The 60,758-nt window shown below is 70.9% G+C and overlaps 12 protein-coding genes and 2 long non-coding RNA genes across 18 annotated transcripts; 6 read left to right on the top strand and 8 right to left on the bottom strand.

The window, feature by feature from the left end:
* Positions 1-3,040: 3,040 nt before the first annotated feature.
* LOC309601454 lies at positions 3,041-4,030 on the bottom strand. The gene is made up of 3 exons (XR_014230566.1): positions 3,966-4,030; positions 3,845-3,863; positions 3,041-3,723 (listed from the first exon to the last, which is right to left on the bottom strand). It is a non-coding gene; the product is annotated as an uncharacterized lncRNA (long non-coding RNA).
* A 5,104-nt stretch (positions 4,031-9,134) lies between these two features.
* On the top strand, positions 9,135-12,177 carry LOC309601455. The gene is made up of 3 exons (XR_014230567.1): positions 9,135-9,657; positions 11,922-11,979; positions 12,109-12,177. It is a non-coding gene; the product is annotated as an uncharacterized lncRNA (long non-coding RNA).
* A 1,363-nt stretch (positions 12,178-13,540) lies between these two features.
* On the bottom strand, positions 13,541-15,183 carry LOC309601458 (ferritin, higher subunit-like). Its single transcript, XM_082334474.1, has 4 exons — positions 14,935-15,183; positions 14,520-14,666; positions 14,158-14,283; positions 13,541-13,867 (listed from the first exon to the last, which is right to left on the bottom strand). Exons 1-4 carry the CDS (start codon positions 15,034-15,036, stop codon positions 13,691-13,693), a joined length of 552 nt encoding a protein of 183 aa, XP_082190600.1. The 5' UTR covers positions 15,037-15,183; the 3' UTR covers positions 13,541-13,690.
* Positions 15,184-15,642: 459 nt separating this feature from the next.
* Positions 15,643-17,294, bottom strand: LOC309601464 (apoptosis regulator BAX-like). 2 transcript variants are annotated; one of them, XM_082334483.1, is made up of 5 exons: positions 17,175-17,288; positions 16,902-16,953; positions 16,668-16,826; positions 16,458-16,590; positions 15,643-16,236 (listed from the first exon to the last, which is right to left on the bottom strand). In XM_082334483.1, exons 1-5 carry the CDS (start codon positions 17,221-17,223, stop codon positions 15,982-15,984), a joined length of 648 nt encoding a protein of 215 aa, XP_082190609.1. In that variant the 5' UTR covers positions 17,224-17,288; the 3' UTR covers positions 15,643-15,981. The 2 variants fall into 2 exon arrangements, with proteins under 2 accessions (XP_082190609.1, XP_082190608.1); XM_082334482.1 differs by lacking the exon at positions 16,902-16,953 and having other exon boundaries at positions 17,175-17,294.
* Positions 17,295-17,439: 145 nt separating this feature from the next.
* Positions 17,440-19,810, bottom strand: BAX (BCL2 associated X, apoptosis regulator). The gene is made up of 6 exons (XM_082334484.1): positions 19,726-19,810; positions 19,541-19,589; positions 19,234-19,395; positions 19,020-19,155; positions 18,837-18,941; positions 17,440-18,473 (listed from the first exon to the last, which is right to left on the bottom strand). Exons 2-6 carry the CDS (start codon positions 19,567-19,569, stop codon positions 18,372-18,374), a joined length of 534 nt encoding a protein of 177 aa, XP_082190610.1. The 5' UTR covers positions 19,570-19,589; positions 19,726-19,810; the 3' UTR covers positions 17,440-18,371.
* A 334-nt stretch (positions 19,811-20,144) lies between these two features.
* SLC6A16 (solute carrier family 6 member 16) lies at positions 20,145-23,782 on the bottom strand (the record flags this gene model as incomplete). The annotated part of the gene is made up of 11 exons (XM_082334500.1): positions 23,506-23,782; positions 23,271-23,428; positions 22,928-23,051; positions 22,672-22,847; positions 22,301-22,411; positions 21,973-22,214; positions 21,664-21,844; positions 21,241-21,442; positions 20,999-21,158; positions 20,744-20,906; positions 20,145-20,477 (listed from the first exon to the last, which is right to left on the bottom strand). The coding sequence occupies exons 1-11, from the start codon at positions 23,675-23,677 to the stop codon at positions 20,145-20,147; spliced, it is 2,022 nt and encodes a 673-aa protein (XP_082190626.1). The 5' UTR covers positions 23,678-23,782.
* Positions 23,783-25,073: 1,291 nt separating this feature from the next.
* CD37 (CD37 molecule) lies at positions 25,074-28,211 on the top strand. Of its 2 annotated transcripts, none has more exons than XM_082334471.1 (9): positions 25,074-25,209; positions 25,318-25,385; positions 26,248-26,320; positions 26,421-26,545; positions 26,801-26,875; positions 27,061-27,153; positions 27,237-27,422; positions 27,574-27,657; positions 28,101-28,211. In XM_082334471.1, the coding sequence occupies exons 2-9, from the start codon at positions 25,320-25,322 to the stop codon at positions 28,176-28,178; spliced, it is 780 nt and encodes a 259-aa protein (XP_082190597.1). In that variant the 5' UTR covers positions 25,074-25,209; positions 25,318-25,319; the 3' UTR covers positions 28,179-28,211. The 2 variants fall into 2 exon arrangements, with proteins under 2 accessions (XP_082190597.1, XP_082190596.1); XM_082334470.1 differs by having other exon boundaries at positions 27,049-27,153.
* Positions 28,212-29,282: 1,071 nt separating this feature from the next.
* On the top strand, positions 29,283-33,854 carry KASH5 (KASH domain containing 5; the record flags this gene model as incomplete). The annotated part of the gene is made up of 14 exons (XM_082334499.1): positions 29,283-29,598; positions 29,936-30,116; positions 30,195-30,256; positions 30,706-30,778; positions 30,885-31,025; positions 31,222-31,339; positions 31,445-31,495; positions 31,584-31,661; positions 31,866-31,922; positions 32,066-32,125; positions 32,392-32,456; positions 33,020-33,095; positions 33,170-33,294; positions 33,728-33,854. The coding sequence occupies 14 exons, from the start codon at positions 29,283-29,285 to the stop codon at positions 33,852-33,854; spliced, it is 1,530 nt and encodes a 509-aa protein (XP_082190625.1).
* A 165-nt stretch (positions 33,855-34,019) lies between these two features.
* On the bottom strand, positions 34,020-37,382 carry FLT3LG (fms related receptor tyrosine kinase 3 ligand). 2 transcript variants are annotated; one of them, XM_082334496.1, is made up of 8 exons: positions 37,144-37,382; positions 36,906-37,007; positions 36,513-36,566; positions 36,207-36,350; positions 35,079-35,211; positions 34,554-34,713; positions 34,312-34,385; positions 34,128-34,225 (listed from the first exon to the last, which is right to left on the bottom strand). In XM_082334496.1, the coding sequence occupies exons 1-8, from the start codon at positions 37,171-37,173 to the stop codon at positions 34,221-34,223; spliced, it is 702 nt and encodes a 233-aa protein (XP_082190622.1). In that variant the 5' UTR covers positions 37,174-37,382; the 3' UTR covers positions 34,128-34,220. The 2 variants fall into 2 exon arrangements, with proteins under 2 accessions (XP_082190621.1, XP_082190622.1); XM_082334495.1 differs by lacking the exon at positions 34,554-34,713 and having other exon boundaries at positions 34,020-34,225.
* A 7-nt stretch (positions 37,383-37,389) lies between these two features.
* ALDH16A1 (aldehyde dehydrogenase 16 family member A1) lies at positions 37,390-43,122 on the bottom strand. Its single transcript, XM_082334494.1, has 17 exons — positions 42,985-43,122; positions 42,202-42,304; positions 42,000-42,126; positions 41,625-41,803; positions 41,474-41,551; positions 41,071-41,258; positions 40,781-40,936; positions 40,476-40,667; positions 40,059-40,157; positions 39,784-39,920; positions 39,616-39,709; positions 39,300-39,385; positions 39,128-39,217; positions 38,849-39,032; positions 38,348-38,530; positions 37,802-37,924; positions 37,390-37,662 (listed from the first exon to the last, which is right to left on the bottom strand). Exons 1-17 carry the CDS (start codon positions 43,069-43,071, stop codon positions 37,504-37,506), a joined length of 2,265 nt encoding a protein of 754 aa, XP_082190620.1. The 5' UTR covers positions 43,072-43,122; the 3' UTR covers positions 37,390-37,503.
* Positions 43,123-43,181: 59 nt separating this feature from the next.
* PIH1D1 (PIH1 domain containing 1) lies at positions 43,182-45,968 on the top strand. 2 transcript variants are annotated; one of them, XM_082334480.1, is made up of 11 exons: positions 43,182-43,211; positions 43,385-43,477; positions 43,575-43,638; positions 43,715-43,903; positions 43,982-44,043; positions 44,119-44,203; positions 44,497-44,590; positions 44,696-44,725; positions 44,809-44,899; positions 45,496-45,642; positions 45,853-45,968. In XM_082334480.1, the coding sequence occupies exons 2-11, from the start codon at positions 43,388-43,390 to the stop codon at positions 45,883-45,885; spliced, it is 885 nt and encodes a 294-aa protein (XP_082190606.1). In that variant the 5' UTR covers positions 43,182-43,211; positions 43,385-43,387; the 3' UTR covers positions 45,886-45,968. The 2 variants fall into 2 exon arrangements, with proteins under 2 accessions (XP_082190606.1, XP_082190607.1); XM_082334481.1 differs by lacking the exons at positions 43,182-43,211; positions 45,496-45,642 and having other exon boundaries at positions 43,267-43,477; positions 45,853-45,959.
* Positions 45,969-46,378: 410 nt separating this feature from the next.
* SLC17A7 (solute carrier family 17 member 7) lies at positions 46,379-52,841 on the top strand (the record flags this gene model as incomplete). Its single annotated transcript, XM_082334497.1, has 13 exons — positions 46,379-46,411; positions 47,086-47,325; positions 47,928-48,046; positions 48,472-48,586; positions 48,689-48,776; positions 49,161-49,247; positions 49,322-49,461; positions 49,901-50,047; positions 50,136-50,268; positions 50,589-50,699; positions 50,782-50,909; positions 51,485-51,619; positions 52,785-52,841. The coding sequence occupies 13 exons, from the start codon at positions 46,379-46,381 to the stop codon at positions 52,839-52,841; spliced, it is 1,533 nt and encodes a 510-aa protein (XP_082190623.1).
* Positions 52,842-52,922: 81 nt separating this feature from the next.
* On the top strand, positions 52,923-55,194 carry RPL13A (ribosomal protein L13a). The gene is made up of 8 exons (XM_082334469.1): positions 52,923-53,007; positions 53,235-53,307; positions 53,804-53,869; positions 53,975-54,076; positions 54,157-54,242; positions 54,592-54,651; positions 54,745-54,867; positions 55,089-55,194. The coding sequence occupies exons 1-8, from the start codon at positions 52,993-52,995 to the stop codon at positions 55,173-55,175; spliced, it is 612 nt and encodes a 203-aa protein (XP_082190595.1). The 5' UTR covers positions 52,923-52,992; the 3' UTR covers positions 55,176-55,194.
* A 191-nt stretch (positions 55,195-55,385) lies between these two features.
* DHDH (dihydrodiol dehydrogenase) lies at positions 55,386-60,161 on the bottom strand (the record flags this gene model as incomplete). The annotated part of the gene is given in 9 exon segments (XM_082334476.1): positions 55,386-55,519; positions 55,615-55,729; positions 55,731-55,766; positions 56,214-56,252; positions 56,254-56,339; positions 57,206-57,455; positions 58,577-58,740; positions 59,373-59,484; positions 59,997-60,161. Coding segments are annotated over 9 exon segments (1,101 nt in total).
* Between the last annotated feature and the right edge of the window lie 597 nt (positions 60,162-60,758).

The following is a 60,758-nucleotide window of genomic DNA, read 5'->3' as shown; positions in this document are numbered from 1 at the left end:
GGGACAAATGGAAAGAAAATTCAAGAAGCAATGGGATACCATTCGCACAGGTGAGAATTAAAAAATAAGGCCAGGGAGATGACGAGAGAGATACATACATAGGAAGAAATTTTAAAACAAATGGGGTGAAGAAAAGAGTGAGAAGAAATAAAAAATAGGAGAATGGAGCCAAACAGAGGGAGGCATAGAAAGAGTTTGAAAAGCAATGGGGTACAGAGCAGAGGGAGATATTAAAAAAACATAGGGTCAGGGAGCTGGATAGGGGGGAGATATAGAAATGAAAATTTAAAAATAATAGGCTACAAGGCAGTGCAGAAAAACTAAAAAATAGGGAGAGGGAGCTGGCTAGAGAGACACATAGAAAAAATTTAAAATGCAACGGGGTATTCTCCAGAGTTGGCAGAAGAATAACAAGTTTTGGGGAGCCATACAGGGAGGTGGGCAGAGAGGGAGACCGAGGAAGGGAGGCAGGCAGACATCTGGAGAAGGGTGGCAGAGATGGGCCAGGATGCAGAGGAGAGGACGCGTGACTCACCACAGCTCCTGGTGCCAGCAGGAGACCTTCATCGCCTCGATGCTTCTCTCTCTGCCTCTGCCCCTTCCTCCTCTGCAGTGCTGCATGCCGGACCCTCGCCCATTCAGCAGCATGCAGCGGATACCTCTATGCTCCTCATCCACAAGGTTTCCTCAATACCTGGTGGCTCACCCACATAGCCAACAGAGGCACTGAGCTCCTAGCACTGTATGCTGGTGTCTGCCCTGTCGGGGACAGCTCGGAGGGATCCTTCCTCACCACACAGACTGGCCATTCCTTGCTGGAGGCACCTGCCTGCAGGACTCCCTCCGCAGCCCATTCCCCTTCACCAGCTTTCTCAAGCAGGCATGCCCAGGCAGCCCCTTTTACAGCTGGAGCCCCTTCACCCAGCAGGGCCAGCCCCATCCTCAGCCTCACTGGCCACACCTGGGGCTGCCCTAGACCCCGCTGGAGCCCCTTCACCCAGCAGGGCCAGCCCCATCCTCAGCCTCACTGGCCACACCTGGGGCTGCCCTAGACCCCGCTGGAGCCCCTTCACCCAGCAGGGCCAGCCCCATCCTCAGCCTCACTGGCCACACCTGGGGCTGCCCTAGACCCCGCTGGAGCCCCTTCACCCAGCAGGGCCAGCCCCATCCTCAGCCTCACTGGCCACACCTGGGGCTGCCCTAGACCCAGCTGGAGCCCATCAGGAACAGGGGCCATTGCCAACGCCCCACAGCACATCACCCCCTCCCCTGCACCTCTCCACAGCCACATGCTCTGCACCCAGGGGCTGCAAACACATCCAGGGGCACAGAGGAGGCAGGGAAAGTTTATTCATTAATGCACATAAGAAACCCCAGCTGTAAGAAATTGCAAGTTTCACTGCCCAAATGCAGGAGGAGAGAGGGAAAGAGAAAAGCAGTGGGAAAGTCAGAGGGACACAGGGAAGAGATGTGGGACAGGGAGCCAGAAAATGGGATGCTGCAAACAGGAGAGGGATGGGGAGGAGGACAACAGTGTAGAGAGAGCAGAGAGATGGAGGAATAAATAAGAGAGACAGGGAGCAGGAGAGAGAGGCGGAAGGGACCAGCAGGACAACAAGATAGAGACAAGACAAGGGACACAGAAAAATTCTAAAGGGGGGGGGGGAAGCATAGGCAAGAAATTAAAAAATAGAAACAGCCCGACAGAGGTAGATGTAGAAAGAAAATTCTCAAAAAGCAATGGGGTGCAAGAAACATAGGCAAGAACTAACAAACAGATAGAGACAGGGAGCTAGAAAGAGGGAGATCTAGAAAGAAAGTGTAAAAAGTGACAGGGTAGAGGACAGAGAGGGAAGAATTAAGAGTTAGAGACAGAGATGGATAGAGGGAGACATAGAAAGAAAATTTTCTAAGTGACAGGATACAAGAATCATACACGAGAATTAAAAAATAAGTACATGGAGCTGCATAGAGGGAGATGTAGGAAGAAAATTTGAAAAGCAACAGGGCATAAGAAACACTGGCAAGAAATGAAAGAGAGAGGGAAAGGTAGCAAGAAAATTTAAAAAGCAACTGAGTTTGAGAAATATATGCAAGATTTTAAAAAATAGGGATGGAGAAGTAGAAAATAAGTTTCAAAAGCAATGGGGTACAAGAAACATAGGCAAGAATTAAAAAATAGGGACAGAAAAGAAAGCAACTGTGGTGGGTTGACCTCGGCTGGCTGCCGGGTGCCCACCAAGCCGCTCTATCGCTCCCCCTCCTCAACAAGACAGGGGGACAAAATACAACAGAAAAACTTGTAGGTCGAGAACAGGACAGAGAGGTCACTCACCAATTGCTGTCACAGGCAAAACAGACTCAGCTTGGGGAAATTAATTCCATTTATTGTCAATCAAAATCAAGAGTAGGACAATAACAGATAAGAACAAATCTAAAAAACACCCTGCTCTTTTTTCCTGGGCTCATCTCCATGACTCCTGACCTCCCTACATCCCACCCCCGAGCAATGCAGGGGGACAGGGAGCAGGGGCCGCACTCAGTTCATCACACATCATCTCTGCCGCTCCTTCCTCCTCGTGCTCTTCTTCTGCTCCAGCGTGGGCTCCTCTCCACGGGGCCGCAGGTGCTGCCAGGAGCCTGCTCCAGCGCAAGCTCTCCATGGGGTCACAGCTTCCTTCAGGCACATCCACCTGCTGCGGCGTGGGGTCCTCCACGGGCTGCAAGTGCATGTCTGCTCCACCGCGGACCTCCACGGGCTCCAGGAGGACAACCTGCCTCACCATGGCCTTCACCACAGCCTGCAGGGGAATCTCTGCTCCAGGAGCGCCTGGAGCACCTCCTTCCCCTCCTTCGTCACCGACCTTAGTGCCTGCAGGGCTGTTTCACACTCACGTTTTCTCCATCACAGCATCTACGCAGCATTTTTTACCCCTTCTTAAATGTCCATCCCAGAGGCACAACCAGCATTGCCGATGGGCTCGGCTTGGACTGGCAGCAGATCCATCTCGGAGCTGGAAGTGGCTGTGCCTGACATAGGGGCAACTCCTGGTGTCTTCTCGCAGAACCCACCCCTGCACCCCCTCCCCTGCCCCAGCTAACAACACCTTGCCACGTAAACCCAATCCAACAGCGATCGGCTACAGGGCAGAGAAGGGGGACTGAAAAATAGGGAAAGGGAGCCAGAGAGGGAGAGGTACAGGGGGGAAAAAAAATAGTGATGGGCTACAGGCCAGAGAGGAGGAAGCAACAGGGAATCAGCCTGAGAGAGACTGAGAAAAACAAAAGAATAGCAATGGGCCACAGGGCAGAGAGGGAAGATTTTAAAAAGGGGACAGTGAGGTAGACAGAGATAAACTGAGAAATGCCAAAAAACCTTGATGAGCTGAAGGGCAGAGAGAGAGGAATTAAAAAAAATAGGGACATGGAGCCAGACAGAGAGGCAGGGGAATGGGAATTGTGAAGTGCTAAAGGACAGATAGGGATAAATTTAAATACATTTTAGGATATATACATACAGGATACAATAAGCTCAAAAGGGAATTGAAGCACGAGGGATCACAGAAGCCTGCCTCAGGGGCACCCCTGCGGCCGACATGTGGCACCAAGGGACACGAAATCACAATTGTGCTTGTAAGAAAATCACCAGTCCCATGCTCCTCCTCTCTACTACCCAGCTCACCTCAAATGCTCATCCGATTCCAAAGACGGCCCGCACAGAACCTGCAAAACCAAAGAGAAAAGCTTCACCGAGTTGCCGCAGGATACTTGACTCTCGGATGCCAACTCAGCCGACAACCTCCTCGCCTTCTTGGACCACTCGTCAATGTGCTGCTTCACTCACCTGATGCCATGTGCATCACCTGCAAAAAAAAAAAAAAAAAAATCAAAGCAAATAACACATGCTGAGATACTACCCAAAACAAGAGCCCGCCCACACCGATTCCCATCTCCTGCTCCTTTACCTTGGCCAGGTGCCTGCGCTGCCTCTGTTGTTTTCAGGTTGCCATTTGAGATGCGTGTACCGCCTGTAAAACCCAAACAACAAGGGATGCTTATAGCTTCACCCACAGAACGACACCTGAAAACTAACTGCTACATCAGCCTGCCAGTCATTGCTCACCATGCCCGAGTCAGCTCTGGTGCCCATATCCCACATGGCTTCACACCTTCTAAATAAAACAAAAACCCCAAACCATAACCTAGTCGTACAGCCACCAGTCACACCTTCCCTCTAATACCACACACCTTCTTACGATGCTCCGCTCACCTCTCCTCCATCGCCCTGCACAGGAAGCACTCAGCATTATGCTGATGAGCTGAGGCTTGCGAGACCCCCGATATTGCTACCGATGTGCCCACTAGGCACAGAGAACAATGGAGACATGAAGACCTGAGTAAGGTATGGTATGAGACGCAGAAGACAGACCACACAGTAACACAGACACAGGCTGGACCTGCCCTGCCTGGCAGATGCTCTTGTTTTACAGAAAGGACCCCACGCCTTCTCCGCACACAATCTCAAACCACCTTCTCTGCTACGCTGATTTTAAAACCCCTGCCTGCCCCACCGGCGCTTCCCCCACCTGCCCGCCCGCACAAAGATAGCGTCAGCCCCTCAACTTGCCTTTCAGAGGGCTGGGGCTCAGAAACCATCTTTTAAAAAGACCCCATCGGCTGCCTAGGATGTCGCTGCAATCACCCAGATCCTCTTCATCATCTGCAAACACGGAGCGCCATCACTCAGCATCACACCAGTCAACGCTGACCTCTTCCGCAAGGACACCCTCCTCAGAAGCACCGTGGCATGCCACTCGGTCCCAGTCTAACGCCAGATGTTGCCGTCGGCATCGCCCGTGGCACCTAGAAAACCAGTGATGCAAAGCGACCATCGCGCCTGGAAGCGGTCCCTGCTCACAAACTATTCTACACACCTCAAAAATAACTGCTGCTATGGTTTGCTGTTCATCGCTCACCTTGCCCGACAAGCTCTGCGTGGAGATTCTGCTTGGCATGTAGTTTTGTGAGTCACATTACGCCTTCAAAACAGAGCGTTAGCTAGACACATCGGTGCCAACAGGGGCACGTTCCCTCCATCGCTGCGTGCCAATCTACCTTCTCACAATGCTCCGCTCGCCTCATCCCTTCGGTGTCCAGCTCCCTATTGCGCATCTGCAGCAACAATAATACAAAGTCAAACGGGTGCTGACAAATACCCTAGCCAACAGCGAACCTTGTCCATTCCGACTTTTTCGCTCCACTAACCTTGTTGATCTGTGCTTTGTGCTCTGACCTGCCAGGCTGACGCAGCAACATCAGTGAGTTAAAAAAAAAAAAAAAGACAAACAGTAATACCCCTAATTAGTATACACCTTTCCCTCTTCTTTCCTCTACCCCAATAGCCGCATGCCTGACTCATCCTTTCCCCCAGCAGGCTAACATGGATCTGCTCACCTCCCATGCTGCGCCTCCGGGGTCAGCATCCACGTCAGGCGCCTGCTCGTACAGTCGGTCCTTCTCCGATGACTCAGGAACCAAACATTTGATGCCAGGCCCCCCTTGGGAAAGTGTGGAGAGGCACACAGATGTTACATACTGCTTTCCAAAAGAAAGAGCCCACCATGCAAAACAGACTAACAAATCCCTTGGACTGACTCACATACTCAGGCAACACAGAGACCCCAAAACCACAAAACCCAAACGATCGACCTCACCTCCCCCGTCACGGCCCACAGTGCCGTCCACTCGCCTTTCTTGTCATGCCTTGCTCACCTGTCCTGCTCAGCCCAGGCCTATTACTTAAGCTGCAATAATAAGTCAATCCACCTGCCGACACACAAAAATTACAGTTACTGCCAGATGACTCAAATATAGGCAAAGACCAACAGGCCAAACACCAAAAGAGCTACAAGTAGCAAATGACCATGGCTGGTGTAATGACAGACTCTTCCTTCACGGATAAATAACTCCTAAATGACTCCATGAACTGCAGCACGGAGAACCCCTCGGCAGACAGCATGCTCGCGTGGGAGCACTGACATATACGGGACAGGACGCTGAGCTGCCGGAAGCTGCTCGCACACACGATGCTATAACAGATAACACTGCACTATAAAGCCTGGGCACAAAGGGAGGCACTGAGGGTGCCACAAAGTGCACAGGGAGGCGCTGGAGACCTCAGGGTTCCAGCGGGTATATTTTTATGTACCTTAACGTACCTAATGCTTTCCGAGATGGGACTTGTCTGACATTCGACCCTGCACGTTGCGATGCGGAGGCCCGGACAGTTCATGCTGTGTCTCTCATGACTTAGTCGTACCTCCCGTCACCTGTGGAGAGACTAAAACAGAACAGACCTCATTGAAACCCAAATAAAACTGCAAAACCAGGGGCGGGGCCTGTCGCTAGGGGCCGGGGCCGGGCCGGGCCGTCGCCAGGGGCGGGGCCTGTCGCTAGGGGCCGGGCCGGGCCGTCGCCAGGGGCGGGGCCTGTCGCTAGGGGCCGGGCCGGGGCCGGGCCGTCGCCAGGGGCGGGGCCTGTCGCTAGGGGCCGGGCCGGGGCCGTCGCCAGGGGCGGGGCCTGTCGCTAGGGGCCGGGGCCGGGGCCGGGCCGTCGCCAGGGGCGGGGCCTGTCGCTAGGGGCCGGGGCCGGGCCGGGCCGTCGCCAGGGGCGGGGCCTGTCGCTAGGGGCCGGGGCCGGGGCCGGGCCGTCGCCAGGGGCGGGGCCTGTCGCTAGGGGCCGGGCCGGGGCCGGGGCCGGGCCGTCGCCAGGGGCGGGGCCTGTCGCTAGGGGCCGGGCCGGGGCCGGGCCGGGCCGTCGCCAGGGGCGGGGCCTGTCGCTAGGGGCCGGGACGGGAACGGGGCGTCGCCAGGGGCGGGGCCTGTCGCTAGGGGCCGGGCCTGGCCGTCGCCAGGGGCGGGGCCTGTCGCTAGGGGCCGGGCCGGGCCGTCGCCAGGGGCGGGGCCTGTCGCTAGGGGCCGGGGCCGGGCCTGGCCGTCGCCAGGGGCGGGGCCTGTCGCTAGGGGCCGGGCCGGGGCCGGGCCGTCGCCAGGGGCGGGGCCTGTCGCTAGGGGCCGGGGCCGGGCCGGGCCGTCGCCAGGGGCGGGGCCTGTCGCTAGGGGCCGGGCCGGGGCCGGGCCGGGCCGTCGCCAGGGGCGGGGCCTGTCGCTAGGGGCCGGGCCGGGGCCGGGGCCGGGCCGTCGCCAGGGGCGGGGCCTGTCGCTAGGGGCCGGGGCCGGGCCGGGCCGTCGCCAGGGGCGGGGCCTGTCGCTAGGGGCCGGGGCCGGGGCCGGGCCGTCGCCAGGGGCGGGGCCTGTCGCTAGGGGCCGGGCCGGGGCCGGGCCGGGCCGTCGCCAGGGGCGGGGCCTGTCGCTAGGGGCCGGGGCCGGGCCGGGCCGTCGCCAGGGGCGGGGCCTGTCGCTAGGGGCCGGGCCGGGGCCGGGCCGTCGCCAGGGGCGGGGCCTGTCGCTAAGGGCCGGGACGGGAACGGGGCGTCGCCAGGGGCGGGGCCTGTCGCTAGGGGCCGGGACGGGAACGGGACGTCGCCAGGGGCGGGGCCTGTCGCTAGGGGCCGGGGCCGGGCCGGGCCGTCGCCAGGGGCGGGGCCTGTCGCTAGGGGCCGGGACGGGAACGGGACGTCGCCAGGGGCGGGGCCTGTCGCTAGGGGCCGGGGCCGGGGCCGGGCCGTCGCCAGGGGCGGGGCCTGTCGCTAAGGGCCGGGACGGGAACGGGGCGTCGCCAGGGGCGGGGCCTGTCGCTAGGGGCCGGGACGGGAACGGGACGTCGCCAGGGGCGGGGCCTGTCGCTAGGGGCCGGGGCCGGGCCGGGCCGTCGCCAGGGGCGGGGCCTGTCGCTAGGGGCCGGGACGGGAACGGGGCGTCGCCAGGGGCGGGGCCTGTCGCTAGGGGCCGGGACGGGCCGGGACGGGCCGTCGCCAGGGGCGGGGCCTGTCGCTAGGGGCTGGGGCCGGGCCGGGCCGTCGCCAGGGGCGGGGCCTGTCGCTAGGGGCCGGGCCGGGGCCGGGCCGGGCCGTCGCCAGGGGCGGGGCCTGTCGCTAGGGCCGGGGCCGGGCCGGGCCGTCGCCAGGGGCGGGGCCTGTCGCTAGGGGCCGGGGCCGGGCCGTCGCCAGGGGCGGGGCCTGTCGCTAGGGGCCGGGCCGGGGCCGGGCCGTCACCAGGGGCGTGGCCTGTCGCTAGGGGCCGGGGCCGGGCCGGGCCGTCGCCAGGGGCGGGGCCTGTCGCTAGGGGCCGGGGCCGGGGCCGGGCCGTCGCCAGGGGCGGGGCCTGTCGCTAAGGGCCGGGACGGGAACGGGGCGTCGCCAGGGGCGGGGCCTGTCGCTAGGGGCCGGGACGGGAACGGGGCGTCGCCAGGGGCGGGGCCTGTCGCTAGGGGCCGGGGCCGGGCCGGGCCGTCGCCAGGGGCGGGGCCTGTCGCTAGGGGCCGGGACGGGAACGGGGCGTCGCCAGGGGCGGGGCCTGTCGCTAGGGGCCGGGGCCGGGCCGGGCCGTCGCCAGGGGCGGGGCCTGTCGCTAGGGGCCGGGACGGGAACGGGGCGTCGCCAGGGGCGGGGCCTGTCGCTAGGGGCCGGGCCGGGCCGGGCCTGGCCGTCGCCAGGGGCGGGGCCTGTCGCTAGGGGCTGGGGCCGGGCCGGGCCGTCGCCAGGGGCGGGGCCTGTCGCTAGGGGCCGGGCCGGGGCCGGGGCCGGGCCGTCGCCAGGGGCGGGGCCTGTCGCTAGGGGCCGGGCCGGGGCCGGGGCCGGGCCGTCGCCAGGGGCGGGGCCTGTCGCTAGGGCCGGGGCCGGGCCGGGCCGTCGCCAGGGGCGGGGCCTGTCGCTAGGGGCCGGGGCCGGGGCCGGGCCGTCGCCAGGGGCGGGGCCTGTCGCTAGGGGCCGGGCCGGGGCCGGGCCGTCACCAGGGGCGTGGCCTGTCGCTAGGGGCCGGGGCCGGGCCGGGCCGTCGCCAGGGGCGGGGCCTGTCGCTAGGGGCCGGGGCGGGGGCGGGGTCTGTCGCCAGGGGCGGGGCCTGTCGCTAGGGGCGGGGCCTGTCGCTAGGGGGCGGGGCCTTCCGTTCCTTGACTCGCAAGGGGGGAAGAGATGCGCAGCATCCCGGGTTTGCGTGGGGCGTCGGGCAGGCGGATGGGGTTTGGGGGTTGTGCCCACTGCGTGGTTCAGTTCCGTCAGCGTCACCATGTTGTAGAAGTCACTTTTTAGCTCAAGTCAGAATCCAAAGACCTGTTGGACCCTTAGACTGCACGCTGTGAGCTTTCCCCGGGATCCGCTGAGCGTGTGCTGCGCTCTTACTGAGCTGCACCGAGGAAGGGCCCGAAACCGGTGCAAACCGGGGAGATATGGGAGCCGCGACCGTCGGCGGAAGCTGCGGCTGTTCGAGACAAGAGAAGGATCGTCCCGCCTGCAGACGGGGGAAGGATCCCATAAGGAACAAAAGGACCCAGGCCCAGATATTGCCGTTGGACCAAACCGTCGACCGAGGGGAGCGGAACTTAAACTGCAGGGGTGTGATTGCCCAGGGCTTGCTTCGTTCGGGGTCCCGCTCCGGAGGCACCCGGCTGCTCTGCACCGCTCCATAAATTCGCCTGGCGCACGTCGTGTCGGAGGCCCTGCGCGGGCCAGAGTCCAGGGGGGTCAGAGTCGACAAATAGGTAATTATTTGAGCATTTGGTTAAAATGGGATCAGACCACTCCCCGATTCCTCCCTGCAGCCCTTTGGGTTATATTTTGAAAAATTGGAACAAATTTGGAGGGGGCCCTATGACAAAAGACAAAATGAAAAGATACTGTAACCGATGTTGGCCGAATTATAAATCAGATGATGATCAGACCTGGCCAGAAAATGGATCGGTAAACTATAATACTAGATTGCAATTGATGTTGTTTTGCCATTGGATGGGAAAAATGGAATGAAGTACCTTATGTTGATGCCTTTATGACTTTGTATAGAAAGCCTGATATTCAGAAAAGACGTAAGCCAACAACTGACCTGGTGATGCATGCAGCTTCTGAGAGAAGGGAGAGCGGTTGTTGCATGGGCTGTCACGACAGAAAGATTGCCAGGGAAGAAGAGCAGGAAGATGTACAATTGTTAGTTCCAATAGCCCCACCTTGATATAAAAACAGTCCCCAAATGACTCTAATTCACAATTGGGCAATGAGGATTTCAGGACTGCCGGTTTTTGTACATGTTCCGTTCACTGCCTCTGACCTGATAAATTGGAAACGGTCTGTTGGACCTTATAGGGGAAACCCTGAGGGAATGCATCAACTATTAGAAACTATAATGATAACACCTAGTCCTAACTGGGGAGATATACAAGCTCTATTAAATACACTTTTTACGGCAGAGGGAAAAAAGAATGGTTGTTGAAAAAGCCAGAGAAGGGAGGAGGAGGAATATTAGGCAAGATGACTCTGAGAATTATCTGCCTACCAAAAAGGGAACCAGAACGGGATCCCAATAGGGATCCCAACAGGGGGGGCAGTATCAGCAATGGATACTATACGGGGTTTAACATGGAGAGCCTAAACCGAAGAATGTGTCTAAACTTTACAAAGTAAGGCAGGGCCCAGAAGAAAATCCATCAGCCTTTTACAAAAGGTTATGTGAAGTATCTAGAAAATGGACAGATTTGAATCTGGACGATGAAGCAAATCGGAGGATGTTCAGTACGTTGTTTATTGGGCAGTCAGCACAGGATGTAAGGAGAAAGTTGATGGGGCCGGGGGTATGTCGATATCACAATTGATGGAAATAGCATATGAAGTATATAACAATTGGGATGAGAGAAAGAAAGGAGAAACAGAATAGAATCAAGTCACAAGCATCTTTGCTGGCAGCAGCAATAAACGGGAATAACATTAGAGGGAAGGGTAGGGATGGAGGTAGAGTAAGAGGGGGACGGGGTGGAACGATGCAGGGAAGAAGTTCACAAAACTGAACCCTGCTGCGGCCAAACCAATAATGCAGCCCATAAACAGGAGGGGCACTGGAAGGATGAATGCCTGAACTGAAAGGGGCCAGAGGAGCAAGATCCTGTAAGAAATGCCAACCTTGTTTTGTTGGAGGATTTGGACAACGAATGAAGGGGACGGGGGGGAAACATTAAGGTCTCCCCAGCTGACCCCCTGGTTCCAATTAAGCTGGGGAACAAGATTGTAGATTTTTTTAATTGACGGGGAGGCCACTCATTCAGTAGTCACCAGTTCTAAAGGGCCTCTAAGTAACTATACCTATTGCTGGGGCAACGGGAAAAAGAACATTAAGGCCATTTGTGCAACCGATGGAATGCACAACTGGGGCCACCAAATTAATTAATGAGTTTCTATATATGCCAGAATGCCCCCTACCTCCACTGGGATGAGATTTGCTATGCAAACTAAATGCACAAGTAACCTTTTCTGAGAATGCTGTACAACTCCATATCCCACCCGAAACAGCCTGGAAAGCCCAGATCTGCTTGCTGACAGATGAGACTTCGGAAGAATCCAAAGAGAATATTCTGAACACTGTACTAAATGAGGTAATTCCCCTGGTATGGGCTTCTAAGAAACCAGGTAAAGCAAAAAAAAAACCAAAAAACATAAGTCTGATTAAAGTAGAACTAAAAGAGGGGGCAAACCCGGTAAGAGTACATCAATATTCTATTAGGTTGGAAGCTCGCAAGGGCCTTGAACCCCTGATAAATACCTTTATACAATACGGACTGCTCAGAGCATGTCAATCTGAATATAATACACCGATCTCACCAGTGAGAAAGCCTCGCTCTCAGGAATACTGATCGGTGCAGGATTTGAGGGCTATAAATCGGTTAACTAAGGACATACATCCTACAGCGTCTAATGTCTGTACACGAAAGCAATGCCTGTTTTATGGTGTTAGACTTAAAGGATGCCTTTTTCTGTATTCCAGTTGACGAACAAAGTCAGGCACTCTTCGCTTTCAAATGGGAAAATCTGACCACTGGAAGGTAAAGGACAACTGTGTTGGACTGTTCTTCCCCAGGGATTTAAGCATAGTCCCACATTGTTTGGTGAAGTATTAGCCAAAGAATTAGAACAGTGGCAAACTAATGGTAATGGTGTTAACTCTTTTACAGTATGTGGACGACAGCTTAATTGGAGCTGATACTGAACAGGCTTGTACAGAAGCCACAGTAAGCCTTCCTGGGACCGGCCAGATAGCGGGCCTCAAAACAGAAGACCCAAACTGCGAGGGAGGTAGTCCGGTATCTTGGTTGTACTATATCAAAAGGACAACGAGCATTGGGGGAGGAAAGGAAGGAGGCTATACGCTGAATAGCTGTACCAAAAATAAAAGAAAAACAACTAAGGGGGTTCCTGGGAACGGCCGGGTTCTGCCGGATATGGATTCCCAATTTTGGACTTATATTTAAGCAGAGTACAGATGTCCTCAGGGGGGACGGGACCGACTGGAGGCATCCTAGACAGAAGAGAAGACAAAAAGACGAACAGAGACGGCCTGAGAAGAGGTTCTGATAGAACAAGAGGTATCCAAAGTTCAGTCCGGAGATAAAAGCATGCTGAGGAGAACCTCTAAGGCCTCAGGGAGCCTCAGCAAGGGAGCAGATGGGACCTGAGGAGGCCAGAGAGACCAAGGAAGGTTGGGGGACATGAAGAGGAACTCAGGAGGGGATCTGAGCAGAGATGTCCTCAGGGGGGGACAGGGACTGAATAGAGGAGATGCTAGATGGCGTAGGGAACGAAAGGAGTCCTCTAGGGCATGAGGAAGGCCTCAGGAGGGGTCATGAAGGAACACGTGGGGTCCAAAGAGGGAAGAGGAAGTTCTGGGATGTGATCAGACGCCGGAAGAGACCAACTGGGGACGCTCCCAGTGTCCTGGGAGGCCGAGGAAGGGACGCACCGAGGCACCCTCGCCCAGACCGCGGCTCCCGGCCTGCCACGGAGCACGGCACGGCTGACTGGAGCCCCTGGCCTGGAACCACAATCCCAGCGTGCACGGCAAATCAACACGCCTGCCCTGTGGCCCTGGCAGAGAGCTACTCCTCTCGGCACGCATGGTGGCCAGCGCGGTGGGCCAGCAGCCCAGCACCCAGAGACTGCGGCTGCCGGCACGCCGCGGGACGCAGCCTCCCCGGCTCTGACCCCGCGGGGACAGCGTCGCCTCCCCCAGAAGCCCGAGCACACCCCGCGCCCCCCGGCAGGGCCCTGGGCAACCGCCGCCATCGCTCCGAGCCCCTGCCGGCCTCCGCACGGCCTTCCCCAGCACCCAGGGCAGTGTGTCCCCACCCCACTTCCCAGGACGAGGGGGCTTTGGGGGCTGTGTGTGTGTGTGACCCCGCTGTGGTGTTTTCCCAGGGGTGCCGGTTGCACGGGGGTAGCTTCCCCCCCACCCTGGTGCCGAGTCACGTCTTTGCATCCATCTGCCTGCCCCGCTCCCCCCCTGCCCCCCCGTGTCACCCTGGGGGTCGCCCCTGCGGCTGGGGGGCAGCAGGCACCCCGTCCCCCCAAGGCGGGCACGACCCCTGAGCCAGCTCTCGGAGCACTGGGTGGGTGCGGGGCAAGGGCAGACCCTTTATTGGAGTCATGCTGGGGGTGGAGACCCCCAGCAGGTGAGCCCCCTTGGATGGGGCAGAGGGGTTACAGGGTCTGGGGGGTAGTCCTGGGAGGGGGGTCCCAGGGGGCCGCCCGTGGCGGGGTTCAGCTGCGCTCCTCCAGGCTGAGGCGGTCGAAGAGGTACTCTCCGAGGCCGCTCGGGGCCCCCCCCGGGCCCCCGGCACCCCCAGCCAGGCGCCGCAGGTTGGTGATGTGGTCCCCCAGCGCCTTGATGGCCTTCACCTGCTCGTCCAGGTAGTGGGACTCGAGGAAGTCGCAGAGCTGCAGGGAGAGGGACATCAATCAGCCAGGGCCAGGGGAGCTCTGCAGGGAGGGGACAGAGGTCTGGGGGAGACCTCAGGAAGGGCAGGGACCTGCAGGGACAGCTGGAGATCCCAAGGGAGGGACGGGGGTAAGGCCAGCAAGTCCAGACCCTGGAAGGGCAGGGGACCGGGGCAGAGACCCTGGAGGGGCAGGGGCAGACCCCAAAGGATGGGTGTGGGAAGAGGAATGGGGACCCCCCAGCAGCGTCTCAACAGGCAAACCCTGCGGGGGGGTGGCGGGCAACTCACGTGGGGGTCCCCCTTCTCGGCAGCCAGGTGGTGCAGGTCCAGCAGCGCCTGGTTCACCGACTTCTCCAGCTGCAGCGCCGCCTCCACCGCCTCCAGCGCCGAGCCCCAAGCGTCACGCTCCGGCTTCTGGGGAGGGGGACAGGGACAATCACCCCGGGGACAGTCACAGCCCCCGTGCAGCTCAGGCACAGACGTGTCCCCGTGTGTGTCAATGCAGACGTGTCCCCCATTCAGCCCAGGCACCCCCAGGCAGGTGTGCCCCCCGTGCGGCCCAGGCACCCCGACGCAGCCCAGGCACCCCGATGCAGCCCAGGCACCCCGACGCAGCCCGAGCCCCCCCGAGCGCAGCCCAGGCACCCCACCTTGACGTCGTGCAGCAGCACGCGGCCGCCACGGCGCGTCTGGAAGCGCAGCAGCCCCTCGGCGTGCTCCCGCTCCTCGTGCGACTGGTGCAGGAAGAAGCGTCCCAGGCGAGGCAGCGCCACGTCGTCCCGCTCAAAGTAGAAGGCCTGCGGGACAGGGGAGGTCAGGGCGGGCACCTGTGGGGAGCCCCCCGACCCACCCTTCTGGCTCCCCAGCTCCCGCAGGGACCCCCCCAGCCTCACCTCCGCCCATGAGGCCCCCCCTGAGCCCTCCCCGCCACCCTCTCCTTATCTTGCCCTCGCAGGCGGCACTGCCCCCACCAAAACGGGTGCCGACCAGCTCAGGGCAGGATGGCCCCGGGGTCAGGGGGGGTCCCAGGGCCCGGGGGGGGTCCCTCGGCCGCCGGGACCCTACCATGGAGAGGTAGACATAGGAGGCGTGGAGCTCCATGTTGGCCATGCGGTTGACGGCGGCCTCGCAGTCGCGGTGGTAGTTCTGGCGGATCTGGGAGTCCATGGCGTGCGGACGCGGCGGCAGATGGACGGCCAGAGAGATGGATGCAGCGGCAGGACGGACGGACGGACGGACGGGCGGGCGGGCGGGCGGCGGGGCGGGAGCGGGCCGGTTCCGTTCAAGCACTGTTGAAGCGAGAACGCGGCTCTGCCCGCACAAAGCCCCGCGGGAGGTTTATATCCCGCTGCCGGTGGGCGGGGAAAGGGGACGCGGGCACCCGGGCCCGGCCCTCCCCAGCTGAGGACCCGGGCGGGGGGGGGGGGGGGGGGCCCCGCCGCCTGCCCCCCCCCGGGACCCAGGCATCCCCCCCCCCCCAGGGACCCAGCCCCCCCCCCCCCAGGGACCCAGCCCCCCGCCCCCAGGGACCCAGCCCCCCCCCCCCCCCAAGGACCCAGCCCCCCCCAGCTGGGGAAGGGCCCCCCCCCCCCCGGAAGGACCCAGGCGCCCGCAGGGCGGAGCGGCCTTGGCCCTTGGCCCTGTTTGTCACACGCTCCGAGTCAGCATGACTGGGCAGGAGGGGGGGGTCCCACCCGCCTGTCCCCCCCCCCCCCCCCGCCCCGGGCAGAGGCGAGGGCTGCCCCGGGGGGGTGGCCCACGGGAACCCCCAGCTCCCTCCCAGGCTGGGGGCACAAGGAGCCCGGCCTGGCGGGGGGGTCCCAGGGCTGGAGAGCAGCCCCGGGGCGGGGGGGGGGGTCAGTCCTGGTCCTGACCCGGTTGGTAAGGCTGCAATCGCTCGTTAATTAGAGTTTAATGAACGGGGTTTTGGGGGGGGGGGGGGGGGAGAAGGAGCAAAGGAGCTGATTCAGCCCCGGGGGCCATAAAAGAGGAACTTGGCCCCACAGCGGTGCTGACTCGGGGTTTCTGCTGCTCCAGAAGCGGGGGGAGCTCGGGGGGACGGGGGGGGCCGGTAGCCCCCAGCGCCCAGGGAGCAGCTCCCCGCTTCAGCCTTTACTTCTCAGGGCCCCCCGCAGCACGGGGGTCCCAGCCCAGCTGCGCGGGGCGGTAGCTGAGGATGGAGCCCTGGAACGAGAGGGGGGGGTCAGCGGCGGGGGGGCAGCCCCAGACGCACGCCCCCCTCGCCATGGGGCTGACCCCCGCGCTCACCCAGCCCCCCTGGCGCTGGATCCAGGCGGAGAGGCGCTGCTGCAGGAAGGATATGGCCCAATCGAGGATGGTCCGGAGGGGGCGGTCGCCCCACAGCGCCTGTGGGGACCCAGGCATCCGACTCCCACCACCCATCGCTGCCCAGAGAAGCCAGGCACCCAGTCCCCCTTGGGCGGGTCCCTGGGTGCCATCTCCCCCATACCCCGGTTTCCAAGCCCCCCCGACCCCAAACATGCCACTGCCCCTGGGGGGACCCCCTCCACCCTACTCTCCCCAGGGACCCCGGTGTCTGGGTGCCCCTCCCAGGGATCCAGGCCCACCTGCCGGACCACCCGGTAGGTGAAGTAGAAGAAGACGATGACCCGGCCCCAGTTGATGCCGTCCTGGAAGAGCTGCTCGGAGATCTCAGCCAGGGCGGGCAGCGGGGAGCAGCCGGCCAGGGCCCCCACCAGGCTGGTGGCATGGGGGCAGCGGTGAGGCTGGGGGTGGGGGGTGGGGGGCAGCTGCGGGGCACCCCGAGGGGGTCTCACCTGTCCATCTCGGGGTCCTGGCTCAGGCGGCCCCAGACACGGAGGGTGGCTGCCTGCAGCGAAGCCACCGCAGTTTCTTCCCCCGCCTCACCCCCCAGCTCCTCGGGGGGCACCCGCCGAGGCAACCCCTGGTCCTGCTCCAGCAGGGAGAGGACAAACCTGGGGAGGGGGCGGGGGGGTTAGCGAGGAGGGGAGCTTCCATAGCCCCTGGGGCAGGGGAACCCCTTCACTCACCCCCGGAGCAGGGCACCCCCGATCCGCACGATGCAGGAGATGCTCTCGGCGCCTGGGGTGGGGGGGACGGACACAGAGGAGAGAACAGGGAGCAGCCACCACCCTCACCCAGCCCCACAGATGCCCCCGACCCCTCCCAGACCCCCAGAAAGGACCCCAGCGTCCAGCCCCTCCCCCCCCAGCCACATGGCTAAAGTGAAATGAAAGTGAAAGTGGCCCTGCCCGCCCCCCCTTGCCCCCCTCCTGCCCCCCCCACCTGCCCCCCCCCCATACCTGCCCCCCATGAGGTCTCCAGGAGCCCCCCACTCTCCTGCCCCTCCATCCCGCACCCCCCCGGGACCCACAGGGCTCCCGGGCACCTGGGTCCCCCCCGCCATGGGCGGGGCGAAGCAGGGTGGTGCAGCCACACACCTTTGGGGCTCCCCAAAGGGGTTGCGGGGGGACCGGGGGGGGGTGTTGCAACAGCCAGCGTACGGCAGGGGGACGCTGGGGCCCTCGCCCCGACCGGAAGCACCACATGGCTCTGTTTCCCCTTTATTTCCAGACATCAAAATACCCGAGATACAAAACAAGGTACAAAAAAAAAAAAAAAAAAAAAGGCAAGAGGAAAACAATCAAAAGAAAACCAGGGGGAAGGCAGGGCCCCCCCAGCCAGAGGGAGGGCTCCCCCCATGACGACATTATTCATGACATCACCCCAAAGAGCACCGAGCGGGGCTGGGGGAGGTCGCTCTGCCCCCACCCTGGGGCACCTCCCTGGGGACACTGATTGTGAAGTGGGGACCTCCAAAACCAGGGGAGGGGGGCTGTAAACGGGGGGTACGGCCCCCCCACCCTGAGAGCCACCGCCAGGGAGGGGGCCTCCACCTCGGGGAGGGAGGTATTGCACCTGGGGGGGCCTTTCTCAGGGCAGGGAGCCCCCAATAAATACCCGATCTGCAGCCACAGCTGCAACCCCCCCCGCCGCACCCAACAGCCCCATTTTTGGGGCTCAGAGACCCCCCCCCATCCCCCATATCGGGGGGGCGGGGCTGGGATTGCAGGACCCCACCCAAAGCACCACAAGTCCTGGGGTCAAACCGCTCTGAGGCTGGGGCTGTGTTGGGGGCTGCAGCCACCCATCCCTGGGCATCAGGAGGGACCCCAGCACCGAGGGGCAGGGGGGGGTGAAGCTGTGTGCCCCCCTCACCCCCCAAACCCAGCAGGGTCCCAGCCCTGGCCCCCAGGTGCGTTCACCCACTGTTGGGGGAAGGTCTGGGGGGGGCCACAGCTGCCGTGGGGGAGGGAGGGCCCCCCAGCTCAGCCCCCCCAAAGTTTGGGGCAAGTCCTAACAAAGTCCTGTTTGTTAAAAAGCCCCCCCCGCTCCTGGAAGGCACAGCACCCAAGGGGCTGGAGGGGGGGGTCAGCACCATCCCTGCCGGCAGGGGCCAGTCCTGGGGGGTAGGCTACGCCCCCCCCCCTCCCCCAAGTCTATGACATCTTCCAGATGGTGAGCGAGGCCGTGAGGACGCCAGCGGCGAAGATGGTGATAGTCTGCCAGGTCGGGGTGCCGAAGTAGGAGAGGAGCCCTTCCTGGGCGGGGCGCAGGGGAAAGGAAGGAGCGTCAGCCACATGTCAGGGTCCCCCACCCCCCCCACCCCGGGCAGAACCGGACACCTGGGCCCCCTCCCCGTGGCAGAAAACACATCGGTGCAAAGCAGAACAGGGGCTACGGGGGGGGAGCAGCCCGGAGGCGGGGTGAGGGGCAAAGAGGGTGTCACGGGGGGGCCCTTCCTTCCCCTCAATCGAGCAGGACAACACAGTTAAACCTTCAGGGTCGAGAGTCTTTGGGAGAAAAAAGCAGCACAGCACTCCCGTGCTGTGCATGGGGGTGTCCAAACTAGGGCTCAGCCCGCCCCCACCGCCCCCCAGGACTCGGGGGGTTCAGGGACTCACCCATCCTCCCTGGGCCTGGATCCAGGCCAGGACGTGCTCCCGCATGTACTCCATGGTCCAGCCCAGAATGGTCCGGACCAGCTCGGGGACCTTGGTGCAGAGCGCCTGCAGAGACAGGGGGTCAGAGGGGGCCGGGGGGGGACACAGACACACGACGACACAGGGGAGGGGCACGGGGCCCACCTTCAGCACCAGTTTGCAGGCGAAGTAGAAGAGGGCAACAACGCGGCCCCAGTTGAAGGTGCCGTCGGCAAACATCTCTGCAGCCACCCGGAAGAAGAGCTCCTTGGGGGCATGGCACCCCACCTGCTCGATCATTCTGGGGGGCGTTGGCAGGGCCAGTTAGCGCAGAGGGGGGCACCGGGGACCCCCGTCCCCTCACGGTGCCCCCACCCACCTCTGCAGCTCCATGTTGCTGTCGAGCTCGTCCCCGATGCGGCGCAGGCACTCGCTCAGGCGCTTGGTGTCAGGGCTGCTGGGCTGCGGCTCCCCGAGCTCCGCCTGGCTCAGGGCCACCGCCTGCGCGTCCCCGCAGCGCTCCACGCGGTCCCGGATGAACCTGGGGGGCGCAGGAGGGACCCCCGGAGCTCTGGGTGGCCGCCTGAGGGCCCCCCCGGGCCCCCCGCCAGCCGGGGGCCTCCCTCAGGCCCCCCCCACTCCCGTTCTCCCGGCGGGTCGCCCGCAGGCCCCGACCCCCCACTCACCCCCGCAGCAGGATCGCCCCCGTCCGCATGATCTGGTCCGACGAGGCCCCTACGGAGAGGGGGGCGCTGACCCGGAGGAAGCGGAGACCGCACAGGCCGCGCCACTCCCCCCCCCCCCCAGCCGGAACCGGCCCCGGCCCCACGGCGGCCCCCAGGGGTCCCGCCGGCCCGGCCCCCCCACTCACCGCCGCCCCCCGGGGGCGGGTCGGGCTCGCGGCCGCCGGAGCCGCCCCCAGCCTCGCCGCCGCCGCCGCCCCCTCCGCCGCCGCCCCGCTGGGCCGCCGCCGCCGCCGCCGCCATCACCACGCCGGGGTCACATGACACCGGGGGGACGGGGGGGGGGGAGTGAGCGGCTGCCGACCGCGCCCCGGTCACGTGGAGAGTGACGTCGCGCAGCCCCCGCCCCCGCCGTTCCCGCAGGGGCAGCCCGCCCGGCCCCGCCCCCCGCCCTTCGCCCCGCCCCCAGGACTCGGCTCCGCTCCGCCTCCTCCGGGTCCTTTATTGCCCGCTTCAACATGGCCGCCGAGCGTCTCCATGGCAACGCGGGGCGGGAAGCGCGGGCCCCCCCCCGCTCCGCGCGCCTCCAATGGGCGCCTCTCCTGCTTCAGGCAGCGTGGCCAATCGGGAAGCGCAGCTCCTCGCCGTCCTCCAATGGGGCGCCTTCCCGCTCGTCCGCGCGGCGAGGCAGGGTCCGGGGCGGGGCGTGGGCCGGCGGGGGGGCGGCGGGGGGCGCCGGGGCGGCCGCACTCTCCTCCTCCTCCTCCTCCTCCTCCTCCTCCTCCTCCTCCTGCCCCCGGCCCCGCGGCCCCGCGGCGTCCCGGGGTGGCCTGAGCACCCCACGCAGGGCGACGAGGGGGATGGGCAGCACGGCCACCACCATCAGCCCCAGGGTGAGGGCCAGGGCCCAGGGCGGGTACGGCCGCCGCCACAACGTTGCCTGCAGGGAGGACGGTCAGGGGCGGCGGAGGCTCCCTGGGGGGGGCGCCAAGGGGCAGGGGAGGTCTCGGGGTGGGGGGGCTGTGGGGCCGCGGTGGGGCAGGGGAGGTCTCGGGGTGGGGGGGCTGTGGGGCCGCGATGGGGCAGGGGAGGTCTCGGGGTGGGGGGGCTGTGGGGCCGCGGTGGGGCAGGGGAGGTTCCTGGGGATGGGCGTCCCGGCCACGGGTCGGGGTGCCAGCAGGTGGGGAGCGCGGCTGGGGGTCTCACCGTGGCACGGTCCCAGGCCTGGTAGGTGGGGGGGCGCAGGGCCAGCTGGCCCAGGCTGGCCCCCAGCAGGGCCACCATGGCCCCCGGGCTGCCAAAGCGCCACAGGGGCCCATAGAGCCGCCATGGCCGGTGGCCAGTCACCTCCCACACAGCAGCCAGGAACCTGGGGGATGGGGCAGGCAGGTCAGGGGGGCCACGAGGCAGTTTGGGGGGGGATTGTGGCTGTGGTCAGGGGATTCCCCCCCCCACCCTCACCTCTCGGCCCCGTAGACCCAGGCCACGGCCACGGCCTCGCAGGCAGCCACAGCCAGCAGCGGCAGCGTGGCCACGTAGTCATCAAAGGCGGCCACCAAGTAGCTGCCGGAGCGCTGGGCGAAGGGCAGCCCCAGCACGAAGCCCCCGGCACAGCACAGCACTGGAGGGGCAGAGCAGCGGTTTGGGGGGGCTCACCCCCACCCCTGCCCCCCCTCCCGTCCGTTGTCCCCCCCCAGCCATACCGGTGAGTGGAGCACGGCGGCGGCGCAGGGCAGGGAAGGCGTCAAGCAGCGGTGTGAGGACGGCCTGGATGATGCCCAACATGGTGCTCAGCCCCAGTCCCAGCAGTGTGAGGAAGAAGAGGGACGACCAGAGCGGTGCCACCGGCAGCAGCGTCAGCGTCTCCGTGAAGATGATGAAGGCCAGGCCCGGGCCCTCCACCCCCTGAGGAGAGGATGGGGGGGGGGTCAGGACCCTCACCCTGGTTTTGGGATAGGGGGTGGTGCGGGGGGACCCCTCAATTGGTCGGGGGGGCATCGCCCAGGGTGTGGGGTGGGACGGACTCGGTGGACCCCTCCCCAGCTCGGGGGAACCCCCTGGTCCCAGCTGTGCCACCACCTGGGGGGGGGATGTAGGACAGGTTGAGAGCTTGTCACCAGCATCACCTTGTTCATCTCCTCGTCCAGGCGGCAGTCGGTGACACCCAGGGCGTCCCGCAGGGCCGGGGGCAGCCCCTGCAGCCAGGCACTGTACTGGGGGGCCAGCAGGGCCGTGAGGTTCCCGGGGGGCCGAGCGGTCTCGGGCAGCCCCCCCGCCACCAGCGCCTGTGACACCAGCTCCACGTTCCTGGGGGGAATAAGACGAGGGGGGCACCGGCGTTGCCGCAGGGACGCAGGGGGTTCTGCGCTGGGCGCGACACCCGGGCGCGGGACCCCGCCTCCGTGCAATGACCCCAACCGCGGGGCACCCCCCACCTGTGGAGGCAGTGCCGCGTGCGGCGGGTGGCACGGGCGCCCAGGACAGCAAAGACGACGAAGGTGGCCAGGAGGGAGGTGAGGGCGTTGAGGCCGGCCACCAGCACGGCATCGCGGTGGCAGTTGCTGCGGCGTGCGCCGTAGCTGGCGTAGGCAATGACGCTGCCGAAGCCCAGCCCCAGCGCGAAGAAGACCTGCGTGGCTGCCTGCCGCCAGGCCTGGCCCGTGCCCCACGCCGACACCTGCGGGGACAGACGGGGCCGCGGCAGGCTCGGGGCAAACGGGGCCGACCCGGGGGGGTCTGGGGGTCCCCGGGGCAGGGCCTCACCTTGGGGGTGAACATGATGCGGATGCCCTCGAGGGCCCCCTCGAGCAACAGGCCCCGGACCAGGAGGCAGAAGAGGACGAGGTAGGGGAAGAGGGTGCTGACGTACAGCACCTGCGGGGACCCCCGTGACCCACAGGGCCACCGGGACCCCCGAGCCGCTGGGGCCACCGGGACTCCCCAGCTCTGCCTGACCCACAGGGCCACCAGCGCCCCAAATCCTCCCCCCCTCCGGTGCCGCGCACCCCCCAGCGCTGCCCGCTGGAGCCAGGCAGCCCCCCAGCGCCACCAGTCCCCGGCACAGGACCCTCCCCAACCTCCAGCACCCCCCGGCCCCGCGCAGCCCCCTGCCGTCCCCCAGCAACGTCACCCACCTTTCCCGAGGACCTGATGCCCTTGAGCAGGGAGGCCCCCACCAGGGCCCAGGCCCCCAGGAGCCCCCCCACCAGGGCCGGCTGCAGCCCCCCGCCGACCCCCATCTCGGGGGTGACGTCCAGTGTCTGCCGGTACCAGAAGTAGGTGGTGGGAGAGCTCAGGGCGCACTCGGGCTCTGGTGGGGGGACACGCAGCAGGTCACAGCAGGGCCAGGGTGCCCTGAGACCCCCCCCCCGGCTCCCTGGGGACCCTCACCTGTGTGGTTGGGGCCAGCGCTGGGGCAGCTCTGCCAGGGCAGGGGGTGCTGGAATGAGCGGGTGAGGTAGAGGAGGCTCCAGGCAATGATCACGTTGTAGTACAGCGCCACGAACACGCACACCTGCGGGGGGCACGTCAGCCGGGACCCTGCCGTGGGGGAGTCTCGGTGGTACCCAGGGACCCCCCACACCCCACGCAAGTGTCCCCTTGCTGCCGCCTCCCCCCACAGCGAGCACCCCACGGCGGTACCCCAGGACCCCCCGGAAGCACCGTGGGTCCCCCCACGGCGCAACCACCAAGGGCGGTGCCCTGGCCCCCCAGGGACCCCCCAGTCCCGTACCAGGCAGCTGGCCAGCCCGATGCCGGCCAGGCGGGGACTGATGCTCTTCCAGACGCCGACGCTGCCCTGGCGCAGGCACTGCCCGGCCGCCAGCTCCAGGAAGAGCAGGGGGATGCCCAGGAGGAAGAGGAGCAGCAGATAGAGCAGGAGGAAGGCACCTGGGGGGGAAAAGGGGGGTGAGGGGGAGCGGGACCCCCAGCCCCCCCCAGCACCTCCCAGCACCCCCAGCACTCACCACCCCCGTTCTGGTGGCAGAGGTAGGGGAAGCGCCAGATGTTGCCCAGCCCCACGGAGAAGCCCAGCTGGGCCAGTATGTACTGGGCTTTACTGGTCCAGGTGGGGCGGGGGGGTGGCTCCTCCTGGAGGAGCCCGGTGTCCCCCCCCGGCACCGTCGGGGCCTTCTCCATGGCGGGGGGCTGCGGTGCAGACGTACGTTGCCGTCACGCCGGTGCCAGGCACGCGCACAAGCGTGGCCTGCAGGACCTCGCACGCGCGGCGCGGCACGCCGGTGCACAGCCGCGCACACGCGCCCACGTGTACGAGGGCCGCCGGCAGCGCGTGTGCGAGTGTGCCAGCCCCGTGCCAGCCCCGTGCCAGCCCCGAGACCCGCTGGGGCTCCACGTTGGCAGAAACCCGGACCCGCCGGAGCACCCCCAGCTGCGGGAGGACCCACGTCCCCAGGCAGCCCTGCAGCCCCCCAGCCCTGCGGCCAGCCCCGCAGACCCCCAGTCCCGCAGCCCCCCCCAGCCCTGCAGCCCCTCCAGACCCCTCAGCCCCCCCAGTCCCGCAGCCCCTCCAGACCCCCCAGCCCTGCAGCCCCTCCAGACCCCTCAGCCCTGCAGCCCCTCCAGACCCCTCAGCCCCCCCAGCCCTGCAGCCCCCCCCAAGCCCCGCAGACCCCCGCAGCCCTGCAGCCCCTCCAGCCCCCCCCAGCCCTGCAGCCCCGCAGCATTCACAGCCCCCCCAGCCCTGCAGCCCCCCCCAGCCCTGCAGCCCCTCCAGACCCCTCAGCCCCTCCAGACCCCCCAGCCCTCCAGCATCCGCAGCCCCCCACAGCCCTGCAGCCCCCCTCAGCCTCCCCAGCCCTGCAGCCCCTCCAGCCCCCCCAGCCCTCCAGCCCCGCAGCATTCACAGCCCCCCCAGCCCTGCAGCCCCCCCCAGCCCTGCAGCCCCTCCAGACTCCTCAGCCCCTCCAGACCCCCCAGCCCTCCAGCATCCGCAGCCCCCCACAGCCCTGCAGCCCCCCCCAAGCCCCGCAGCCCCCCACAGCCCTGCAGCCCCCCTCAGCCCCCCCAGCCCTGCAGCCCCCCCCAGCCCTGCAGCCCCCCCAGCCCTGCAGCCCCTCCAGACCCCGCAGCCCCTCCAGACCCCCCAGCCCCGCAGCACCCCAAGCCCCGCAGCCCCCCCCAAGCCCTGCAGCCCCCCCAGCCCCCCAGCCCCACTCACCCGGGGTCCGGCGTGCCACGGCCGGTTGCATCAGCCGGGACGGGCGGGGACGGGACGGGACGGGCCGCCCAGAGGCGTCGCCCCCGGACGCCCCCCGCCGCCGCCCCCCGGGGGGGGGGGGGGGGCAGCCCCAAAACCTGGGGCAGGGGCTCCCCGGCGCATCATCTTCACCATCACCATCCCTCGCCACCGCCCTCCACCATCGCCATCCTCACGATCGTCTCTGCTGGCGCGACCCCCCCCCCCCCCCCCCCCCGCCGGGGACCCCCGGGAGATGCGGGGCGGGGGTTGCGAGGGGTCGTTCAACCTCCCCGGGGCGGCCGACGGGGGGTCCCGTCCCGGGGGCCCCGTCCCGGGGGCGCGGAGCGGCCCGACCCCGGCCCCGGTGCCGCCCCACGCGGGACGCGCCCCCGCGGAGCTTCCGCCGCCCCGAGCGCTTCCTGCCCCGACGCGGAGCCGGGGACGGGGTCGCCCACGGGAGCCGCCGCCGCAGGTGCCCGGGGGGCCGGGGGGGGCCGGGGGGGGCCGGGGGCGCTTCGCCCCCCGAAGGGGCCGGATCGGGCCCCGGGGGGGCGCTGACCCCGTGCCCCCGCGGGTGCAGACATGAACCCCAAAAGCTGCCTCGGCTTCGCCAAGTGCTTCCTCTTTCTTTTCAACCTCTTCTTCTTCGTGAGTGGGGCGGGGGGCAGCGGGGGGGGGGGGCACGCGTGGCTGGGGGGGCGTGGGGGCGCAGGGTGGACGTGAGTGCGGGGGGGACGTGGGGGAGCATGGGGCTGGGGGGCCTTGGGGTGCAGGGGGGACATGGGGTGCAGGGGGGGCCTTGGGGTGCAGGGGGGGACATGGGGTGCAGGGGGGGACATGGGGCTGGGGGCCTTGGGGTGCAGGGGGGGACATGGGGCTGGGGGGCCTTGGGGTGCAGAGGGGACTTGGGGGTGCAGGGGGACTTGGGGGTGCAGGGGGGACATGGGGTGCAGGGGGGGACATGGGGCTGGGGGCCTTGGGGGTGCAGGGGGGGACATGGGGTGCAGGGGGGGACATGGGGCTGGGGAGCCTTGGGGGTGCAGGGGGGGAGCATGGGGCTGGGGGGACTTGGGGTGCAGGGGGGGACATGGGGCTGGGGGGCCTTGGGGTGCAGAGGGGACTTGGGGGTGCAGGGGGACTTGGGGGTGCAGGGGGGGACATGGGGCTGGGGGACTTGGGGGTGCAGGGGGGGACATGGGGCTGGGGGGCCTTGGGGTGCAGAGGGGACTTGGGGGTGCAGAGGGGACTTGGGGGTGCAGGGGGACTTGGGGGTGCAGGGGGGGACATGGGGCTGGGGGACTTGGGGTGCAGGGGGGGACATGGGGCTGGGGGGACTTGGGGTGCAGAGGGGACTTGGGGTGCAGAGGGGCCCAGCCATGCACTGTGGGGGGCTGGTTGGGGGCCAACAACCTCCCGGGGCCTGTGGGAGCCATGGGGCCAGGCAGGCCCCAGAGCCCCCCCGGGGCACCCCCACTCGCTGACCTGGGCCGGGCCCTCCCGGCCCCCCCAGGCCCTGGGCAGCCTCCTCCTCGCCTTCGGCCTCTGGGTCCTCTTTGACCGACAGAGCTTCGCCGCCGTGCTGGGTAAGGGACCCCTGAGCCGCGAGACACCCCGACCCACGGGGCACCCCGACCCACGGGGCACCCCCGAGCCGTGGGGCGCCCTGACCCCCGCGCCCCCCAGGGTCGCCGCTGTACAGCCTGCGGGTCTGGTCCTACACCTTCTCGGGGGTCGGCATCGTGACGATGCTGCTGGGCTTCCTGGGGTGCCTGGGTGCCCTCAAGGAGATCAAGGCCATGCTGCTGCTGGTGAGTGGGGCGGGCTGGGGGGCCGGGGGGCTGGGGGGGCAGGGGGTTGGGGGGCCAGGGGGTTGGGGGCCTGGCCGGGGGTGCGGGGGCTCTGCTACAGCTTCCTGGGGCAGCCGCGGAGCCACGTGGTCCCACCACATCCTGTGCCTGTGGGGCGGCAGGGGGGAGCGGGGGCACCGCGCTGGCTCCTCCGCGCTCCCCTGGTGCCGTGGGGCTGGGGGGGTCCGACTGACCCCCACCTTCCCCCCCCCCCAGTACTTCGGGATCCTGCTGCTGCTCTTTGCTGCCCAGATCACGGTGGGGGTCATCGTCTACACGCAGCGTGTCACCGTGAGTGCGGCACTGCCGGGGGTGCCGGCAGCGTGGGGCAGGGCCGTGGGGGGATGCTGGCACCATGGGACAGGGCTATGGGATGCTGACGCCATGGGGCAGAGCCATGGGGTGACGCTGCAGCCATGGGGCGACGCTGCAGCCATGGGGCGCTACGCTCACCCCCCTTGCAGCTGGCCACCAAGGTGGCCAACTATGCGCAGGAGCTGATCCAGGGGTACCCGGCCAAGGGGCCACCTGGGGACCCCCACGAGAGCTGGGACGCCGTCCAGCAGCAGGTGAGACCTCACAGGGCCCAGGGGGCCCCACAGCTGCCCCCCAGCTGCCCCACGGCCTCCCCACTGACCGCCTGCCCCCCCAGCTCGGTTGCTGCGGCTGGGACGGACCCCAGGACTGGAACCACACCGACGGCTCCCCCGGGGATGGGGATGGAGCCATCGCCTGCTCCTGCCTCAAGGCACCAGCACCCAACAGCACCCACGGGCCCCCCTCGGCACTGCCCCACGGCCGCTGCCCCACAGCTGCCTCCCACGACATCTTCCCCAGGGTGAGGCACAGCGGGTGCAGCATGGGGGGCTCGGCGCAGGGCACTGGGGGGATCGGGGGGGTCCTGCAGCTCTGGGGGAGCGCAGAGCAAGGCGGGCTCATGGCCTGGGGGCTCCCGGCGGTCCCCCCGGTTGTCACCCTCCTCCCGGCAGGGCTGCGCTGAGGGCGTCCAGGTCTGGCTGGCCGAAAACCTGGTCACCGTCGTGGGGGTCTGCCTGGGCATCGGCCTGCTGGAGGTAGGGGCTCTGCTGGGGGGCTGAGCTGGGGGCTGCGGGGCCGTGGGGCGGTGGCGCAGCTCAGGGGGCCATGGGGCAGCCGGGGGCCGTGGGGTGGTGTGGGGGCAGCAGGGGGCCATGGGGCAGCTGGGGGGCCGTGGGGTGGTGTGGGGGCAGCAGGGGGCCATGGGGCAGCTGGGGGGCCGTGGGGTGGTGTGGGGGCAGCTGGGGGCCGTGGGGCAGCCGGGGGCCGTGGGGTGGGGTGGGGGCAGCTGGGGGCCGTGGGGCAGCCGGGGGCCGTGGGGTGGGGTGGGGGCAGCTGGGGGCCGTGGGGCAGCTGGGGGGCCATGGGGTGGGGTGGGGGCAGCCGGGGGCCGTGGGGTAACTGGGGGGCCATGGGGTGGTGTGGGGGCAGCTGGGGGCCGTGGGGCAGCCGGCAGGCAGCGTCTTACCTTCTCCCCCAGCTCTGCCTGCTGATGCTGTCGATGTTCCTGGTCAGGAACCTGGACCCCGACTACGAGAAGATGCTGCGGGGGCAATGAGGGGGGCCGGGCCGGGGGGGGCACGGCAGGGCTCCCGAGTCTCTGTTCTCCCTCGGCTCTCGGTCAATAAAACCAGCTGGAAGCAGCAGCAACAACACGGGGACGGGGACCGGGATGGGGACCGGGATGGGGACGGGGACCGGGACGGGGATGGGGATGGGGACCGGGATGGGGACCGGGATGGGGACGGGAACCGGGATGGGGACGGGGACGGGGACCGGGATGGGGACGGGATGGGGACGGGAACCGGGATGGGGACGGGGACGGGGATGGGGATGGGGACGGGGATGGGGACCGGGATGGGGACGGGGACCGGGATGGGGACGGGATGGGGACGGGAACCGGGATGGGGACGGGGACGGGGACGGGGACGGGGACGGGATGGGGACCGGGACGGGGACCGGGACGGGGACGGGGACCGGGACGGGGATGGGAACCGGGATGGGGACGGGGATGGGGACCGGGACGGGGACCGGGACGGGGACGGCCGGGCCCGCCGCTGTCCCACTCCACCGCTCGCATGCAGCACCGCTCGCCCCGCCCCTTTTCTATGGGGCGGGAACGGCTCGCGCCTCGCCCCGCCCCTTACCCCGCCCCCTCTCCGGGCGGGACCGGCTCGTGCCTCGCCCCGCCCCTTGCCCCGCCCCTCTCCATGGGCGGGAACGGCTCGCGCCTCGCCCCGCCCCTCTCCCCGCCCCCTCCATGGGCGGGAACGGCTCGCGCCTCGCCCCGCCCCTTTCCCCGCCCCTCTCCATGGGCGGGAACGGCTCGCGCCTCACCCCGCCCCTCTCCCCGCCCCCTCCATGGGCGGGAACGGCTCGCGCCTCGCCCCGCCCCTCTCCATGGGCGGGAACGGCTCGCGCCTCGCCCCGCCCCTCTCCATGGGCGGGAACGGCTCGCGCCGCCCCCTCAGGCCGGCGCCGTCCCGGGGCCCTGCGGTGCCGCCCCCCCCCCCCCGCCCCGCTCGGCCCGGACCGGCCCCAGGGAGCGCCCGCGGCCTCTTGACCCCTCGGGACAGCGGCGCCCCCTTCCCACAGGACCCGTGGCCGTGCCCCAGGGCGGAGGGGACCCCCGAGCACGCCCCCACCCCCCGTCTCCAGTGCGATGGCTGCAGAGGGGCCCCCAGCCCCCTCGCCCCGCACCCCGGGCGCCACCGTCCCCTTGAAGGAGGCTGCCCTGCCGGCAGCGGAGGCCGAGGCCCCGCAGGAGCCGTTGCAAAGTGGGTACCAGCCGGTAGCCCACCCGCTCCCGCTGGTGGGCGATGCACAGGAGCGGGGGGCGAGAGGAGAGGCCCCTCCACGACCCCTCCCGTTCCCCCCAGCAGCCCAGGGCAGCCCGGACACGTGCCCCGATGAGAGCCGCTGCTCGGAGGAGTTCGTCGTCAACTGCACCTTCGCCGCCTGCGACCCTGAGCATACAGGTAGCGAGGGGCCAGGGCCGGTGCACGGGGCCGCAGCCCCGGATACAGCTTCCAGGCGCCTTGGCGGGCTCGCCCTGCGGTTAACCCCGCTCCACCACGTGTGAGGCTGCCGGAAAAACCCTCCCGCTGACAGCCTGCCCCCACCCAGGGACGGGGAGGCCTTCGGGCGCCCAAAGCCACCTCCACGCCAAACCCCCCTCGCCCCACACCCTCCCCGTAGCGCGGCCCTTTCCCAGTCCCACCCCAGCTGCTCCTGCGGTGGGGTCGCGCAAGGAGCCGGTCACCAGCCGTGGGCGAGGCCCGGCCCCATGGACCAGCGCCTCACCCTGTGCCGCAGGGATGGTGCGGGCGCAGCAGGTGGTCGAGTACCTGCAGGCGGTGACAGGGCAGAGCGGCGAGGAGGGCCAGCTGCGGGCACTGCGCCGCATGCTGGACCCTGAGGCGGTGGGCACAGCGCTGGACTTGCCCACCTTCCATGCTGTTATGAGGGAGTGGATCGCATCGTGCCAGCAGGAGGGGTCAGTGGCAGGGGACCAGGGCTAGAACGCGGTTCCTTGCGTACCGGCTGGCGCAACTGACAGTTCCCATCTCCCCAGGGGTTCACGGCTTGCCGAGGAGCTGGATGCGGCGGCAGGCAACCTCGGCCTGGTGCTGGCAGGTGGGTGTCGGCGCAGGAAGGGGCTGAGGGGAGGGAGGGGGGAATCGGCGCCCGGTGGAGTGGGGTTGCTGGAGCCACGGTGGGGACGCTGGCACCTGCCTTGCCCCGGCTGCAGTGAGACCAGCAGCTGTCACCTCCTCCTTTCCTGCTGAGAAGAGGGGCTGGGTCGGTGCATGGGCTGCGCCAGTGACGGTGTTTGCGGAGGCACATGGATGCTGGCTCGCAGGCGCGGCATCAGCAGGAGCTGATAGCTTTGAAAGCTAGGGAAGCTGGTTTGGTGCTGCTGGTCCCGGGTCCCTCCTGACAGCAAAGGGGCAGACAGACGGACAGACGCCGACAGCATTGGGAAAGAGCCCGCCGTCCCCCAGCAGCACCGCTGCCCATTCAGCCAAGGCTGCCAGCGGGGGCGCGGTGCAGCCCCAAAATCCCCTCTCGTGCCTGTCCTGCAGCGGGGGAAGGACACACGGCCTCAGCAGCTGCGCAGCTCAAGGGCGACGGTGGCAACACGGACGTTGTGAGCCTGTAAGTGCCGGCTCACCAGGGATGTAGCGATGGTCCTGGCCATGGTCTGCACTGGGGTCCCAGCCTCAGAGCGTCCCCAAACCGGCGGCACATCCCACCCCCGCAGCACCGAAGCCGCCGGCCTGCGCAGCCGCGCCGAGCAGTTGGCCACCCAGAATGCCAAGCTGCAGCAGGACGCCGAGTCGGCCGAGGAGCTCAACGCCCGCCTGGCTGAGGAGATGGGGCAGCTGAAGGCTCAGCTGCGATGGTGCGACGCGAGCGCAGGGCAGGGCTGGGGGCTTCCCCACGCCGCCCCAGTGCCCAGGGGTGCAGGGGCCGGCGGTGGGTGCTGGGGCGAGCGACTGCTCCCTTGCTGGTGGATGCTCACTCCGGGGACGGGGACGGTCAGGGCTGCTGGGCTCCGGGAGTGGACCGAAGCGTCGGTGTCCGGCTGTCCCCAGTAGGAGCCAGCAGGCACTAGAGCAGGCCAGAGCTGCCGCCGAGGAGCTGGAGGACCTGAAGGGCATAGCGAAGGGGCTGGAAGAGGAGAACAGCAAGCTCCGGCGGCAGGCACGCCAGCTGGTGAGAGGCCCGGCCTCCCTGCTCCCGGTGAGCGCTCAGCTGCCACCGAGGCACCAAGCCTGCAGGCGGGGAAGCAGCTCAGGGCCCCGTGCCTTCCCTCCCCAGGAAAAGGACCAGCAGTGCCTGCGCTTGCAAGTCAACAGCCTCCAGGAGGAGGTGAGGATGCCGCCGGGGGTCACAGGGAAGGGGGGGCTGCCCTGGTGGTGCTGGCGTCGTGAACGCCAGCCCCTTTTGCCCTGAGCAGAACCAGCAGCTCCTTGCCGAGGGCCATGGGCTGAGGGAGTGGATCCAGGCACTGGCAGCTGAGACGGCCGACCTGGAGGTAAGTGGAAGCCACCACGCAGCCTAGCACTTCATTAAGCGCTAACGAGGCGGTTGTCTGTCCCTAATTAAAGCAGCAAGCACCCCGGGGACTCCAGAGGGTCAGGTGCTGCCCGTCCTCGGGCAGCCCCATCCTCTCTGCCACTGCGCTGCGGAACAGCCGCCGGTATGCACCCCGGTTCATGAGCTGCTTCCTTCTGCCCAGGCTCAGCTCTGCCGCTGCACAGCGCTCTTCTCCTCCCCGGACACGGCCCTCGGCCAGGTGAGCGCCGGCCAGGGATGCGCGCAGCTCCGGCCACCACCGCGTCGGCCCTCGCTGCCAGCCCTCAGGCTGCCTCGCAGCCCCCTCCCGCAGCTGCAGCCCCCCAGGCCCTGCGCCCCCTCACCACCCCCCCTGCTCCGCAGGTAGGGCGGCGGGTGGAGGAGCTGACGGTGACGCTTGGGGAGTACAACAGGGCAGTGAAGGTACGGCATACCCAGCCCCATCGCGCTCCCTGGCCAGGGGGGCTGCAGCCCCCCCCCCGACCCCTCCTGGCCTCGGGGAGCCCCGTGCCAGGGGGAGCCAGAGCCCCCGGGCCACAGGCAGAGCCCCGAGGTGGCCACCCTCTCTGGGGGCTGGGGTGCAGGGGTGCGGGCACTATCCAAACAGCCCGTCCCAGGGGGCTGTGGGGAAGAGCGGAGTGGCACAGAGGGTGCCTGAACACCCCACGATGTCTCAACACCTCCTCCAGGAGCTGCGGCTGGAGATGATGCAGCTCCGCAACCAGCTGGGCCAGACGCAGGATGCCCGGGCCACGTACGTTGCTGCCTCTGCCGGGCCAGGAGGGACGCGTGGGTGGGACGCCCCAGCACGCGAGCCCAGCTCCGGCTCCTCCGTGATGGGAAGCGCTGGGCGCGTTGCGCGGCATCCCACTGGCCGGCAGCCCTGCTCCGAAAGCCTCAAGAAGTGGGGGAAAAGGGGCAAATGGTGAAAACAGGGACTGGCAGAAGGGGGGGGCCCACCTCTGCTCACAGCACCATTGCCCTGGCAGAGCGAGGCATCTGGGGGACTCTCGCCGCAAGGCCGCCGGCAGCGTGCTGCGGCATGCCGCGGCAGGAGGCACTCGGGAGCACCTGGAGCTGGGGCACCACGGCCTCCGCCCCATAACTGCCTGCCAGATCCTGCTCTGCCAGCGTGGCTCCACTGCCGCATCGTTGCACCGCCGCAAGGCAGGGCGTGCGGCAGCCAGCGCTGCGGCCACGTGCAGTGGGGCGCGGGTTTCTCCTGCCGGGCCACCGCAGGGCCTGGGCCCCCCCGCCACCACCACCACCCAGCGCGGCCCGCCGGGCGCTGCCTCACACCTCCTCTTCCTCATGCAGGTGGCCGTGGCGCACACTTGGCGAGGCCGACGTCCTGGCGCAGCCGCTCGGCGCCGAGATCGAGGCAACGTGCTGGGTAAGGGTGGGGGCATGGGGGGCCCTGGGGAGGGGCGCCCTGGCCACCGACCCCCGGCCTGTGGCTCTGCCCAGGAGACGGAGGAAGCGGAGGAGGAGGAGGAGGAGGAGGAGGACGTGGGGACGGCACTGCCCAGAGCCCCGGCGGGGGACGGCCAGGAGCTGGCTGAGCCGCGGCAGTGCCCAGGCCCCAGCAAGAGGTAGGGTCAGGAGCAGGCAGCCCCTGCCTGCAGCAGGCAGCACTGCCCGGGCCCGGGGTGCGCTTGGCATCGAGCGGCTGACAGCCCCCCTCCCTCCCTCCCTCCCGGCAGGCTGCTGCCACCGCGGGCACTGCTGGCGCTGCTGCTGCTGCTGGCGCTGCTGGCCCTGCTCTGCCTCCTGCCCCGCCGCTGGCTGGGGCTGCCCCACGGCGGGGCTGCCTGGCCCCAGCTCCAGCTGGGCTACCAGAGACCCCCACCCCTGTGAGACCCCCGCCCCAATAAAGACCTGTTGGGGACGCCAGCTCCAGTCTGCTGCGACTTCCCCAGTCCTCCCCGTGCCTCTCACCAGTCCACCCAGCCCCTCCCCAGCTCATCCCGGTCTCTCCCCAGTCCCAAACAGGGGCACTTGCAGCGCTGTCTTGGGGCCCTTTAGGCCGCCAGCGGGATCAGGGCGGGAGCCCCCCATGCTGACCAACCCCCCCAGCCTCGTTAGCGGGTGCCCCCGGCCCGTGAGTCGGGGCGCGAGCGGGGGCAGCCGCAGCGCCTCAGCTGGGCGCTAACGCGGCCGGGGCAGCTGCTGGGGAGAGGCCGCGAGAGCGGGGAGCCCCCCCAGCCCTGTGCTCCCACGGCGGGGTCTGGCGTGAGGGGTGCAGCGGGCTCGGGGGAGGCGTGGGGTACTACGGGCTCCACCCCCTGGCCCCCCCAAACCAGGCTCAGAGTCAACATCTCAACATCAACTTTATGGGCCCTGTGGGGTGCCCGTGGGGGGCCAGGGCCCCCCAGTCTCGCCATGGCTCTGGAGGGTCCCATCATGGCCCCCAAAGGGCCCCCCCTGCGGCCCCCAGGGTCCCTCCGTGCCTCCAGGGGGGATCCGGGGTGCCCCCATCTCTCCCGCAGCCCTGATCCTGCAGCGCCGGCGTGTCAGGTCAGCCTGAATGGGGAGGGGGGCGGGGGTGAGGACCCAGGCGCCTGGGCACCCCCCCCCCAGGGACCCCAGCATCCAGGGCCCCCCCGTACCTGAGTCCGTCCCTGGCTCCCTGCTCGGTCGCTCGCGTCCCCTCCTGCTTGGACGCCGGGGTCCCCTGCAAGGGCTGGGGGGGGCTGAGAGAGGGGAGGGACACCCAGCACCCCCCAGTCCTCCCAGTGCCCCCATCCCAGTGCCGTCTGCATCCCCACAGCAGCCCCAGAGCCCTGCTCCCAGTACCCCTGCCCTCCCACCCAGCGCTCCCAGTAGCCCCGTGCTCCCCGTGCATCCCCACCTGGGTGCAGGGCCGCCTCCACAGGACCCAGGCCGCTGCCGCCAGGGCCCCCCCCGCGCCCCCCCAGCAGCGTCAGCCCGTGGCTGCCGGGGGCAGGGGGGGCCCAGCCTGGCCCCCGGGGTCCCCTCATGCTGCACTGCAGGGGGGGTCAGCGGGGGGCCTGGGGGGAGATGGGAGTCAGAGGGGTCCCGGGGGGGCTTTGGGGGGGTCCCTGGGGGTTGGAGGGTGTGGGGGGCTGCAGGGATGTATCACCCTCGCTTGGGGGTGTCTACGTGACCTTAGGGGGTCCCTGGGGAGTGCTGGGGAGGTCCCCAAGCAGCACGGAGCCCCTGGGGGGCTCAGGGGGCTCCCCTGCGGGTGGGGGGGTCCCCAGGGGGGGTCCCAAGAGTTCTCTGGGCAGCAAATCCCTGAGGATGGGTCTGGGGAGTGCCCCCCCTCCCTGGGGGGTCCCCAGGGGAGGGTCTGCAAGGGGTCAGAGGGTCCCAAGGGTGCCGTGGGGGTCGCCGGGGGGTCCCGGGGTGCTACCTGGGCGGCAGCGCAGGCGGTCGCAGCCGGGGAAGTGGGGGGGTCGCTTCTGCAGCCGCCTCAGGTGCTGCACGAGGGTTCCCAGCAGCTGCGACACGTTCACCGTCTCCAGCCGGACACAGCCCTGGGGGTCCTGGGGGGGGTGTCACAAGAGCCCCCAAACCCCCCGGGACCCCCCGACCCCCTGGGAAGCCCTAGGCCCCCAGACCCCTCTTCACCCCCCTGGGGACCCCAGAAATGCCCCAGAGGTCCCCCAGCCCTGCCCAGAGACCCCCCCTGAGACCCCCAGAATTACCTTAGACCCCCCCTAGAGCCCCCATCAAGACCCCCAGAGCTACCTTGGACCCCCCCAGACCCCTGCAGGGTCCCCAGAGCCCCTCCTGGGACCCCCCAGAGCCCCTCCCGGGACCCCCCCAGACCCCTGCAGGGTCCCCAGAGCCCCTCCTGGGACCCCCCAGAGCCCCTCCCGGGACCCCCCCAGACCCCTGCAGGGTCCCCAGAGCCCCTCCTGGGACCCCCCAGAGCCCCTCCCGGGACCCCCCCAGACCCCTGCAGGGTCCCCAGAGCCCCTCCTGGGACCCCCCAGAGCCCCTCCCGGGACCCCCCCAGACCCCTGCAGGGTCCCCAGAGCCCCTCCTGGGACCCCCCAGAGCCCCTCCCGGGACCCCCCCAGACCCCTGCAGGGTCCCCAGAGCCCCTCCTGGGACCCCCCAGAGCCCCTCCCGGGACCCCCCCAGACCCCTGCAGGGTCCCCAGAGCCCCCCGGGACCCCCCCAGAGCCCCTCCCGGGACCCCCCCAGACCCCTGCAGGGTCCCCAGAGCCCCCCGGGACCCCCCCAGAGCCCCTCCCGGGACCCCCCCAGACCCCTGCAGGGTCCCCAGAGCCCCCCTGGACCCCCCAGAGCCCCTCCCGGGACCCCCCCAGACCCCTGCAGGGTCCCCAGAGCCCCCCGGGACCCCCCCAGAGCCCCTCCCGGGACCCCCCCAGACCCCTGCAGGGTCCCCAGAGCTGCCTCCCCCCAGAGCCTCCCAGCCCCTCCCAATCTGCTCTCAGGACCCCCAGAGCCTCCCCATCCCCTCAGGACCCCCCCCCCCGAGGTGCCCCCCCACCCCGGGACCCCCACTCACGTGGATGTGGCACTCGGCTACAAAGGCGATCTGGGCGGCGACGGCCTGGAGCTGGGGGGCCAGTGCCCTCCCCGCCACCCCCGCCATGCGCCCCAGCGCCGCCGCCCCGAAGTGCAGCCCCCAGAGGTCGGAGCAGCGGCTGTCCTGGGGGGCCGGGGCGGTCGCGGGTTGGGGGAGACACGGGTCAGGAGGCTGAGGGGGTCACGGGGGGGGTGGGGGGTGCAGGAGGGGAGCGGACGTCAGGGGGATGGGGTGACACGGGGGGGGACGGGGGGCACAGGCGGGGGTCCGGGGGGTCTTGCTCACCGCCTCCAGGTTGCTGGGCATCGCCACCGGGTAGTCCAGGATCAGCCAGCGGGTCTGCGGGACCACGGGAGGGCTTAAGGGGACCCCAAAGAGATCCCGGGGGTCTGGGGGGGGCGCAGGGGGCCCGGAGGTTCTACGGGGAGTCCTGGGGGGCTTGGGGGGGACCCGGGGTGGGACTTTCCCCAGGAAACGAGGGGGTTCAGGGGGTTGGGGGAGGCTCCTGGGGGTCCCAGGGGAGTTTGGGGGGTCCTGGGGGGATTCAGGCTCTCTCACTGGGATGTCTACACGGGTGAGGGGCGTTGCGGGGGTGAGGGGGACCCCGGGGGTGTCCCTGGGGTCCCAGAGGGGGTTGAGGGGTCCCGGACGCTGGGGGGGTCCCGTGGGGGGTCTCACCAGCGCGTCCACGTGGGTGCTGAAGGTGCTGCTGAAGGGGTTGAAGTCGAAGGAGCAGCAGCCGCCGGGGGGGGGCACGGCCAGGAGGAGCAGGAGGGGGACCTGGGGGGGCACCGGGGGGGTGGGGGGACCCGGTCCCGCGGGGGTCCCGGGGGGGTCCCGGGGCGTTGGGGAGGGGCTACGGGTGGGCCCCGGGGGAGAAGCCGGGGGGGGGGGACACCGGAGGGTCCCCACTTACCAGGGCAGAGCCGGGGGGGGCCAGGTCCATGGCGGGACCGGCCGAGGGGAGGGGCGAGCGGGGACCCGGGACCCCCCCGGGACCCCCCGGGGCCGCGGCGGAGCCGCCGCCGAAAGTGAAAGCGGCGCCGGGGCCGGGAGGGATCGAGGCATCCGGGGTGGGGACCCAGGCGCCCGGGAGGGACCCAGGCGTGCGGGAGCCGCCCCCCCGCGGGGACCCCGGCGCCCCGGCTCCCCTCCCCCCCCCGCGACCCCCCCCCCCGTCCCCTTCGCGGGCAGGGACGCGACACAGGCGGAGGCTGGGGGCGTTTATTGGGGTCGGAGTCACAGCTTTGGGGGGGGGTCCCCAGAGGTCGGGGGCTCAGGGCCCCCCCCCGGGCACCCAGAGGCAGCGGGGGCGGGTGCAGCGCAGCTCCAGCTCCTGCTCAGCGCCGGGGGGGGGCTCCTGCCCCGGCTCCCCCAGGACCCCCCCCGGGACCCACGGGTGGGCGACGCTCCCGGCCGAGGCCCAGTCGGGGTCCTGGGGGGGAAGGGGAGGCTGCTGGGGGGGGGGGGGGGGCTCTCTGCCCTCCCCAGCCCCCCCGGGTCCCCCCCCCCAGGTCCCCCCGTGTTATCCGGCCCCCCCCGCCCCCCCCCCCCGAGCCCCTCTCGTTACTCACCGCGCCCCCCCCGCAGAGCCACAGCGTGTCGGGGCGGTGCCGCGCCAGCGTCACCCCGTCGCCCCCGGCCCCCCCGGGCAGCACTGCCAGGGCCCCCCCGGGGAGCCCTGCAGCCACCAGCGCCTGGGGACAGACAGACAGCGGCCGTCACCGGGGGGGGGGGGGCGGGGGGGGGGGTCCTGGTCAGTGGGGGGTGGGGGGACGACGAGGGGGGTCACACAGGGAATGGGGACAGGGGGAGCGCGTGGGGTCCCAGGAGCGTCACCGAGGAATGAACAGGGGGGTCCCTGGGGGCGGGGGGGCCATGGGGGGGCCTGGAGGGGATCCATGGGAGGGTTGGGGGGGGCTCCAAGGGGCTTCGGGGGGGTCCGGGAGAGGTCGATGGGGGGCCGCCATGGAGCTTTGGGGGCGTCCCCGCGGGGCTCGCAGGTGGGGTCCCGGGGGGTCCCGGGGGGGGCCAGGGGGTCCCCGCGGGGCTCGCAGGTGGGGTCCCGGGGGGGCCCTGAGGGGGCCGGGGGGGCGCACGGGGGTCCCGGGGGTCCCCACCTGCCGCAGGCGCAGCGCGGGGCCGACGCCGCTGGGGGGCGCCACTACCACGAGGCCGTTGCCGAGCGCCAGCGCGGGGGGGAGGAGCTCCAGCGCGCGCGGCAGGGGGCGGGGGCCGCTCCAGGCCACGCCCACCACCCCCCGCGGCCTGCGCGTCACCAGGGCCCGCCCCCCGGGCACCTCCTGCGGGAACAGGTTAGCCACGCCCCTGACAAGGCTCCGCCCTGGGCGCGGCGTCAGCCACGCCCCCTCTCTGCCCAACCTCGCCCCCGCCTGGCCCCGCCCCCTGCAGCATCCAGCCCCGCCCACTCCTGCCCGGGTCTGCCCCTGCCCCACCAGCCACGCCCCCTGCTACCTGACCACGCCCCCTGTCGCAGCCAGCCCCGCCCCCTGCTGCCCGGCCCCGCCCCCACACAGCCGCAGGGCTCCATCCTCAGGCTCCACCCCCACCCAGCCCCACCCCTTCAGGCCCCACCCACCCGCCTCCCAGGCCCCGCCCACCTGCACAGCCCCGCCCATCAGCTCCACGTGCGCCGCCCACCGCAGCAGCGCCGCCCGCAGCCGCCCGTCGCCGTCGTCCTCGCCGCCGTCCCTCGGGGGGGGCCCCGCGGCCCTGCCCCCCTCCAGCGCCGCCGCCGCCCCCCGCAGCACCCGGGCGCGCGCCGGCCCCGGCAGCTGCCCCCACCTGCAGGGAGGCCGTGGGAGCGGCGGGGACGCGGGCGTCCGGGACCCCGACCCCCCCCAGCAGGGACCCCGGCCCCCCCCGGCCCCGTCACTCACCCCGGGGCGACGCGGCGGGCGGCCTCCACGGCTGCAGCGATGTCAGCAGAGTCGGGGGCCGCTGCAGGCCCCCCCGGGACCGGCTCCGGGCTGGGGGTGGCAGGGTCAGGGGTCAGAGGTCAGGGGTCAACTGCGGGGGGGGTCCCCGAGCTGCACAGGGGGCGGGCGTTACCTGAGCTCCTGGTCCAGGAGGGTCCCGGGGGCCTTCCCCGGCCCCAGGGGGGCCTCCCAGGGGGGCCGCCCGAACTCTCGCAGCGCCTGGGGGGGTGGGCACAGCCCGTCTGCACCGGGACAGGGCCCCCACAGCCCCCAGGCCCATCCTGGGGTCCCCAAAAGCTTCCCAGGGCTCCCCCAGCCACCCCCCCAGTCCCCCACGGCCCCCCAAAACCACCCAGGCCCCTCCAGGGCTGCCCTCGGACCCCCAGCAATCCCAATCCAGCCCCCCAGGACCCCCTGCACCTCCCCGGGACCCCCCCGGGACCCCCCACCTCCAGGCCAGCGCCGTCCCCGGCCCCCCCGACGCAGCCCCCCATCGGGTCCAGCAGGTTGAGCGCGTTGAGCCACACCAGCCCCAGGGGCAGCCTGTGGGGTCAGGGGTCAGAGGTCAGAGCCATGGGGGTCAAGGTCATGGGATCGGGGTCAAGGCTCGAGGTCACCTGTCAGCCACGTCAAGGGCAAGAGTCACGTCCTGAGCCCAGACGGCGCCGGCGGCCACGTGAGGCAGCCCCGAGGCCACGGTGACGGCCTCCCCCGGGGATCGCACAGGCAGCAGCACCAGCACCGGCCCCGGCACCTGGGGGGGGGGGAAACGTCAGCTGACCCCCAACCTGCACCCCCCAACACCTCCTGCCCGGCACCCCCCGGCTGTTTGTGCCGCTCCCTCCCCATTTTGCCCTCCCCGCAGCCGTTTTTGGCCCCCCCCGGCACCCACCAGCTCACGGAGGCAGCGCGAGGTGGGGGCCACCCCCGTGATCAGGGTCGGGGGGTAGAAGCGCCCCCCCGGGGGCAGGGTCACTGGCGGCTGGAACACCTGGGGAGAGAAACGACCCCGGCGTCCCGGTACCCCCGAACCCCCCAGAGGGGACCCCGGCATTCGGGTACCCCCAACATCCCCCCATCCCACCCCCCTCAGTCCCCCTGTCCCCCCGCAACGTCCCCACGGCCTCCCCCGCTCTCATGGTACCCATGGCCCCATCCCAGCCCCAAACCCCTCTGTGCCCCCCTCGCCCCAGCCCCCCCACATCCTACCCTGCTCCCCAATGGTCCCCGTGTCCCCTCCTGCCCCCGCGTCCCCCCCAGCCCCCCCATGTCCGCCTGTGCCCCAATGTCCCCTCCCGCGCCCCCTCACCTCAGCCCCCTCCTCACGCGCCGCCTGCACCAGCCCCTCGGGGGGGGCCGCCGTGGGGGGCAGCGGCCCCACGTCGGTGCCAGGGTCCAGGGGGTCCCCAATGTGCAGCACCCCCAGCCGGGCCCGGAGCCGTCGTCCCAGTGGCGCCACCACCCCCTCCTGCGCCAGCACCACGCAGCCCCCCCACGGGAACTGGGGACACGGGGGGGGGGGGGTCAGGGAGCCCCTGGAATGCTCCCAGACCCCCCCAGGACCCCCAAACCCTCTGGGACCCCCCAAACCCCCCCCCAGCCCCCTCTGCTCACCAGCGCCGGGGGGGTCCCCACGCTTCCCGCGATAGCGGCGGCCGCGCTGTCCAGGTCAGCTGAGTCGAGGACGATGACAACGATGCGGCCCCCCCAGGCCCTCCCCAGCCGCGGTCCCCGGCATGGGGACCCCCAGGCCACATCCTGCACCTCCTCCTGCACGGGGAAGGACACGTAGGAACATGGGGACCCCCCCCGGATATGTCCTGCCCCCCCAGTGGGGACGTGGGGGACGCAGTGACACCCCAGGCCGCACCCTACCCCCACCACGGGGCAGGGCCCCCCCATACCTGGTGGGCGCCGAGAAAGGTGACGGCAGCAACACGGGGGTGGGCGCGGAGGGCACGGCGCAGGTGGGGGGTCCCCGTCACCACGTTGAGCAGCCCGGGGGGCAGCGCGCCTCCCTCCCCGCTCAGCTCTGCCACCAGCAGCGGCGCCAGCGGGGCCTCGGCCGGCGGCAGCACCAGCGCCGCGTTGCCTGCGCAGGATGCCTGGGTCCCCCGGGGGCCTGGATCCCCCCACCCGGACACCGGGGGTCCCCGTCTCCTGCCAAACACCTGGGTCCCCTCCCCAGGAGCCTGGGTCCCCTGAATGCCGGGGTCCCCCCCTGCAGATGCTGGGGTCCCCCCACCCGGATGCCTGGGTCCCCTGAATGCCAGGTTCCCCCGCGGATGCCAGGGTCCCCCCACTCACCCATGGCCAGGAGGGGTCCCAGCTTCCAGAGCAGTGCCGCCAGGGAGCAAGGACCTGACATGAGGACGGCCACCACGCCTGGGGACAGCGGGGGGGGCTCAGCAGGGTCCCGGGGGGTGCTGGGGTCCCGGGGGTCCCAGGAGACACTCACCGAGGGGGGCCCAGCCGCCCAGACCGGGGGTGCCGAGCTGGGCCCACCCCGCCGGCACCCGCAGCAGCCGCAGCCCCAGCTCCAGGTCAGCCCCAAGGGCCTGGGCCAGTGGCCGCCCCCCCGAGAGAGCGGCCACCGCCCCCACCCCCGCGGCCCCCCGCTCCAGTGCCGCTGCCAGCCTGCGGGGACAGTGGGGACGGGGGGTGAGGGGATGGGGGGGGATGGGGGGGCACAGGGGGTCATGCAGGGTCACAGGGGGTCACACTGCTGCAGGGCAGAAACGAACAGTTATGGGGGACGCACGGGGCTGTGGGAAGCCCCGCAGGATCAGAGATCGGGGTCAGAGGCCAAGGGTCAGAGGTCACAAGGACTCACCGCTGCAGGTGCTGGGCCCGCTGGGGCCCCCCCAGCCGCCCCCATTTTGCTGCTGCCGCTGCTGCTGCCTCCACGGCCGCCGCCAGGTCGGCCTCCTCCCCTTGCAGCACCGTCGCCAGCAGCCGCCCTGGCCGGGGGGAGAAGGTGAGCGTGACCCCTGACCCCCCCCCCACCCTGAACCTTGACCCCTGACCCCCCGTACCTGTGGCGGCCTCCCGGCACTCCAGCGTCCCCCGTCCCGGTGGCTTCAGCCACGTCCCGTCCACAAAGTGCCCCAGGGCCCGGCCGTGGGTCTCCAGCCACGCCTGGGGGCCCAGATGCATGGGTCCCCCCCCGGCCGCGACGCCGGGGTCCCCCCGAGGCTGCGGCACCACATGCAGCAGCCCCTCCCTCCCCCCAACGACCTTCGGCCCGCGGGGGGGGACCCAGGCGTCCGGGCGCTGCCTCGCCCTCGACTTTGCCCCCAGCACCCCCCCCCCCCGCCCCGGGGCCGCAGGCGCCCGGACCCAACCCACCCCCCCCCCCGAGGGGACTCGGGCATCTGGGGGCCCCCATCCCCCCCACCCGCCCAGTGCCCCCCAGGCCCCTAGCCCAGCCCTGCGGTCCCCCCCAGTGTCCCCCAGGACCCCCCACCGGCCTCCCCAGTGTCCCCCAGGCCCCCCCCAGGGCTCCCCCCGGGACCCTCCAGCCCCATGGGCCACCCGAGACCCCCCCAGGACCCCTCCAGTGTCCCCCAGTGCTCTCCCCCAGCCCCATTTGCTCCTTCAGGACCCCCCTATGGCACCTCCAGCCCCCCAGGCCCTCCCAGGGGCCCCCTGAGCTCCCCAGGACCCCCCATGGCCCCACAGCTTCCCCTTCCAGTGTGCCCCATGGGTCCCCCCGTGCCCCCCCCGGCCCCACAGCCCCCCCCGGGACCCCCCAAGGCCCCTCGCAGCCCCCCAGGACCCCCCCACGTGCCCCTCGCAGCCCCCCACGACCCCCTCACCTCCGCCGGTGCGGCCCCCCCGGGCCTGGGCCCCTCCTCCATGGTGCTGAAGATCGCCGGGACCGGGGGGGGCCCCAGCGCCGCCATCGCCGCTATCGCCGCCGCACCAACGAGACGAGCGCCCAAACGGAGGGAGCGGCCCCGCTGCCCCGGAACCATAGAGAGGGGCCCCGCCCCCCCCCCCGCCGGAACCGGAAGTGCCGCGCGGCGGGAGGGAGCGGCGGCCGGTAACGGCTGCGCGGAGCGACCCGGGGGGCCCTGAGGGGTCTGGGGGGGCCCGGGGGGATCTCTGGGGCCGGGGGAGCCCGGGTGGGGCTGGGGTACGGCGGGGCCCGGGGGATGTTGGGGGTCGCTGGGTGCCCCCGGGCCCCGGTTCCCCACGTTCCGCCCCCCCGCGCAGCCCATGGCGGCCCCCGCGGACCCGTCGCTGCTGTCGGCCGAGCTGGAGGCGGAGGAGGGCGATGACGAGGCGCTGCGGCGGCTCCTGCTGCAGGTGGGGCCGGGGAGGGGGGCCGGGGGGATCCCGGGTGGGGGGATCCCGGGTGGGGGGATCCCGGGACTGACCCGCGCCGCCCCTCTGCTCCCCCCAGGCGACCCAGGACGATGAGGAGCCCCCCCCGGCGGCCCCCTCCCGCGCTGTCACCCCGCAGCCAGGTGAGGGGGCTCCAGGGAGGGTTGGGGGGGGCCCGGGGGGGCCCGGCTGCCCCCTGACCCCCCCCGCCCCTCCCAGGGCTGTGCGTGAAGACCCGGGCAGGGGGGGCCAAGGTCTTCGTCAACGTCTGTCACTCGGGGGAGGTGCCCCCGCCCCCCCCGCTGTCCCCTCCTGGGCTGCGGCGCCTCCTCCACGCCCCCCCCACCGCTGCTGGGGCCTTCCGCATCCCCATGAGCCTGGGGGAGCCCCACGCCGAGCTGGACCGCGGTAAGACAACCCCCCCAAAACCACCCTGACCCCCTGCCAGCCCCCCAAGTCCCCCCCTGACCCCCCCATCTCCTGCAGGTGGCCGGGGCTGCACCGCCTACGACGTGGTGGTGAACTCGGGGTTCTTCCGCACCCTCCAGGTGAGGGGGGGCTGGGGGGGGTTGGGGGGGAATTGGGGAGCCCTCACACCCCCTCACCCCCCCTCACCCCCCCAGGCTGACCCCTTGTACCTGGAGTTCTTCCTGACGGTGGCCATGGAGGGGCTGTCGGAGAAGTACGGCGTGGAGCTGGAGCTGACTGGTACGGGGGACTGGGGGCACTGGGAGCAGCTGGGGGGAACGGGACGTTGGGGTGGAGAAGTGACAGGCTGGGAACAGAGATGAGCATCTGGGAATGGGGAGAACTGGGGGGACTGGGGAGGAATTGGGGTGGGGTGGGACAACTGGGAACACTGGGAGTGGGGGGAGCAGAAGCAAGGGAGAGAATGGGGGCAGTGGGGGGAGGCTGGGATAGGGGTGCTGGGGGGTTGGGACATCAGGAGGGGGTCGGGGGGGGTCTTGCACCCCCCATGACCTCCCCCCCGCCCCCCCCAGGCTGGCGGGTGCTGCAGAACCGCAAGTTCATGGGCTCCATCTCGGCCCAGAACATCCGGGCACGGCCCCGGCCCCACATCCAGGAGCTCGAGGGGTGAGTGGGCCCCCCTGACACCCCCCGGGACCCCCCCACCTTCCCGGGGTCCCCTGTGACCCCCTTGTCTCTCCTCACCTCTCTCTGACCTGTGTCCCCCCGCAGCCCCCCGCAGGAGCCACCACCACCCCCCAGGTAGGAGCTGTGGGACCCCCACTTACCCGGGACCCCCCCTTTACCCGGGACCCCCCCACCTGACCTGTGTGTGTCTCCTGCAGCCCCCCAGCACCCCCCCAATTCGTGGTGGTGGCTGAGCCCTCGTCCCAGCACCCACAGGTGCTGCAGGCCCGCATCCTCCTGCCCCATGCCGTGAGTGGGGGGCTGCTGGGGAACTGGGGGGGGGCTGCTGTGGGGCTGGGGGGCTGCTGTGGGGCTGGAGGGGGCACTGGGGGGCTGCTGTGGGGCTGGGGGGTGCTGCTGTGGGGCTGGGGGGTGCTGCTGGGGGGCTGGGGGGCTGCTGTGGGGCTGGAGGGGGCACTTGGGGGCTGCTGGGGGGGTGGGGGGGGCTGCTGTGGGGCTGGGGGGGTGCTGTGGGGCTGGAGAGGGCACTGGGGGGCTGGTGTGGGGCTGAGGGGTGCTGCTGGGGGACTGGGGAGGCTGCTGTGGGGCTGGGGGGTGCTGCTGTGGGGCTGGGGGGCACTGGGGGGGCTGCTGGGGGACTGGGGGTGCTGCTGTGGGGCTGGGGGGGCACTGGGGGTGCTGCTGTGGGGCTGGGGGGACTGGGGGGGCACTGGGGGGCTGCTGGGGGGCAGCGGGGGAACTGGGGGGGGATCAGCCTGATCTTGGGGGGCTCTGGAGGGGCAAGGGGTCCCTGTAAAAGTCGGGGGTGGGGTTGGGGGACCCTGGGGGTGGGGGTGGGGCTGTCTGGCCCCTCCCCTGACCCCGCCCTGCCCCGCCCCACCCAGGCAGGGGCGGGGTCGCTGTGGCTGGGGCTGAGCGAGGAGCGGCTGGTGCTGGGGGGGGCCGAGGGGGGGCCCCCCCTCCTGGAGCTGGGGCTGCCCCTCCCCCCCGACCCCGCCCGCTGCCGCGCCCGCTTCCACCGGCGCACCAAGGTAACTGTTGCCATGGTAACCTGGTAAACTCTGACCCTGCCCACTTGTCCTGCCCTTAGCCCCGCCTGTTCTCATCACCTAGGTGACGGTAACCATGGTGATTCCTGGTCACACCCTCCTCCCTTGCCACACCCCCTCCCTGGCCCCACCCCTTCTCGGGGAGGCACCGCCCCCAGCTGACCCCTGACCTCTGACCTTCCCCCCCCGCAGGTCCTCACGGTGACGATGCCCCTGCAGGCGTGAGGGGGGGGGGGGCTCCCCGCCGGCCGCGGCGCCCCCTCCCCGCCCGACCCCTTTTTGTACAAAACCTCGTAATAAAGCGTGAGCCGAGGACGCGTGCGTGCGCGCCTGCCGCCCCCCCCCCCCCGGGGTCCCCTCTGCCCCCCCCCGGGGTCCCCTCTGCCCCCCGGGGTCCCCTCTGCCCCCCGCCAATTGCGCCCCCTACCGTCCCCCCCCCCCCCCGGGGCAGGGCCCCCAGCGGACCGGGGCGTCCTGCCCCTCCCCCCGCGCGGGGCGGGGGGGCTCTGCCCACGCAGGGGGGATTTAGCGCTGAGCCGCCGGTGGCGGGGGGGGCCGGGGGGGGGGCTCCCAGAGGACCCGGGCGTCCGGGAGGAGACGAGAGGACCCAGGCGTGCGGGAGGAGGGGAGCCAGCCCAGGTGTTGGGGGGCGGGGGGGGGGGCACCCAGGCGTCCGGGGGGGCCCAGGCGTCGGCGGACCATGGCGCCCTGAGCCGCCATGCAGTTCAACAGGGAGGCGTTCAGGCGGCAGGTGGGGGCCGGGCTGGGCCGCCTGCACCGGTGAGCGGGGACCCGGGGGGGCCTGAGGGACCCAGGCGTCGGGGTGGGGGGCTGGTTCCCGGGCCCCTCCTGCTGCCCCGCGCACCCTGGGGGGGTCCTGCCCCTTGCACGCGCGTGTGCGAGCCGTGCCGCTGCCACCGCCGCCCCCCCCCGGCTGCCCCTAATCCCCCCCCAGTTTATGTAAGCGCGAGCGTGCCGGAGCTGGGGCACGCGCGTGGGGTGGGAGGGGGCTGGGGGGCTTGTACACGCGTGTGCCCCCCCCCCCAGCCTGCGTGTGGCCGTCACACGCGCGCGTGTCCTCGTCCCCCCGCCCCCGGGGGCTCAGATGAGGGATTTAGCCCTGCAGTAATCTGCTGCTGCCGCGCCGGGGGGGCACGGGGGGACCTGGGGACACGGGGGGGGGGATGTGGGGGGGGACGCCGGCGGGGCGGTGGGACACGGGGGGGCTCCAGGGTGGGGGGACTGGGGGGCACTGGGGCCATGGGGACACAGGGACTCCAGGGATGTGGGGTGATGGGGGTCCAGGGGGCTGGGGGGGGGGCCAGGACACGGGGGACGTGGGGACGTGGGGGGGGCCCAGTGGGCTGTGGGGTGACCGGAGCCACCCTCTGTGTCCCCGTCGCCCCGGGCCCCCCGTCCCTGCAGGGCCTTGGAGCGGCGGCAGGAGGATGCGGAGGGGCTGGAGCTGGGCCCTGGGGGGGGGCTCCGGAGGGGGGTCGGGGGGGGGGCCCCCCACACCCCCCAGTGCTGGACTGCACGTGCTGCGGCCTCCCCCGGCGCTACGGCATCGCCGTCCTCTGCGCCATCGGCTTCTGCATCAGCTTCGGCATCCGCTGCAACCTGGGGGTGGCCGTCGTCAGCATGGTCAACGGGGTGCACGGGCAGGTGGGTGGGGGCAACGGGGGGCACGGGGGGGGGGGGGGGGCTGGGGGGCAACTGGGGGCACGGGCAGGTGGGGGGGGCAACGGGGGGCACGGGCGGGGGGGGCTGGGGGGCAACGGGGGGCACGGGCAGGTGGGGGGGGCAACGGGGGGCACGGGCGGGGGGGGCTGGGGGGCAACGGGGGGCACGGGCAGGTGGGGGGGGCAACGGGGGGCACGGGCGGGGGGGGGGCTGGGGTGGCAACGGGGGCACGGGCAGGTAGGGGGGGGCAACGGGGGGCACGGGCGGGGGGGCTGGGGGGCAACGGGGGGCACGGGCAGGTAGGGGGGGGCAACGGGGGGCTGGGGGGGCAACGGGGGGCACGGGCAGGTAGGGGGGGCTGGGGGGCAACGGGGGGCACGGGCAGGGGGGAGGCAACGGGGGGCACGAGCAGGGGGGAGGCAACGGGGGGCACGGGCGGGTAGGGGGGGCTGGGGGGCAGCAGGGGGCACGGGCAGGTAGGGGGGGCTGGGGAAGTTGGGGGGGCCGTGGTCAGGAGGGAGCAGGTTTGGGGGTCCGGGGGGTCCCGGCTGCGGTGACCCCCCTGTCTCGTGTCCCCCCCCCAGCACGCCCAGTTCAACTGGGACCCCGAGACGGTGGGGATGATCCACGGCTCCTTCTTCTGGGGGTACATCGTCACCCAGATCCCCGGGGGCTTCATCGCCCAGAAGTTCGCGGCCAACAGGTGGGGGGGCAGGGGGGTGGGGGGGACGCAGAGGGGGGCAACGGTCCCAGCACTTGCACGTGGACCCATTGCACACTCCCCCTCTTGCACGTGGGCCCATTGCACGTTCCCCCCCCCCATTGCACGAGGTTCCCTCGCACGTCCCTCCCTGTTACATGTCGTTCCCTTGCACGTGGACGCATTGCACGTTCCCCCCCCTTGCATGTCCCTCCCTTGCACGAGGCCCCTTTGCACATGGACCCATCGCACGCCCCCCCCATTGCACGAGGCCCCCTCACACGTCCCCCCTCTTTGCACGAGGCCCCCTTGCACGCCCCCCCATTGCACATCCCTCCCTTGCACATCCCCCCTTTGCACGTGGACCCGTCGCACGCCCCCCCCCGTCGCACGAGGCCTCCTCGCACGCCCCCCCCTCGCCCCCGCAGGGTCTTCGGCCTCGCCATCGTCTCCACGTCGCTCCTCAACATGCTGATCCCGGCGGCCGCCCGCACCCACGTGGGCTGCGTCATCGCCGTCCGCGTGCTGCAGGGGCTGGTGGAGGTGAGGGCGGGGCTGCTGCGACGCTCCCCATTGGCTGCTGAGGCTGTGAGGGGCGGGGCCGTGAGGGCGGGGCTGGGCGTGACCCCGCCCTGCCCCGCCCAGGGCGTGACCTACCCGGCGTGTCACGGCATCTGGAGCAAGTGGGCCCCGCCCCTGGAGAGGAGCCGCCTGGCGACCACGGCCTTCTGCGGTAGGGCCGGCCGGGGGGGTCCCCGTGGGACGGGGGGGGTCCCGTGGGATGGGGGGGTCCCGTGGGATGCGGGGGGTCCCATGGGATGTGGGGGACCCCATGGGATGGATGTGGGGGTCCCCATGGGATGTGGGGGTCCCCATGGGATGGGGGGGGTCCCATGGGATGTGGGGGACCCCGTGGGATGGATGGGGGGATCCTGTGGGAGGTGGTGGGTCCCCGTGGGATGGATGGGGGGGTCCTCGTGGGACAGGGGTGTCCCCGTGGGATGGATGGGGGGGTCCCCGTGGGACAGGCGGGGACCCCGACACTCACGTCCCTGGGGGGCCGTGGGGCTGGTGGGGAGGGACCGTCCCCCCCCGGACGCCTGGGTCCCCGGTGCAGGCTCCTACGCGGGGGCGGTGGTGGCGATGCCCCTGGCCGGCGTCCTGGTGCAGTACACGGGCTGGAGCTCTGTCTTCTACGTCTACGGTGAGACCCCCCGCCCCTCCCCCACACCCTCCGGGGCCCCGCCCCGGCCCCGCCCTGACCCCGCCCGCCCCCAGGCAGCTTCGGCGTCTGCTGGTACCTCTTCTGGGTGCTGGTGTCCTACGAGAGCCCGGCCCAGCACCCCACCATCTCCCCCGAGGAGCGCAAGTACATCGAGGAGAGCATCGGGGAGAGCGTCGGCAGCAACCCCCTGCTGGTGGGCGGGGCCGGGGGTCAGGGGTCGGGGGTCGGGGGTCAGGACCCCGCAGGGTCCCAGCGGCGGGGGGTGGGTTGCAGGCACCAGGGTCAGGAGTCGTGCTGGGGGCTTTAGGTCGTGGGCAGTGGGGTCAGGGGTCAGGGGTCAGAGGTCAGAGCAGAGTCCCATGGGGTCAGGGTGCTGCAGGGCACTGGGGGCTGGGTCAGGGGTGGGGTCAGGTCAGGGGTCGGGTCAGCCCTGAGGGTCACTGGCCGCGGGGTCAAAGTGGGGTCAGGTCAGGGGTCAGGGTCAGAGGGTGGGTGCAGGGTCAGGGCCAGGCGTTGGGTCCCCAGCAGCGGGGTCAGGGGGTCAGGGGTCACCGGCAGCGGGGTCGGGGGTCAGGGGGTCAGGGGTCACCGGCAGCGGGGTCGGGAGGTCGCTGGCAGCCCTGCCCCCACAGCTGGCCACGCCCTGGCGGCACTTCTTCACCTCGATGCCCGTCTACGCCATCATCGTCGCCAACTTCTGCCGCAGCTGGACCTTCTACCTGCTGCTGATCAGCCAGCCCGCCTACTTCGAGGAGGTCTTCGGCTTCGAGATCAGCAAGGTGGGACCCCGACCCCGCCCCGGGGGGGACCCTGGCGTCCGGGGGGGACCCCGGGGGTCCGGGCGCCCCACGGCTGACGGCCCCGCAGGTGGGGCTGCTCTCGGCCCTGCCCCACCTGGTGATGACGATCGTCGTCCCCATCGGGGGCCAAATCGCCGATTTCCTGCGCTCCCGGGGGCTGATGTCGACCACCAACGTCCGCAAGATGATGAACTGCGGCGGTGAGGGTGGAAAATGGGGGGGGGGAACATGGGGGGAAGTGGAGGGGGGGACATGGGGGGACAAGGGGGCACACGGGGGGACGGGGTGGGGACCGGGAGGGGACATGGAGGGGATTGCGGGGGGGAACGTGGGGAAGGATGGGGAGACATTGGGGGTGACGTGGAGGGGGACGAGGGGGGACATGGGGGGCTGGGGCACAGGGGTCCTGGGGAGGCTGTGGAGAAACCAGGGGACAACCAGGGGGTGTTGGGGGTCCCTGGGGGCAGACGTGGGCGTCTGGGGCACCCCTGGCCGTGGGTGACCCCCCCTGGCCCCCCAGGTTTCGGCATGGAGGCGACGCTGCTGCTGGTGGTGGGGTACTCGCGGTCCCGCGCCGTCGCCATCTCCTTCCTCGTCCTGGCTGTTGGCTTCAGCGGCTTCGCCATCTCCGGTGGGGACAGGGATGTGGGGATGGGGGGGACACGGAGGGGACACGCGTGTGGGTGACCCCCCCTGCCCCCCCCCGCCCCCAGGGTTCAACGTCAACCACCTGGACATCGCCCCCCGCTACGCCAGCGTGCTGATGGGGCTCTCCAACGGGGTGGGGACGCTCTCGGGGATGGTCTGTCCCCTCATCGTGGGGGCCCTCACCCGACACAAGGTGGGGGGGCGGGGGGGGGAGCAGGGCTGGGGGACTCGGGGGGGGGATAAGGGGCGCTAGGACCCGGGGGGGAAATGGGCACTTATGGGGTAATGGGGACCCTGGGGGGGCAATGGGGGCTAAGGGGGGGCACTAGGACTTGGGGGGTGTATGGGGGGGCACTAGGGGTTTTGGGGAGGCACTAGGACCCGGGGGAGGCAGTGGGAACCCTGGTGGGGGCACTAAGACCCGGGGGGGGCGGCAGTGCGGACTGGGGGGGGGGGGGCACGGGAACACGCGGTTTGGGGGGCACTAGGACCCGGAGACTCACCGCCCCTTTGCCTCGGTCCCGCCCCTTTGCCTCGGTCCCGCCCCCTTGCCTCGGCCCCGCCCCCTTGCCTCGGCCCCGCCCCCTTGCCTCGGCCCCGCCCCCTTGCCTCGGCCCCGCCCCCTTGCCTCGGCCCCGCCCCCTTGCCTCGGCCCCGCCGCTGCCCTGGCCCCGCCCTCCTCTCCCTGACCACGCCCTCCCCCCCGCGGTCCGCCCCCGCGCCTCGCCGATTGGCCGGCGGCGGGCGGCGGCGGCGGCGGATTGGCAGACGCGGGAGGAGTGGCAGTGGGTCTTCCTGATCGCGGCGCTGGTGCACTACGGCGGCGTGGCCTTCTACGGCGCCTTCGCCTCGGGGGAGCCGCAGCGGTGGGCGGAGCCGCCGCGCGAGGAGGCGGAGCCGCTGGCGCCCAGGGGCGGGGACAGCGAGGAGGAGGGGGGAGGGGGAGGGGGAGGAGGAAGGGGGCGGCGGGGGGGGACCCCCCGGCGGGCCCCCCCCGGGCTACGGGGCCACCGGCACCACCCCGGCCCCCGGCCCCCGCGGGGAGACCCACGAATGAGCTCCCGCCGCCGCCAGGACCCCCCCCAGGGCTGCCGGAGACTCCCCGAGCCCCCCCGGGACCACCAAAGCCCCCCCGGGACCACCGGGGACCCCCCCCAGGGCCTCCCCCGGGACCACCAGGCCCTCCCGGGACTACCGGGGACCCCTCAAGCCCCCCCGGGACCACCGGGAACCCCCCAGGACCCCCCGGGACCACCAAAGCCCCCCCCACGGCCTCCCCCGGGACCACCGGGGACCCTCCCGGGACCACCAAAGCCCCCCCACGGCCCCCACGGCACCACCGGGGACCCCCCGGGACCACCAAAGCCCCCCCACGACCCCCACGGCACCACCGGGGACCACCCGGGACCACCAAAGCCCCCCCACAGCCTCCCCCGGGACCACCAGGGACCCCTCAAGCCCTCGCAGGACCACCAAAGCCCCCCCAGGACCCCCCCCGGGACCACCAAAGCCCCCCCACGGCCTACCCCGAGACCACCGGGGACCCCCCGGGACCACCAAAGCCCCTCCTGGGACCCCCCAGCCCCATCAGAGCCACCCCCCGCCCGGGATCGGAGCCATCCCCCCCCCCGCCCGTTCAGAGCCCCCCCCCCGGTGCCCCAGGACCCCCCAAGGCCGGGCCCCCCCGCTGTACATATATAAATACAGGGGGGCTGCGGCCCCTGGATCGGCCCCCGAGTCTGTGTCAAGTGGGGGGCTGGGCTGCTGGGGGCACTGGGGGGCACTGGGGGATGTACTGGGGACACGGGGGGTGAGTGGGGGGCGCTGGGGGGGATCCTGGGGCTGCTGGGAGGTACTGGGGGTCACTGGGAAATACTGGGGGGTACTGGGGGATGTACTGGGAGATACTGGGGACATAGGGGGTGAGTGGGGCGCACTGGGGGGGTCCTGAGGGCACTGGGAGATACTGGGGGGCACTAGGGGATGTATTGGGAGATACTGGGGACACGTGGGGGGCGCTGGGGGCACTGGAGGATACTGGGAGCACTGGGGTCCCCGCGGGCTTTAGGACCCCGCGGGGTGCGGAGGGCCCAGGCCCCGCCCCCTCATTTCCATAACGCCGTAACGCTCCGCCCACCATGGCGCCTCCCAGCGCAGCGTCGCTCCCGCTTCCGCCCCGCGCGTGACGTCAGTTCCGCCCCTGCGGCGGACCCGCCGGAAGGGGCGACCCCGCGGCGCGCGGGGGGCGGGGCCTCTTTCCCGAGCGGGCGGCGGCGATGGCGGAGCCGCGGGTGCGCGCCGGGGCCCGGGGAGGCCCGGGGGGGGCCCGGGGGCGGCCGGGGGCTCCGGGGAGGGGGCGGCGGGCGCTCCCGGCGGCGGGGGGCGGCGGCGGCGGCGGCGGGGGGCGCCCCGGGGGGGCTGCGGGAGCCGGCGGGAGCGCGTCCACGTGGGGCCTCCGAGGGGGCCTGGGGGCCTCCGGGCCCCGCCGGTGACCCCGCCGCCGCTCCCGCTGCCGCAGGTTCTGGTGATTGACGGCCGCGGGCACCTCCTGGGCCGGCTGGCGGCCATCGTGGCCAAGCAGGTGCTGCTGGGTGAGTGCGGGGCCCCCCGGGACACCGGGACCCCCCCCCCCGGGACACCGGGACCCCCCCCCGCCCCGGGACACCGGCACCCTCCGGGGCCCCCGGCGCGGTGATGAAGCCTCTTCGGCTGTCGAGTCTGACGACCGTGAGAGCCGCCTCCATGCACTACCAGCTGAGCGCCGGGGGCCGCGGCCGCCCCCTCCCGTGTCCGTGTGTCCCCCTCCCGTGTCCGTGTGTCCTGCTTACCCCCCTCCAGGTCCGTGTTCACCCCCACCGTGTCCCCGCGTCCCCCCATGTGTCCCCCCCCGTGTCCGTGTGTCCCCCCCCGTGTCCGTGCGTCCCCCCCTGTGTCCCCCCCGTGTCCATGTGTCCCGCTCAGCCCCCCCCACGTCCGTGTTCGCCCCCCCCGCTCCCCCCCCGTGTCCGTGTGTCCCGCTCCCCCCCCGTGTCCGTGTGTCCCGCTCCCCCCCGTGTCCGTGCTCACGCCCCGTGTCCCCGTCCTCAGGCCGGCGCGTGGTCGTGGTGCGCTGCGAGGGCATCAACATCTCCGGCAACTTCTACCGAAACAAACGTGAGTGGGGGGGCGGGGGGGGGGTTACCGGGGGGGTGACGGGAGCCCCGCGCGCCGGGGTCCCCCCGCTTTGGGGGGGGGTAACGCTTCTCCCTCCCCCCGCAGTGAAGTTCCTGGCGTTCCTGCGGAAGCGGATGAACACCAACCCCTCCCGGGGGCCCTACCACTTCCGCGCCCCCAGCCGCATCTTCTGGCGGACGGTGAGAGGTGAGTTGGGGGGGCCGGGGGCCCCCGCCCCAATCCCGGGGTGCCCCCCCGAGCCCCCTGACCCCCCCGCCCTCCCCCAGGGATGCTGCCCCACAAGACGAAGCGGGGCCAGGCGGCGCTGGAGAGGCTGAAGGTGTTCGATGGCATCCCCCCGCCCTACGACAAGGTGAGGGTCCCGTCCGTCTGTCCCCCAGCCCTGTGGGACCCCCAAATCCCCCCCAGGACCCCCCCCAGCCCCGTGGGACCCCCAAATCCCCCCCAGGACCCCCCCCCAGCCCCGTGGGACCCCCAAATCCCCCCCAGGACCCCCCCCCAGCCCCGTGGCACCCCCAGGACCCCCCCCAGCCCCATGGGACCCCCCAGATCGGCCCCCCCGTGTCGATGATGCAGTTTTACCTACATTGTTCGATGGTCCTTGAGAGAAACGTCCGCACTGAGACACGGGGGCCCCCAACCCCCCCTTGTCCCCCCCCGCCCCCCAAATCCCCCCCTCCTGACGCTCTCCCCCCCCACAGCGCAAGCGCATGGTGGTCCCGGCTGCTCTCAAGATCATCCGGCTGAAGCCCACCCGCAAGGTAAGGTGGGGGGGGGTCCGGGGGGGCTTCCCCAGCACCGGGGTCCCCTCCCGGGTGTCGGGGCTCCCCCCTGACCCCCCCGCGCCCCCCCAGTTCGCTTTCCTGGGCCGGCTGGCGCACGAGGTGGGCTGGAAGTACCAGGCGGTGACGGCGGCGCTGGAGGAGAAGCGGAAGGAGAAAGCGAAGCTGCGCTACAACAAGAAGAAAAAGCTGATGGTGAGGGGGGGGATCCCCAAAAATGGGGGGGGGGGACCCCAGAAACTGGGGGGAGGGGGGCTTGAAACCGCCACTTCTGCGGGCGCCCTGGAATCGGGGCCCTGAGTGCCGCCCCGGGGGGGGGGGGGTGCCCCCATTCCGGGGGCGTGGGGGGGGCCCCGGCTGCGCACCCCTCCCCGGGGGCGCTGGGCCCCCCCTTAACGCCCCCTCCTCCCCCCCAGAGCCTGCGGCGCCGGGCCGAGCGCAACGTGGAGCAGAAGACGGCGCCGTTCACGGCCGTGCTGCGCCAGCACGGGCTGCTGCTCTGAATAAAGGGGCCTGAGACTCCCCCGGGGCTGCTCTGTGCTGGGGGGGACTGGTCTGTACTGGGGGGCACTGGTCTGAGCTTGGGGGGGGGGGGCAAGGAAAGCAGAGGCTCGGGTTTAGCTGGTTCTTTATTGTGTTTTGAGGCGTGGGGCTCGTGCCGTGGGGCAGGGGCTCGTGCCGTGGGGCAGGGGCTCGTGCCGTGGGGCGGGGGCTCACTCCGTGGGGCGGGGGGCTGCCGGTGCCCCCCCCTCCGGCCCCGCGGCCCCCACTTGCCGCCGCGCCTCGTCCAGCAGCCGGGCGATGAGCTCGCTCTCGGCCAGCGGCATCACGGGGCTCTCGGTCAGGCCTGGGGGGCGGAAGGGGGGGCGTCGGGGGGGGGGGGTGTCCCAGGCGTCCGGGACCCCCCCCGCCGCCCCCCTGGGGGGCCGGGCCCCCCCTCACCCTGCAGCAGGCACTCGCGGACGTGCTGGGCCTCGTAGCGCAGGCCGGTGCCGTGGGGGAAGTTGAGGGGCTGGGCCGGGGGGGGCAGGGGGAAGAGCTCCCGCCGCCCCCCCCACCACCAGCTCGGTCGGGCAGTTCATGTGGCTGGGGAACTGGGGGGGGGGGGCGCAGGTCAGGGACCGGGGGGGGGCACGGGGCCGCCCCCCTGCACCCCCCAAGTGGGGGATCCTCCCCACGCACCCCCCAAGGCGGGGCTCCAGGTGCCTCGGACCCCCCCCCCCCCCCCCCCATCGGGGGTGCTTAGCCCTGGGGGGCCCGGGGGTCTCAGCCCTGCCCCCCCCAACCATGCTGCCCCCCCTCCCCAGAGGGACCTGGGGGTCTGGGGCCCCCCCATGGGCCTCCCCCCCCCCCCCGGGGATGCAGGTTTTTGAGCCCCAGCCCCCCCCCCAGGCATCCCCCCAGCCCCCCCCCAGCCATGGGGCCCCCCCTCCCCAGAGGGACCTGGGGGTCTGGGCCCCCCCCCTCCCTGGGGGATGCAGGGTTTTGAGCCCCAGCCCCCCCCAGCCATGGGGCCCCCCCCCCGGGCCCCCCGCTCCCACCTCGGCCCAGCCGCGGGTGCCCCCCAGGGCGGCCCCCCCCCGGCAGCTCGGCCCCCATGGAGCAGGTCAGCACGGCCTGGCGGTTCCCCTCGTACTCCAGCGTCATCGTCACCGTCTCGTCCACCCCTGCGCCCGCAGCCGTGGGGCACCGGGACCCCCGGGGACCCCCCGCTGCCCCAAACCCCCGCCGGCGCCCCAGCAGCCCCCCCAGTGTCCTCCTTGCCCCCCCCAGTGTCCTCCAGTGCCCCCCTCTTTCCTCCCACCTCATTGCCCCCCATCCCAGTGTCCCCCAGTGCCCCCCAGCCCCTCGCCCCCAGCCCAGTGCCCCCCAGTGCCCCCCAGCCCCTTCCTCCCCCAGCCCAGTGCCCCCCAGTGCCCCCCAGCCCCTTCCTCCCCCAGCCCAGTGCCCCCCAGTGCCCCCCAGCCCCTTCCTCCCCAATCCCAGTGCCCCCCAGCCGCTTCCTCCCCAATCCCAGTGCCCCCCAGTGCCCCCCAGCTGCTTCCTCCCCCAGCCCCTTCCTCCCCCAGCCCAGTGCCCCCCAGTGCCCCCCAGCCCCTTCCTCCCCCAACCCAGTGTCCCCCAGTGCCTCCCAGCCCCTCGCCCCCATCCCAGTGCCCCCCAGCCCCTTCCTCCCCCAGCCCAGTGCCCCCCAGTGCCCCCCAGTGCCCCCCAGCCCCTTCCTACCCCAGCCCAGTGCCCCCCAGTGCCCCCCAGCCCCTTCCTACCCCAGCCCAGTGCCCCCCAGTGCCCCCCAGCCCCTTCCTCCCCCAGCCCAGTGCCCCCCAGTGCCCCCCAGTGCCCCCCAGTCCAGTGCCCCCCAGTGTCCCCCAGTGCCCCCCAGCCCCTTCCTCCCCCCAGCCCAGTGCCCCCCAGTGCCCCCCAGCCCCTTCCTCCCCAGCCCAGTGCCCCCCAGTGCCCCCCAGTGCCCCCCAGCCCCTTCCTCCCCCAGCCCAGTGCCCCCCAGTGCCCCCCAGTGCCCCCCAGCCCTTACCGGAGGGGTGGAGGCAGCCGCGGGCGCTGAGGCGGCGGGGGGCCCCCCCCAGCAGGGCGGTGGCCATCTGCAGCCCGTAGCCCCCCAGGTCGAGCAGGGCCCCCCCGGCCAGGCCGGGCTCCCGCAGCCGCTCCACGCCCCCCAGGGCGAAGGCCAGGGCCCCCCGCAGCAGCCGGGGCTCCCCCAGGGCCCCCCCGGCCACCAGCGCCCGCAGCCGCTGCCAGGCCGGGAAGAAGCGGGTCCAGAAGCCCTGGGGGGAGCGGGGCCGTCGGGGGGGCACTGGGAGTGGGGGGACTGGGGGGACTGGGAATGGAACTGGGGGTACTGGGAATGGGGGCACTGGAAATGGGGGTACTGGGAGTGGGGGGACTAGGGGAGCTGGGACTGGGGCAGCTAGAAACACTGGGAATGGGAGTACTGGGAATGGGGGGAGCGGGGGCAATGGGAATGAGGGGACTGGGGGTACTGGGAATGGAACTGGGGGTACTGGGAATGGGGGCACTGGGAATGGGGCAGCTGGAAGCACTGGGAGTGGGGGAACTGGGGGTACTGGGAATGGGGGGACTAGGGGAGCTGGGACTGGGGCAGCTAGAAACACTGGGAGTACTGGGAATGGAACTAGGAATGGGGGGAGTGGGGGCACTGGGAATGGGGGGACTGGGGGTACTGGGAATGGGAGTGGGGCACTGGGAATGGAACTGGGAATGGGGGGGAGCGGGGGCACTGGGAATGGGGGGGACTGGGAATGGAACTGGGAATGGGGGGGAGCGGGAGCGTGGGGAATGGGGGGACTGGGGGTACTGGGAATGGGAGTGGGGCACTGGGAATAGAACTGGGAATGGGGGGAGCGGGGGCACTGGGAATGGGGGGACTGGGGGGACTGGGAATGGGAGTGGGGCACTGGGAATAGAACTGGGAATGGGGGGAGCGGGGGCACGGGGAATGGGGGGACTGGGGGTACTGGGAATGGGAGTGGGGCACTGGGAATAGAACTGGGAATGGGGGGAGTGGGGGCACGGGGAATGGGGGGACTGGGGGTACTGGGAATGGGAGTGGGGCACTGGGAATGGAACTGGGAATGGGGGGGAGCGGGGGCACTGGGAATGGGGGGGACTGGGAATGGAACTGGGAATGGGGGGAGCGGGGGCACGGGGAATGGGGGGGACTGGGAATGGAACTGGGAATGGGGGGAGCGGGGGCGTGGGGAATGGGGGGTAGTGGAGGAGAGGGACTGGGAATGGGGCGACGGGGCACTGGGAGCCCTGGGAATGGGGGGAGCGGGGGCGCTGGGAGCAGGACCGGGGGCGCTGGGAGCGGCAGGGGGGTTACTGGGAACAGGGCGGGGGTTACTGGGAGCACTGGGGACCCCACCTCCATCAGGAAGACCCCCCGGGCGCGGGCGGCCTCCACGAGCTCCCGGACCTGGTGGGCGCCGACGGCCATGGGCTTCTCCATCAGCACGGCCTTGCCGGCCGCCAGGAAGAGGCGCCCGGCCGGGAGGTGCTGGGGGTTCACCGTGCCCACGTACACCACGGCTGGGGGAGGGGCGGCGGCCGGCTCAGCCCCTCCCCCCCGGCGTGTCCCCGGGGTCCCGGGCAGCCCCTCCCCCCCCGGGACCCCCTGCGTCCCGGGCAGCCCCTCCCCCCCCCCAGGGGACCCCGGGGTCCTGGCCAGCCCCTCCCCCCCCAGGGGACCCCTGCGTCCCGGGCAGCCCCTCCCCCCAGCCCAAGGGGACCCCTGCGTCCCGGCCAGCCCCTCCCCCCAGCCCAAGGGGACCCCTGTGTCCCGGCCAGCCCCTCCCCCCCCCAGGGGACCCCTGCATCCCGGCCAGCCCCTCCCCCCAGCCCAAGGGGACCCCTGTGTCCCGGCCAGCCCCTCCCCCCCCCAGGGGACCCTGGGGTCCCGGCCAGCCCCTCCCCCCCCCAGGGGACCCCTGTGTCCCGGGCAGCCCCTCCCCCCCCAGGGGACCCCTGCGTCCCGGCCAGCCCCTCCCCCCCAGCCCAAGGGGACCCCTGTGTCCTGGCCAGCCCCTCCCCCCCCAGGGGACCCCTGCGTCCCGGCCAGCCCCTCCCCCCAGCCCAAGGGGACCCCTGTGTCCTGGCCAGCCCCTACCCCCCCAGGGGACCCCGGGGTCCCGGGCAGCCCCTCCCCCCCCCCGGGGCCTCACCCACGTCGGGGTCCTCCGCCAGCTCCCGGTAGGAGCCGTAGGCCCGGGGCAGCCCGTGGCGCCGCGCGAAGGCCTGGGCACGGGACAGGTCCCGGGCGGCCACCGCCACCGCCTGGGGGGAGGGGGAGGGGCGGGGGGGTCAGGGGGGACCCCGGCGTCCGGGAGCCCCTCCCCCACCCAAGGGGACCCCGGCTTCCAGGAGCCCCCCGCCCCCCCCCCCCAGGGTACCCAGGTGTCCAAGAGACACACACCCCCCCCCAGGATCCCCTCCCCCCCCGGGGACCCCCCGCCCCTCCCCCCAGGATCCCCTCCCCCCCCAGAGGACCCCTGCCCCTCCTCCTCGGGGCCCCCCCGCCCCTCCCCCCCAGGTATCCAGGTGTCCAAGAGACACCACCCCCCCCCCGATCCCCTCCCCCCCCGGGGACCCCCTGCCCCTCCCCCCCAGGATCCCCTCCCCCCCCGGGGACCCCCTGCCCCTCCCCCCTCAGGATCCCCTCCCCCCCAGACAACCCCCGCCCCTCCCCGTATCCAGGTGGCCAAGAGCCCCCTCCCCCCGCACGGCACCCCCCGCCCCTCCCCCCCCCGAGGATCCCCTCCCCCCGGGGCCCCCGCCCCTCCCCCCACCAGGTGCTCCTCGGGGGGGAGGGTCTTCAGGGCCACCACGAAGTCGTGGCTGATGTGCCCGGCCGAGCAGATGCCCCAGCGGGTGGGGCCGGGGGGGGGGGGCCCGGTGTCCGGCCCGGGGGGGGTCGCGGCGGCCCGGCCCTCGCGCGGCGGCGGCGGCTCCATGTCTGCGCCCGCCCGGGCGCGGCACCGGGGGTGATGGGGCCCCGCCCGCCCCACCCCCACCCCTGGGCGGCCCCCTCCCACGCGGGGACGCGGCGCCGCGGGCGGGGCGGAGGGCGGAGGTCGGGTGGGGTCAGAGGTCAAAGGGCGGCGGGGGGGGGGGCGGCGGCCGGCAGAGCGAGGGGCTGCCCGCGAAGGCTGGGGGGGACCTGACCTCTGACCTCTGACCCCCGGCCTGCACCCGCGCCTGACCTCTGACCCCCGACCCCGCTCCTGACCCCGCGACCCCCGTGCTCGCGGCGGGGGCGGGGCCACACCCAGGGACGCGATGGGGAGGGAGGGGCCCCTCCCACGCACGTGCCAGGCCCCGCCCCGCCACCGGCCGTTCTGGGCGGGGCCACGGGGGGGCGGGGACGGCGCGCGAATGGGCGGGGAGGGGGCGTGGCTACCGGGAAAGGCGGGAAAGCGGCTTTTATTGACGTGACGGAAAGGAGGGCGATGACGTCGGGGGGCGGGGCCGCGCGTCACCCGGCCGCGAGGGCGGCTTTTTGCTTCCCCCGCCTCGCTCCGCCCCCTCCCGCCGCGGGGGCGTGGCCTCGG

This window comes from Platalea leucorodia, assembly GCF_965183815.1.
Source record: "Platalea leucorodia genome assembly, chromosome: 35".
In the NCBI taxonomy this organism is placed as follows: Eukaryota; Metazoa; Chordata; class Aves; order Pelecaniformes; family Threskiornithidae; genus Platalea; species Platalea leucorodia.
Note: the sequence above shows the minus strand (reverse complement) of the source record. Positions and strands in the feature narration are given on the sequence as shown.

What these genes read in the sequence shown, in the direction of transcription:
- LOC309601458 (XM_082334474.1), bottom strand. Translation starts at nt 15,036, where the DNA reads ATGGACTCCCAGATCCGCCAGAACTACCACCGCGACTGCGAGGCCGCC. An exon ending in CCTATGTCTACCTCTCCATG is followed by an intron (nt 14,667 to 14,934) that starts GTAGGGTCCCGG and finishes CCTGTCCCGCAG; the next exon opens with GCCTTCTACTTTGAGCGGGA. An exon ending in CCGAGAAGGGGGACCCCCAC is followed by an intron (nt 13,868 to 14,157) that starts GTGAGTTGCCCG and finishes CTCTCCCTGCAG; the next exon opens with CTCTGCGACTTCCTCGAGTC.
- LOC309601464 (XM_082334482.1), bottom strand. Translation starts at nt 17,278, where the DNA reads ATGGCGGGGGGGACCCAGGTGCCCGGGAGCCCTGTGGGTCCCGGGGGG. An exon ending in CAGGACCCCGAGATGGACAG is followed by an intron (nt 16,591 to 16,667) that starts GTGAGACCCCCT and finishes CCATGCCACCAG; the next exon opens with CCTGGTGGGGGCCCTGGCCG. An exon ending in CCTACCGGGTGGTCCGGCAG is followed by an intron (nt 16,237 to 16,457) that starts GTGGGCCTGGAT and finishes GGGTCCCCACAG; the next exon opens with GCGCTGTGGGGCGACCGCCC.
- BAX (XM_082334484.1), bottom strand. Translation starts at nt 19,569, where the DNA reads ATGCGGACGGGGGCGATCCTGCTGCGGGG. An exon ending in GGGGCGATCCTGCTGCGGGG is followed by an intron (nt 19,396 to 19,540) that starts GTGAGTGGGGGG and finishes TGCGCCCCCCAG; the next exon opens with GTTCATCCGGGACCGCGTGG. An exon ending in TCCAGGCCCAGGGAGGATGG is followed by an intron (nt 18,474 to 18,836) that starts GTGAGTCCCTGA and finishes CGCCCCGCCCAG; the next exon opens with GAAGGGCTCCTCTCCTACTT.
- CD37 (XM_082334470.1), top strand. Translation starts at nt 25,320, where the DNA reads ATGAACCCCAAAAGCTGCCTCGGCTTCGCCAAGTGCTTCCTCTTTCTT. An exon ending in TCAAGGCCATGCTGCTGCTG is followed by an intron (nt 26,546 to 26,800) that starts GTGAGTGGGGCG and finishes CCCCCCCCCCAG; the next exon opens with TACTTCGGGATCCTGCTGCT. An exon ending in CCCACGACATCTTCCCCAGG is followed by an intron (nt 27,423 to 27,573) that starts GTGAGGCACAGC and finishes TCCTCCCGGCAG; the next exon opens with GGCTGCGCTGAGGGCGTCCA.
- FLT3LG (XM_082334495.1), bottom strand. Translation starts at nt 37,173, where the DNA reads ATGGACCTGGCCCCCCCCGGCTCTGCCCTG. An exon ending in CCGCCTGCGCTGCCGCCCAG is followed by an intron (nt 34,386 to 35,078) that starts GTAGCACCCCGG and finishes AGCCCCCCCCAG; the next exon opens with CCCTTGCAGGGGACCCCGGC. An exon ending in GGAGCCAGGGACGGACTCAG is followed by an intron (nt 34,226 to 34,311) that starts GTACGGGGGGGC and finishes CTCCCCATTCAG; the next exon opens with GCTGACCTGACACGCCGGCG.
- ALDH16A1 (XM_082334494.1), bottom strand. Translation starts at nt 43,071, where the DNA reads ATGGCGGCGCTGGGGCCCCCCCCGGTCCCGGCGATCTTCAGCACCATG. An exon ending in GGGACGGCGCTGGCCTGGAG is followed by an intron (nt 39,386 to 39,615) that starts GTGGGGGGTCCC and finishes CCACCCCCCCAG; the next exon opens with GCGCTGCGAGAGTTCGGGCG. An exon ending in CCGCGCTGCGCCTGCGGCAG is followed by an intron (nt 37,925 to 38,347) that starts GTGGGGACCCCC and finishes GTCTGTCCCCAG; the next exon opens with GCGCTGGTGGCTGCAGGGCT.
- PIH1D1 (XM_082334480.1), top strand. Translation starts at nt 43,388, where the DNA reads ATGGCGGCCCCCGCGGACCCGTCGCTGCTGTCGGCCGAGCTGGAGGCG. An exon ending in CCACGCCGAGCTGGACCGCG is followed by an intron (nt 43,904 to 43,981) that starts GTAAGACAACCC and finishes CATCTCCTGCAG; the next exon opens with GTGGCCGGGGCTGCACCGCC. An exon ending in CGTGGAGCTGGAGCTGACTG is followed by an intron (nt 44,204 to 44,496) that starts GTACGGGGGACT and finishes CGCCCCCCCCAG; the next exon opens with GCTGGCGGGTGCTGCAGAAC.
- RPL13A (XM_082334469.1), top strand. An exon ending in TCCCCCCGCCCTACGACAAG is followed by an intron (nt 54,243 to 54,591) that starts GTGAGGGTCCCG and finishes CCCCCCCCACAG; the next exon opens with CGCAAGCGCATGGTGGTCCC. An exon ending in ACAAGAAGAAAAAGCTGATG is followed by an intron (nt 54,868 to 55,088) that starts GTGAGGGGGGGG and finishes CCTCCCCCCCAG; the next exon opens with AGCCTGCGGCGCCGGGCCGA.